Source organism: Pollicipes pollicipes, unplaced genomic scaffold (genome assembly GCF_011947565.3).
Source record: "Pollicipes pollicipes isolate AB1234 unplaced genomic scaffold, Ppol_2.1 Scaffold_4219;HRSCAF=4965_pilon_pilon_pilon, whole genome shotgun sequence".
NCBI lineage: Eukaryota > Metazoa > Arthropoda > Thecostraca > Pollicipedomorpha > Pollicipedidae > Pollicipes > Pollicipes pollicipes.
In genome coordinates, this window is record NW_023596448.1 from 10983455 (window position 1) to 11053124 (window position 69670).

General features: G+C 57.5%; 2 protein-coding genes across 3 annotated transcripts; one reads left to right on the plus strand and one right to left on the minus strand.

The window, feature by feature from the left end:
- Positions 1 to 4483: 4483 nt before the first annotated feature.
- asun (integrator complex subunit 13 asun) lies at positions 4484 to 9171 on the minus strand. Its single transcript, XM_037218665.1, has 3 exons — positions 8934 to 9171; positions 7571 to 7947; positions 4484 to 7498 (listed from the first exon to the last, which is right to left on the minus strand). Exons 2-3 carry the CDS (start codon positions 7883 to 7885, stop codon positions 5933 to 5935), a joined length of 1881 nt encoding a protein of 626 aa, XP_037074560.1. The 5' UTR covers positions 7886 to 7947; positions 8934 to 9171; the 3' UTR covers positions 4484 to 5932.
- Positions 9172 to 9362: 191 nt separating this feature from the next.
- On the plus strand, positions 9363 to 47575 carry rempA (intraflagellar transport protein rempA). Of its 2 annotated transcripts, none has more exons than XM_037218502.1 (34): positions 9363 to 9447; positions 11404 to 11556; positions 11769 to 11874; positions 13819 to 13937; positions 21288 to 21430; positions 21543 to 21679; positions 21804 to 21979; positions 22388 to 22580; positions 24141 to 24270; positions 25344 to 25437; positions 25670 to 25786; positions 26924 to 26996; positions 28445 to 28536; positions 29044 to 29171; positions 29595 to 29712; positions 30157 to 30317; positions 30658 to 30835; positions 33154 to 33315; positions 35557 to 35741; positions 36260 to 36354; positions 36716 to 36798; positions 38046 to 38211; positions 38877 to 38997; positions 39760 to 39924; positions 40623 to 40734; positions 40987 to 41156; positions 41600 to 41744; positions 42090 to 42171; positions 42685 to 42797; positions 43816 to 43926; positions 44480 to 44587; positions 45116 to 45282; positions 46653 to 46842; positions 47394 to 47575. In XM_037218502.1, exons 2-34 carry the CDS (start codon positions 11410 to 11412, stop codon positions 47526 to 47528), a joined length of 4422 nt encoding a protein of 1473 aa, XP_037074397.1. In that variant the 5' UTR covers positions 9363 to 9447; positions 11404 to 11409; the 3' UTR covers positions 47529 to 47575. The 2 variants fall into 2 exon arrangements, with proteins under 2 accessions (XP_037074397.1, XP_037074398.1); XM_037218503.1 differs by having other exon boundaries at positions 35602 to 35741.
- Positions 47576 to 69670: the final 22095 nt, after the last annotated feature.

A 69670-nucleotide genomic window follows, 5' to 3' on the forward strand; every position in this document is an offset into this window, starting at 1 on the left:
ACATATTGGGGAAGTGGAAATTAGGCAGTGTTGCGCAACAAACGTCCCTGGAGAGCTAGAACTGAACAGCGTTGAAACGTTTGCGTTGGGCAATAAGGAAAAAGGATTTTATTGTATTACTGCCATTACCAGAACGGCGATTCTGAGATCGCCCAGGAAAGTCGCCTTTGCAGAAAACTTAAACGAGCTGCGCGTTGTGGACAGGCCATATGTATAGACTGCGGACACATCTGCAGTCCCATACTCCTAGACCCCGTACACTATCGCTAGCACAAATAGTACACTGCAGGGGTGTCAATGTTTTGGAAATTGTTAGGGGGTCGAACCGAAGATCCAAGAACCTTTCTACCCTCTACCGATTTTGTTCTCACCAGATTTAGCCTGCCTTATTTTTATGAAAAGCAATATTTTTTTTAAAAATTGTGTGTGATTTATAAAAGTTTGTAATCTACGCAGCATAGGTTTATACAGGGGTGGATCCAGGGAGGCACTTAACGCAAGCGTGTCTTCGAATCGGCAAGTGAAGGCGCCACTTGGATCATCCCCATATTCCAGAGCTTTTCACTCCAACCCCACAAACCATTGCTTGTCTTTTGGCCATAGGTGTGTGAAGCTTATTGCATCGTGTGTCCGTTCAGCTGCTACGATTTGCATCTGGTGGTGAGAGCAGCCACGACTTGTTGTTGGGAGGGGAGGGAGGGTTTTATTGTGGGTAGGTGCAAGCTATATAAGAGAAGCATGCATCACTATGGTGAGGCAAAAATCCGGCTACGTTAACGAATCTAGCTGCCGGGTTAAGGGCCAAGCCATCCGGCCAGAAGTTTAAAATTACACACCATTCCTTAATTCTTATTTTGTCGTTAAAGTAGGCCACAGCGCCCCATTCTCCTGCAAAAATGACGCTATTTTATTACAGCTAAGTTTTTCTGTCATGAGCGGGTGGTGCTCGAAAAGTGTTTGCCTCAATTTGACGCCGTACCGCATTTCCAAACTCAACTTTTTGACACATCGTGAGAACTATATTGACCAATACTTGTATGGGATTTGTCCTAAAAGCAAACTGCTTTCATAAGATACCGAACAAATTGCGCTGTAAAAACGACGAGGTGAATAAGTACACTGCAACTGTGGTGTAAAAATGCGTGTGCTATTGATAGGGCTTCACATGGTCAGTTATTTTTAAGACGCACCAGGGTCGAGTAGCAGTTTAACCCCTCCCCTTTCGAACATGTTCCAAAAATAATTTCTGGGCGGTGCGGCGTAGCTGTTGGAGGGTTGATGGGTGCGCAGCTATATACGAAACTTATGCTTGCAGTGGTATGGAAACATCTGGCTACATAAGCGACGAAATTTTGGCTACGACGAAAGTTTTGGCTGCTATGCCGCGCCACACTTTGCATAGCAGTAGACAATTGAATAACGGATCATTGGATATAAAAAGTTAAATGTACATGGCCAGATTGCTGACCTATATGGCAGGTCGAAGTTGGATGACTCCAGGATGGATGATTTCAGCAGACAATGCCTGTAGCATTGTTTAAGCTGATGCGACAACGTAGTGTTAACAGGAGTACCCCGCCTTTTTACCTCTCACTCCTTGGTGAATCACACGCGTTTGATTTTATCAGTCATGCCAGTTTTCTCGAAATCCTTCTGAATAGCTCAAAATTTCTATTTGAAGTAGCTGATTCTGCGGGAGAAATATCATTTGACTCCATGTCCACTAGGAAACCGGTACATTTCACTAGCCGTACTTTCCCAACGTGTGTTCTGAAATATTTGCAACACTACTGGTTCGAAACGCTTGCTTAATTATATGCTACGAAAGCTTAAAACGCTGTTTAAGCAAAAATATTTGCGGGATAAAACTAAATTCCTACGAGTTCAACGAAACGCTGCACCTATGGATTTGATTTATCCCCTTTGGAGTTCATCACAGTGTTCCTCTTGAAGGCGCATTTTGACTTTGGGAATGAGCGCATCACATGATCCATTCGACGCACTGGTTCAAGCTTCGCCCAACGAACTTCTCCGCAACCGGCGCTCGTTGCATGCTGAGCCAGTCGCAAACGTCCTTTTGTTCGCACCAGTAGAGGAGCGCACGGTCGTTTTCATGGTGACGGTAGTTACGACTGCAGGGAAGGAGCGTAGTGCTATTACATGATGTTGACAGCGCAATTTTGACTCAAGAAATGATAATGGCTGATTCTCAATATGCAGCAAAGCAGCCAGACAATCAGTTCGCAGTCAGTTCTGGGGGGGGGGGGGGGGGGGGGGGGGCAGCCAGGCCGCAGGGAAGTTGCAACCGACAGCGGACGTGGGCAAGGCACAGGTTAGGAACATATGACAGAGTTTTTATTCTGTGGCTCGGGTTTACGGAAAAAAACAGTGTTATGGTTTATGTCACATTGTTTTTAGCAGTTAATATTTTGGAGCTTCCAAATTTGTTTCCACCGAAAATGCTGTGACAAATCTTATTTCTAGAAAAGTAGCCCGTGAATTCTGTGCGCCCAGACGCGCTAAACAGCATATAGTGCCTGAGCACCAACGCTCAGGAACTATGGGCCATTGATTCGCGTACAAAGTTCTGGCCAACCTATGTCGAGGTCGCATTTTGCCATCTGCCGCTATGCTTCCTCAATCACCCAAACGCCTACCCGCTCGTGGAATTTCGCACCCCCAGGGAAAACAGTGTTGCAATGGACGAATGATCTCGGGAAGCTAGATGGCCTTATTTACCGAATGGCATAGATGAGTCGAAAAGACAAGGTTGTGCACGAGTAAGAACCAACTGTACATCTATACTTAGCACAGCAACGTCGTTATATCATTCCAAAAATATGTTATGTCGATTAAGAGCGGACGATAACCTCGATGTCTAACCTCCTCTCCTGGTCACCGGTGACCTGCTTCCAGAAAAGTTTCTGAAGTATGTCCTGAGCCTGCCCCCCCCCTCCACTTTTCCAAATGTTCCCACGCCTATGATTTTACTTACGCTTTTTGTAGTATCCCAGCCAAAAACATAAGAAGGGGGCCAAGCCAACATTGGGAGGGGCAACTCAACATTGGGGGGGGGGGGGGCAAGGTCCTTACAAAAGAATACGAATCAGCACCCGTGGCACACGCCCTACCTGTATCGAGCACTCTGGACAGCGGCAATCATTCGCTACAAGGCGGCAACGCATGGCCGACTAGGCTGAGTCAGCCGACACCACTCGCCAGGAGCGCGTCCAAACATCCTGGACGCGCCGTCGCGCCAGAGGCTCACCGGAGCCGATCACCGGTGGCAGCGTGGCGGTCTGTGAGCCCGGACCGGCCGCTGGGGTGGCTACGGCATCATCATGGAGCGGCCGTCGCTCCGCTGCTGCCTTGTTCGCGTTCCTAGTGGCCGGGTGCTGGCCCGGTGCGGGTGCCACCCCCGCCGCCGAAGCGGGCGCCATTCCCGTCGCCGACACGGGCGCCACCCCCGCCGCCGACACGGGTGCCACCCCCGCCGCCGACACGGGCACACCACCTCCGCCGCCGACATGGGCACACCGCCCCCGCCGCCGACATGGGCGCCAGCCCCGCCGCCGACACGGACACACCACCTCCGCCGCCGACACGGGCGACAGCCCCGCTGACGAAGCGGGCGCCGCCCTCGCCGCCGAAGCGGGCGCCACCTCCGCCGCCGAAGCGGGCGTCATTCCTGTCGCTGACACGGGCACATCACCTCCGCCGCCGACACGGGCACACCACCCCCGCCGCCGACACGGGCATACCACCACGCCGCCGACACGGGCACACCACCCCCGCCGCCGACACGGGCATACCACCCCCGCCGCCGACACGGGCATACCACCCCCGCCGCCGACACAGACACGCCACCCCCGCCGCCGACACGGGCATACCACCACGCCGCCGACACGGGCACGCCACCCCCGCCGCCGACACGGGCACACCACCCTCGCCGCCGACACGGGTGGCGGCGGCGGTGGTGTGCACGGGTCCCCTGCTGCCAATACGGACGCTATCCCCGCCGCCGACATGGGCGCACCGCCCTGCCGCCAACTCGGGCGCCACCCCCGCCGCCGGCACGAGCACGCCACCCTCGCCGCCGACACGGACGTCACCCCGGTCGCCGACACGAGCGCCACCCCCGCCGCCGACACGGGCGCGCAGCACCTGAATCACGCTGCGCCCTGCCGGACCGACCTCCCGTCGGGAGACGGCGAGCCACCACTGACGCCAGTCACAAGGCGACCTTCCAGCCGGCGACCCTGCGGCGCAGCTGACCGACACCGGACCGCCGGCGCCCAAGAGCAGCGCGACGGCGGCTGGACCGTCTCTGCCGTGGCCCCGCCGGTCTCAGAGAAGCCAACGCCTGCGGCCCGCCGTTCTCACAGGAACCACCGTCGACCGCGTCCGCTGATCAAAGACATCTCGGCCAACACTGTACTTTTCTGCCACACACTTTGTATTTGTCGGGGGGGGGGGGGGGGAATATAGCGATGTGCCGCAGTCCAGGTTTTCGGGGAATTATCGCAGGAGTACAGTGTTGTACAGTACACGAGTACCGCGGCGCGCCTGTCGAGAGGCGCGCCGCCGTGCATCGCGTGAAGCACGTGATTCTGGCAATAGCAGCCTCCACCCCCACAAATGCAGGTTCGCTCCGACGCAGAGCGTCTTTCCATGTCGTGCATCCTCTGCATGTAATCGTCCGCCATCATCTTTAGCAGTATCATCATGCTGAGTGCTTACAAGGCTACCAGCCGTAGTATGTGACCAGTGGGCCATAATTGTGTCTTACGCGCGTGGCGTGTTGTTGGCTTCCAACTTGACGTCTCCATGTAAAAGGTTATTGCTTGGCTTTCCTGCGTGACAGGTGCTATCCTATTTCGTGGATTCTTTAGCATAAACTGAACTGAACTGAACGGCCACTGTCTAGTTGGAGTAATCTGAACTGAACTGAACTAAACTGTCGACACTCATCACCTTCACGGAGCTTGACGTAAGAGAGCGCCCTCTTGGTAGTTTTCGGGACAGGCCTGCCATAGGTCACCATGGGGTTCTGTGGAATTTTGTCTGACGAATGCGGAGTCGCGCCAGACAATGCGCGTGACTGGAGACAAACGCCTGGACAGCGCATACAGCACGAATGCACGCGCATGCCCAATAAAACGTTCCGTGTGCAAGCAGCAGCGCTACGCAATGTGCCCTGGCATGTTCTGGATTTCCTCAATGGCAAATGCTTGCAGGGAGAGTTTTTATGCACTAATGAAATCGTCCCTCAATGCGGTCTGTGGGCAATCATCAGCATGCACCAACGTCAACGGCAGTTTGAACTTTTCAGCAGGTGACTCTGCACGATGACTGAGGAACTGCTGCCAACGCACCCCAAGGCTGACAATCCTGCCCGCATTGCGACTGACAATCCTGAGCTGACGAGCTGACAATCAGCGCACACTGCGGCTGACAATCCTGTCCACCCTGCGGCTGACAATCCTGCCCATACTACGGCTGACAATCCTGCCCACGTTGCGGCTGACAATCCTGGGCTGACTGGAGCTGACAATCCAGCGCACACCGCGGCTGACAATCCTACACACACTGATGCTGATAGCCCCGCGCGCACCGCGTGCGACACGGTAAATGGGCACCAACGACTCCGCGACAGCGCCAGGCCAGCGCGTCTGAAAAGGCGGCGGCGCTGCAGGACCACCGAGCTGCCGGCGCCGCAGATTCACAGCCGATTCACCCCCGTCGTCGCGCACCGCGAGACACCGGTGCCGCCGCTCGAGATCCGGTGGCGGCAACTCAAAGGACGCTCGCCACGCGCCGTGCTCACCAGTGGCACCGCATCGCACTGGGGCCTCTTACGGTGCATCGCACGTCTCTGTCTACAGCACATTTGTCACACGTCGTCGGTCCAGGCGCCGGCTTCGCACGCGCGTCACTTCTTCTTATCGTCCGCCGCCTTCTCCTTGTCCAGGTGCGCGTACAGCTTGACCGCACCGCCGTCGCCGGTCAGCCGGCCCGAGAACTCGAGTCTCTTGAGAGCATTGTCGGCGTCCACGCGCTGCGCCCAGAGCGCCAGCAGACTCTGGTGGGCTGGCGGCCGGCCGGGGCGCCAGCGCTTGGCCGGCGGCGGCGAGAGTGGCGAGTCGACGGCCGGCGCGCCGCACCGGTCCAGCTCCTCCATGGCCTGGTCCAGACCCAGCCGCTCCTCGGGCACGCGGCCCTGGCTGCGGCACTCGGTCACACACTCGAGCACCGCCTGGTGGCCGTCCGAGCGGCAATGCGCGCGCACCAACGCCTCCAGCTCGGACCAGAGCGCGCGGTACTGCTCCTCGCGCTTGACGCCGCGGCCGCGCGCGCCGGCCGCAGCCGCCGGCAGCGGGTCGTGGCGCGCCTCCATCGACACCAGCTTGTACACGGTCTTCTTGCACTCGAGCACCTGCTCGGTGGAGAGGGCGTCGCGCACCAACAGGCCGGTGAGGGCGTCGAGGCCGGGGAGCGCCGCCAGACACGACTCGGACAGCGTGAGCGGCCAGACGCGCGTGTGGCGCGCCAGGCGCTCCAATGCGGCGTGCAAAGGCGCACCGCCCTCCGGCTCCGGCTCGGCCGGCGCCAGCCGATTGTCGGCGATCAGCTGGCCGAACTCAGGGATGCGGTAGTCGGTGACGCGGCCGCCGGCACCCTCGCTGATGCTGGGCGGGTCCTCCAGCACTGAGCGGCCGCTGCCGAGCGCGTGCATGAATATCTCCCCGCCGTGCGCGGCCAGCATGTGCGAGACGAACTTGCCGCCGGCCTTCCGCGGCATCTCCAGCATGACGGCGCGGCCGTTGAGCAGGAAGTTGGTCAGGCACGAGGACGGTCGACTGTTGACGTCCACCGGCGTGACGCGCGACGCGCTGGTGCACTGGTGCAGCTCAGTGCTGTTGGTGCGCGGCGTGCACCACTTGAGCGTGATGGTCTCGTACTCGCAGCCGTCGCGTCTGGTGCGCAGGTGCGCGTGCTCGGCCGGGCTGCCCTGCAGAATGGCCTCATACGCCTTGGCCGGGTGCAGCAGCTCGACGTCGTAGTTGGCCGAGCTGCCCGAGTTCTGCTCCTCCTTCATGGGGATGCCGGTGACGGTGGTGGAGGCCAGCTCGTAGTGGCTCAGCACCAGGTTCATCATCATGGGCGCCAGCTGGGTGCCGGCCTTGGCCGTGACGACAGCGCCGCTGAGGATGGCTGAGAGGGGCGCCGCCGGCCACGGCCGGACGCCGCTCTCGGCCGTGTCCGGGTGGGCCGACACCAGCACCAGGTCGCAGCTGTGCACCGTCAGGCGAGCGTCCGTGTTGTCCGCCGTTCGGTTGTGCTGCAGCAGCGCGTCAGCGAACCACTCGCGCAAGCGGCCCGCCTGAGCGTCGTCGGCCAGCTGCGTCACGACCACCACCCGGCCGCGGTTCATCGGCTTGGCGGCGGCGTCTGCGGCGCGGTCGGCGCGCTGCGCCTCCGAGCTCTCGCCGAGCGCCTGCAGCGCGGCCGCCAGGCCGGCCTGCAGCGAGTGCTGGCCGCCGGCGGAGCGCGCGCCCACCATGGCCACCGCCAGCTGCTGCATCAGCACGGCCAAGTGCTGGTCCTGCGCCAGCCACGAGTTAACCGGCGTCGCCTGAGCGGCGTTCACAATCAGTCGGATGAGCCGGCCGGCTGGATACACGTCCCAAACGATGCGACAATACTCGACGGCCGCCTCCACCGCGCACGTCCACGTTGACTTTGTGATTGGCGCCAGCGGGATTAGGCCGCCGGCGCGGCCCTTGTTCAGCGAGTCCATCTCGAACTGGTGTCCGCACGGCCCCTCCATGGCCGGTGACTTGTCCAGGATAAACACTGTCTTGTGTGACAGCGGGTAGGCCATGGTGACTCAGTCTGCTGCTCGCTGACCGCTCACCTGTACTGCAGCTCGTATCCGCAAACACACTGCCAGCAGAGCATTAACCTGTCAGCCACCACAAGTGTGATATACAATTTGGGGATGACCCTGGCTTATTCCCTAGTACTTCCCCAACTGATTCATGGAGTGTTAGATGCAAAACAGATCTGATGTGAAAGCATTGTCATTGAGCAGAGCCATGCCCAAGACCTCAACTAGCACCCTGCCTTAATGCACCTTGGCACCTCTTGCCAGCCAGACATGCCTATGCAGCAACTTTCTATAAACCTGGATCCATCCAGGAAATTCACTAGACAAAACCATCATTTGTAAAGCCTGAAACTTTTTAATGTGAACATGGATGCATGGCTGTGATGGTAAGCTTGCAACTTTAAATTTGCCAGAGGTAAATTAAAGAGCAAAAAAAAACTACAGAATAAGTGATAGGTCATAATAAAATTGTATGACTGGAGCCTTTCAAAATTGGTAGCATTCAAGAATGCATTACAATCACTCATCATCCATAATTTTTGGCCATGTTGAGCACATGCATTAGCACATTAGTTGGCATGTGATGATCAGTGGTATCACTTGTGATCTTTAACTAAGGGGGGTGGAAGTTGTGAGTTTAGAAAGGTACCGAGCCAGTCTGCAAAAAACAAAAATAGACTGCACCTGATGCACATATGGCATTCATATGGTAAACCAGATACCTGCATATGCCCCTAATCAGGATGGGTCACATTAGTATAAATATTCACATCATTTTTAGGTAAAAACACTTATTGATCATATTTCTCTGCTATTGTATTTGTAATATAATAATTGCTGAAATCATAGAATGAGTAAATTCAATAAAACTCAGATTTTTTAGATCGGCAGCCAGCAGAGGCAAGCCATGCACAAAGCTGAAAAAAAACACTGCCCTATAGCCTGCCCCAGTTGTGCCCAGACATCAAAAATCAATTATAATAAGCTTTGTTCTGAAATGGACAAAACATCCATCTGGTCCCCCTTCCATGGCAAAACATACCATTGATAGCGGTGCTTGGCTTGCTGTTTATTGAGGCTTGTAATGCTGGTCTTTGCGTAAGCCGTAAGGCTCAAAACAGTCACACCATGGAGCCTTATAAAACAGTCTACACCAGTGGTTCTTACCGACAGTACCATCTACCAAATACCTTTAACGAAACTGGAAACAAACCCATTTCATCATATCACTGCGAAAGCCCCCTTTCCGCATAGAGCTTGTCGACGTCACTCTGCATGGAAGTACAGGAAACCCACTTTGTATTTTGAGTTTGCGCACCTGCGGCAATAGGGCTGCTAACGATTGAAAATCACGTGGTACCACACGTACCAAAACCCCGCTAATGCCTAAGATCACGTGATATTGGGTCAGCTGGCGTTGCGCGGTGGAGATTCCACAGTACAAACTCTGGTTTGGTTGGTTTGTTTATATTTGGGGAGGATATTTGTGGTCGGTGTTCTGCTGTCTGCTTCTGTGTTGTGGGAGGTTTGAAGATTTGTTGGATGCCATGCGCTAGGTATGTGAGATTCTTTGAAAACCTCACCGACATTCAAGGTGTTTGCTTATTTGAAATACCTTTCAGTATTGATGTTGTTTTGAGCAGTCGTGTTTCGTAGGTACATTTGGTAGATAGATTTGCCTCCTTTCCAATCCACCGATGTATTATGATACCTACTCACCTAAGTGCAATATCCTTTCCTGATTTCTACCTGACAATTTTTATTTTAAGCTTTCAGTGTGTCACTGACCCAGTTTAATTTGAAATGTCACTGGCCAACACATTTACTAAGGCCACATGTCAACATTTTGTGCTGCAGGCTCAACAAGGCACCTATAAGGGTTTCATTTGGTTCCAACACATTGAAACAAAATATTGTGGCTTGAAAGCTATACATGCCAGAAGATGAAGCATTCAGAGTTTCATAACTTTTTACTGACAATTCACATACCCATCCCATTATGTCCTGTTGTTTAGGAAATCTGGTTGGTCAATTATTGGGCCCCTACAGGAGGGTGGTTCACTGCATGCAACAAGCCACAGTGTCTAGATTGTCCTATATGACAGCCATTATGGGAGTGTGGCCATGGAGGGCCAACCTAGTTGCTTGGAAGAGTGGGCAGTCACAGATAAGGTGCTCAGTGTCCTCCAGCATCCCTCACTTAGGGCATTTATTGTCTGGCCTGTTTCTATCATTGAGCTGATATCTAGGTCAGTGCTTCTTGCAACTCTGTGATGGTAGGCAGTGAGGGAAAGGGATCCATGCAGAATCTGATGGTTTTCCATCTGTTCTGGGTGGTATTTGTACACCATCCAGTTGGTACATTTCAAGTGGGATTTTCTCTGTGTTGCCTTTGATGCTGCTGCCACCACCAGTCTTGTACCTGTTCTTGGAGAAGCTGTTAGCAAAGGAGGTGCTCTGTGCCACAGGCATATCCACAATTTGCTGTCAATCACTGCTGTTCTGGTTTCCAGTTAGTTGGTCCACCTTGCATTCCTCCTGGCTGACTTTGAGTGTGCTTTCCAGTTCACAGCTGGGGGGAGGGGGAGAGGGGGAGGGGGCACTTGACAGGTGAAGCTTCTGCTCCTGGGAAGTATTTCAACTTGAGGTTTGCCATTAACTGGTTGGCTTGCTCCCACCAAGCTCTCCTGCCATGGAGGAGGTGTTCGGCTTGCCTTTTGGCCGTATGGTGGGATGGGATGGTCCCATTGTGGCTTCTAGCGGGATGCAAAAACCTCTCTCTTGTAGTGTTGCTCCCTGCTGTTTGGCAAGGGAGGAGACACAGATGCTGTTTGCTTCATGGAGCGCAGCTCTTCCCATGGGGCTGGCAGGGCGGTCCGTGATTACTCGCGCGCTCGCGACGGCAACTCCGTCGACAATGTCGTTGGCTGTCTGGCTGCTGAACTGTACATACGTAGGGTTCCGTGCGGTTCGTTTGACTGGATGAACTGCACATACGTTCTATGGTAAGTGGGTGAGCTATAACTCCGCATAGTACCGGCCAGGGCTTTCACCTTCTGGGGCCGTCTTGCCAACTTCGTCGTCAGCCGTTAGACGTGCGGCGAGACGAAGATAACGTGATGCGTGAGAACGTGTGAGGAAACGAGGACGCTTATCGTCTTGCCTATCAGGTCACTCACATGTACCGTGCAGTTTGCAAGGCTACGACGCGTAAAACCGCCTGGTAATTTTTAGGACAAATTAGCACAAATGACGGCCGTATAAGCATTTACGCCGTACGGCCGTACTTTGGCTCCCAAGATGTCTATTAAGTGACATCTCGGGAACCAAAGTTTACCAGCGAGGACTGAAGCTGACTTTGGCAGCTTTTCATTGCACTTGCCGCGCTGCCGTCCGCATGATTTGGCGTCATATTTCGCTATGCGCCTAGTCGTAGTCCAGTGTTATTTGACCTTATAATGACGAGCACGGCATGAAGTGGCGGACCGGTGAGGACGGGGCGCTGCCGGCAGGTGACGATGTCGGTGTACTTTGACCGGTACATAGACGACCAGCAGCGGGGCGTGCTGAAGGTGGGCCTCGAATGGCACCGCGTCGCGCCGCTGGTGGCCGTCAGCTGGTACTCCGAACAGCAGGGCGGAGGCGTCAGCCTCTACAATGACGAGGTAAGCGGGGTCGTGTCGGCGTCTCGGTGCTGCCCCGCTCGTGCGCGGCTCTGTGGGACTTCGTAGGTGGTGAAGTGGGGGGGGGAGGGGAGGGGAGGGGGATGAGTGCTGGTGTGGCCGGCGCTGACTGGTGCGGCGGCGCCGGCGCGTGTGTGGGGAAGGGGGGGAGGCAGGCCTGCCCGTTCGCCGCTGACCGCCGCCCTCCGGCGCAGGGTGATCTGGTGCCGGGCCTCTCCGTGCCGGCCTCCAGCACACAGGTCACCGCCATCGTCTGGCACCCGATCAAGAAGGTGCTTCTGCTCGGATGGGAGACTGGAGGTGAGGCTCAGGCCCTGGGACGACCCCCGATGGATTATGATGACCTCGTTGTTTTACGACACTTATGGCATGCTGTGCAACCGTCCTGGTTGCGGCAAAAGTGCCAGGGGTATAGACCAGCGACACAGAGTGGGGGTAGAGAACGTTTCTGTTATTTGGCACGATGGATGGACGTATCCGTTGTCGGTTTATTACAGACCGCCGGCGGGCGCAGGACGACCGTGCCACATGATTGTATAGAAGGAGTGGCCTCCAAAGTCCAGCCTAGCTGAAAACTGGAAGAAGGGGGGGGGGGGGGGGCATTCAGGAACCCGGGAGCTGTGTTTTGAACTGGAATTATGCCCTGTAGATGCTGACCTCACTGTGCGTCCAACAGCCTTTGTATACCATGCATTTCCCATTGAAGGCCTGTGTGCAAACCAAACCATTTGGAATGACATTCTTCAAATGAAAAAGAAGCAAGCGTCACATTAGGTCACTTTGATTAGGGAGAAATAGCCTGAAGCCGCGCCAGAAATGGTCCCACCCTGGGCCTCACGACCGTGATAATTAGACATTCGCCTGGATCTCAAGACAATATCCCAGATGAAGAAGGACTGACGACGAAGAAAAAGCTTCTGGATCCACCCCAAATCCTGTCAAATGAAAAAATCCTGGATTACAAAATTTAATTTGGCAAAATTTATAAAAAAGATTTAGAAGTTTTGAAGAACGTTTGGGCAAAGTTGGAAATGGACCCAGGGTCCGAAAAATCCGTTCATAAAACTATAAATGAACCGTGAATCCTGGATGATGCACGTGCAGGCCTCAGGAATCCATCCCAGGATCCGTGTCTGAGATCTGCAATATCACATCAGCCTATTGCCCAGCACATTTGACCAGTCCAGGAAAGCGTACTGTCACGTTACGGCGTAAGCTTGCTGGGATTCTGAAGATTTCACAATCGAATGGTGGGATAAAGACTCACGCAACAAGTACTGCAGAGCATGGTTGTGTTCAGAGTAATATGTCCAGTCGAACAGACCGAAATGTATTTTTTAAAAATCAAAGAAATGATGGATGCCAGGGACTATTGTAACATGACAGAAAATGATCTCACTTCGAAGAAATGCTTCTTCAGAATAATAAAGATCTGATAATATAATGATATTTAACATCCTAGAGGAACTTAAAACGAAATTTAACATTGATTCTGGATCCCAAAAGAACTATCAACACACTTTAAAAATGGATCCTAGATCCCAGCGACGTGGAATTCATGATTCAGTGGCCTGGCCCCGTAACCCATCTCCGGGGTGCAGGCGTATAACCGTACTGATAACAGGCTGCTTACGAACAAGTTGCGACGTTCATACATGCCACACGTCAATGGGGCCAACTTTCCGAGATGTGCCGTGTCAATGTCTGTAATAGTTGTCTCCTAATGTGACCTCTGCACCTTCGAATGTGTGTGATAGTCACTGCTAATATAATGTGTGGGCCTCACAGACAGCTATTACCAATATAATCATGTATTTACAAAAGGGTGACCTAACCGGTAGAAATGTTTGAACCTGAGTGCAGGCATTGCACCTTCACGCCCTCAACCCTCCCCGTACCTCAGCGGCCTACGGCAGTGCTCAGCTATTACGAATATAATCATGTATTTACAAAAGGATGACCTAACCGGTAGAACTGTTTGAACGTGAGTGCAGGCAGTGTACCTGCAGGCCCTCAACCCTCCCATTATTTCGGCGGCCTACGGCGGTGCTCTTGGTTTGGTGGGCGTTGATTTACCCGTGCCTCTTTTTGCAATTCTTTATCTGGCTTCGAACACTGTCCGTGAATCAGAAGCAAACACAGCATTTTGCCGCACTTCAGCTTGGCATCACTTGTGTACACTGTGTGGCGGAGTGGCGCCCCGCTGGCGGCGCGGCATTGACGGACGGTGGCACTGTGCGGCAGTGCTTCAGACCTGGAGCGAACACGACCGGGCGCTGACCGACATCCAGAGTCTGCACAAGAGCCCGGTCACCCTGGCCATGTGGAGCGCCGCCGGCGGACGGCTCATCACTGCTGACACGGTCGGTATACAGTCGCAGCAGGCGCTGTCGACGCCGGCAGTGTCGGTATACACGGTCGGTGTACACGGTCGCTGACATGGTCAGTATACAGTCGCAGCAGGCGCTGTCGACGCCGGCAGTGTCGGCATACACGGTCGGTGACACGGTCGGTATACAGTCGCAGCAGGCGCTGTCGACGCCGGCAGTGTCGGCATACACGGTCGGTGACACGGTCGGTATACAGTCGCAGCAGGCGCTGTCGACGCCGGCAGTGTCGGTATACACGGTCGGTGACACGGTCGGTATACAGTCGCAGCAGGCGCTGTCGACGCCGGCAGTGTCGGTATACACGGTCTGACACGGTCGGTATACAGTCGCAGCAGGCGCTGTCGACGCCGGCAGTGTCGGTATACACGGTCGGTGACACGGTCGGTATACAGTCGCAGCAGGCGCTGTCGGCGCCGGCAGTGTCGGTATACACGGTCGGTGACAAGGTCGGTATACAGTCGCAGCAGGCGCGGTCGACGCCGGCAGTGTCGGTATACACGGTCTGACACGGTCGGTATACAGTCGCAGCAGGCGCGGTCGACGCCGGCAGTGTCGGGCTTCGGGAACCGCTGCCGACGCGGTCAGCGCGCGGTCACCGGTGTTACCTCGGACGCGGTCAGCACGGAGGCGCTGGGCGCTGATGGCGCGGTCAGCGGACAGCCACAGAGGTCACTGCTGGTCGAATGGCCGGACAGTGACCGCTATGGTGACCTACGACCACAGAGGTCACTGCTGACGGTGGTCAGACAGTGACCGCTATGGTCACCGTACGACCACTGAGGTCAGGGACCACAGGCGAGCGGTCGGGTGAGAGTTGTTTGTTGTTTGTGTCAGCTGTTTTCTGGCCACACGATAGTCAGCCTCGCTCGCGATATGCCAGTGCGAGTCGCGGCTCTGGTCGTGGTCGGACCTAGTCTGCTGACACACACACACAGTTTACCACAGCCTATATAGGCCACTGGCGTTGCCAGGCAACCGCTGAACTCACGCGTGCCCGCTGAAGAGCGTCCCAGCGCAGTTCACGATGACAACGCAAGATGGCGTGCACAGACTAACGAGACCAAGGCTCTAGAAATAGTAGAGACCGGGAGGCGCGAGAGAGATAGAATGAGGCCGCGGAGGCGCCTACGAACCTGTTCACAACAACTCATCCAGGTTATTGCCAACATTACGGTATCGCATGTGCGCAAAATTAGCAGACATCTACAAAGCGGGTAGACGCACAAGGAACGAAAAGTGGAAGTGGCCGTTACAACGGTTTTTGTTGTATGTTTTAAAAGGTTTTGGGAGGATAATACCTACAGCTTTAATTGCTGCACTGACGGTGATGTAATGGCCGGGCTCTTGTGTGTGTCTGATATGCCCTGCACGGTGAATATTTTAGCCACGGGTGTGCGACGGTATGCTTATGTCACACCTGGGGCGTCGTGGCGCGTTTTTTTATTGGGCTAAGCCCGTGCAGTGTCTTGCAAACCGGCTCCAGCATTGGTGGTCTGGCTGTGACATCTCGCGCGTGTCAGCGCGGGTCATGACCCTCAGCCAGTGTGTGTGATGCCCATAGCGCACGTGTCAGCGCGGGTCGTGACCCTCAGCCAGCGTGTGTGATGCCCATAGCCTCTTGAAACGCAAGCATCCAACACCCCAGGTGCATTATTCCGTGTTTTCCGCTGCTCAGCTGCAGCGAAGGCTTTCTCTTTATTGACATGCATCCATCGGGACTCGTGGGTGCATATGGAGACATATACCTTCTGCTGAGGTAACTCGTACGATCGTAAACAGATAAATAACGGAAAATCTCGCGCGGAGGGAAGCCACTCCCGAACCGCACACCGTGCATGGACCACTGAGTGGCCTGAAGTGGCCGTCAAGTTGAGGGTACTCTTCACTGGCTTCTGGGGAAGCAGCCCAGGCCGTGGTTGCGCATCATTCGCCAGGTGGTCATTACAACGCTCTGGGCTTGCTGGGGTTTGCCGGAGACTCCTGTCGGCCACCACGGAACTTGGCTCGCGCTGGACTGCGGTCGGACGGTGCTCTTGTAGGACTGGATGTAGAAGTTGCAGAAAAGTCCGGTGAGCACGATCAGGTAGACGAAGGTCATGGCGCAGGCCCAAAGGGGCGAGCCGCACCGGAACCCGGGCATCTGACGACAGGCGCGCACGACCATGTGTTTACCAACAGCCGGGCGACATTCGGGGTGTTGAACGAGAGACAGTCAAGCACTCTAGCTTCCAAGGAGTATCGGCAAGACGTGGCGCAGTGCGGCGGGGGCCCCTACGTCAGAGCTTGCCGTCATATGCTGGCAGTTAGCAATGCTACAGCCCTCCCCCCCCCCCGCCCCCTGTGGTCACAGCATGACCATGTGAACCCTTGCATACCCTCCGTGTCGTCCCACGCCTCTGTATAAACTTGTCAAGCTGCGAGTCGGCAGTTATCGATAATGCACGCAAATCAAAAGCTTCTTCACGAGTGGCAGAATTAACTGAAAATGTCCGGTCATCGGTCCTGAATGCGCCGAGGGACATTGCTTTAATGCCATTTGGAAAGTAAGGAAGCCTCGTGCCGATGTCTCCTTCGTTCCTTTACATGCTGTGCTTTCCTGGGAGTGGGACACGAGATTTTGTCTCTCAGTTATGCCGTTGGCCTTGGTCAGTTTGCGTCGGTGGTTGAGTGGGTGCCAGACTGGTAAGTAGCGAGCGAGGGGACCATGAGTCGGTCCGGGCCGTATCAAATGCCGCAGCGCTTCGGCGACGAAAAGAAATCAGCCGACTCGGACTGCACTGAGATCAGTGCAGCACGTAGTATCGAACCCCGCCAACGTTTGGCTGACGTTTGGCGATGAGGGTGGTGTTACCCCGTTGTTAAGGTTCGCGTGATTAGTCGGTGTTCGTTTATCGGTCTTTAGTTGTCGGGAACTCTGATCTGAGCGCCAGTCTAGACCATAGCTCATGCGGGCAGATCTGTATAAAATAACCTGGCATCCACGGTAAACAACGAACACACTCATGAGAGACGTTCACTGTTTTCCATGAAATGTTCTCTGAGTGCAGCGTGAGTTGTACTCAGTTGCGAAAGCATGGATGCATCGTACATCACGCGACACGCGAGAATGACAACTCGTCGTTCGTAGAGCGTTATGATCGCCGTGTTAGGTTGGAGGTGTGGGTATCGTTACTGGCGGCCGGCTACCCCGTCCACCCCCATTTACGCGCAGTGGTCACGTTGCTATTAACATTCGTAGCGCAGGCTGGCGCGTGCGCGCCACTGCATGCGTCATGGATTACCTGCATCATTAAGACGTGCAGGAGCACGAGGCAGAACTGGACCATCTGCAGCTGGGTGAGGTAGCGCTTCCACCAGAGGTAGCAGCGTACGGTCGGGCCCAAAGCGGCCAGGAAGTAGTAGCCGTACATAACACAGTGCACGAAACAGTTGAGAGCGCAGCCCAGCCAGCAAGCGCCCCCTGCGGGCGCGTGTCGAGGATTCGTGTTAGATGGAATGACGAGCGTGCTGCGTTGGGACTGCAGTGGATGTTGGCCCACTTGGTGACCATTTTACGCCACAGTCACTCACGCAGACGAAGGGAACCCAAACATAATCGACAGCGTCCTTGACCCCGCTGCCTTGCGGCGATGGACCAATGAACTCGTCACTGACAGTGTAGAGCAGTCACAGTGTTGTCAGCCATCTGGGAACCCTTCCGCTCGTCGTGCCATCGGCGAGGCGGATGGTCCGCGCGGTTGCTGGCTAATGACGTCACGGCTGCCGGCTAGTGACGTCATCACTGCTGGCTAGTGACGTCACGGCTACAAGGGCAACAAACACGCTTGCTCTTCGCACCGCCGCGGCGTCGCTGGCTTTGTTCACGGGTTGGAAATACCACGGATCTTATCGTGTACCAATGATAGCTTTAACTGGGCGCGAACTTGGTGGAAGGATTTTTTTTCTTTGACTGGGTTAGGCTCACTGTGTGTTCGCAATAATCGTGCGTCGCACTGTTACGTGCCCTTGCAAGTGGGCAGCGGTTGATTTGGGGCTACGCTCTGTGCATGTATCTTGGCGGACGCCTCACCTGGCGAGAAGAGTATAGCCAGCCAGTAGCTGAAGAACATGGAGGCGTGATGGAAGACATGCAGATAAGTCAGCCTCTTGTTGTCTTTCTTCAGCACCAGGAACACTGTGTCCATGAAGTCGATCATCTTGCTGATGTGGAAGAGCCAGCAAGCTCGAGCTAGGCGGATAGAGTCGGGGTCCTCGACGACGGCCACCACTGAGCAGAACCAGCGGCTCGGCCGGCTGGCCAGGAACTCGCGCAACATGTAGGTGCTCAAGCTGACCTGGTGGAGGCGGGCGGCAGCGCGTTAGCACCCGAGCGGAGTGCTCAGGCTGACCTGGCGGTGGCGGGGCAGGCGGGAGCGCGTTATCACCCGGGCAGAGTACTCAGGCTGACCTGGCGGTGGCGGGGCAGGCGGGAGTGCGTTATCACCCGGGCGGAGTACTCAGGCTGACCTGGCGGTGGCGGGGCAGGCGGGAGCGCGTTATCACACGAGCGGAGTACTCAGGCTGACCTGGCGGCGGTGGGCGGGAGCGCGTTATCACCCGAGCGGAGTGCTCAGGCTGACCTGGCGGCGGCGACGTCCTGCCGCCGATGCCGACACCGAGCAGTTGAACTACTCGACAACGACGGGTGCGCTGCTTCAGTAGCTGTTGCCAGGCCGAGAAGGGATCGGTTGGGCCACTCTAGACGCCGTGGTGCGGCCGAGCCTGGACTGCGGCGTCACGCGCTCACCTGCACGATGTTGTAGATGGACATGGCGAGTGCGAGCGGCGGCACTGCTCGCCGCTGCATCAGCTGCGGCCCGTACCGCACCAGCAGCATGTAGGCGGCCAGCGCCGGCAGTACCACCGCCGGCGACGACTGCAGCTGCTGGCTCTTGACGCGCGGGTCCCGGCGCTCCCAGATGCCGCTGCTCACGTCCCACACGGTCTCCATGGCGACGGCGCTGCCGGCTGGCGGAGCGGCTCGGCCGAGTCACCGGCTGACCGGTGACTGGCGGCGGCGCGGCTCGGCCGAGGTCCGCGCCGGTCGCCGCCGGCGGCGCCGGTTGGGCCGGTCGCCGGCGCCGGTCGGGCCGGTCGCCGGCGCCGGTCGGGCCAGCGGCTGCCACAGGTACAGCCGCGCTGCCCGCCCCGCCGCAGGTCGGCCGGCCGGCGGGTCAGACCCCCCCCCCCCCCCACACACACACCGGTGGGCTGATGCTCGTGGGGAGGCGTGCGATGTTGATTTTACAAACGGCAGACGGGACGGCGCGGCGTGCTCTCGCCACTCGGCAGGTCTGTTCGCGTATGGAACCAACGTAACGTGTCGCCGTCCTATAGAGCGACCAACAGTGTAGCAGCGAGGTTTCCTTTAAAGATCTTATGGAAAGTCTTAGAAGGCATTACCAAAAATTGATCGTAAACAGTTAGAGTGCTTTAGATTTTTTCAAGCGTGGGATGGAGAGGGGAGGGCTTTGCCCTGTGATTGCCTGAAATTTTTAGCGAAATCCACCTTGTCTGCTTATTTTGGCTGACTGATTGATGGATTATTGTGGTTTTCGGGCACGTCGACTTCTGGCATCACTTTGCGCCTCTGCTCAGTTCGGGCTCGGAGACACGGTAGTGTAAAAACTTGCGGGTACTCACATTCCCCAATGTGGGAAACTGGTTTGGCAACCCTCTTTCCTTATCGTTTCACCCAGGCCAAGAACTAGTTGACCCTATTCTGCTGCTAGCTTGCACGCTTTCCAAACGGAGGTGGCGTTCCGGCGCGGAACCCTGCCAGCAACGATCGGCCACCTGGGGTGAAAGGAACTGGTCCGTGTTGTCGGTTCGGCAAAACACCACAGATTCCACCGCTCGCCGCTCGCGCATGCGCCGACGTCCGGCCGGAACCCAGCCCCCCCCCCCCCCCCCCAGACACGATCTGCTGTCTCTCCCCGGACAGTGTGCTGTCAGAGAGATGCTTCCAGGAGGTGGTCACATCGGGGAGGGACATCGTGGACATCAATAGCATTTGTCCGCCGCCCAGAGTCGTCACTGAATAAAGCAGTGGTTTTGCTCACTGAGAACCTCATCTCAGTCACGTATCTGGCATCACTAGTCTCCAGGCAACCCGGCTGCCGGGGGAGTGGGTAGCGTTCGGCCGCCGGTCTGGACCTCAAGCGGCGTAGGGCCTGTATCGGCGGTGACCGAAACGGCGCTCAATTCGCCCCTGACAGCGCAGTTCGCCCTGAATTCGCCCGTGACTGTAGGACGAGGCCCATGAGTGCACAGTTACGAAGGTGAGGCGGCGGATTCATATGGTTCGAGTACACCTGAAGCCTGCAAATATTCAAATTCTAAACACGAGGATTGCAAATGTGAAGATCGCAAAATGAATCCTAAAACCACTCTCAATCCTGACAGCTGTCATTTGACTCAATATCTGGATTCACATTCGCTCCTGATAAACCAAACAGCACGTACATCGGTTGGGCATCCAAATGAGTCACCCATTCATTTTTATTGTATTGCATTAGTTGGAGATTATCATGCAAGAATTGAAATGCATTCAAATTTCAAATCCCAATCTACTTACCATAAAATTCCACTCTTAAATTGCCGCGAATCATCACCTCAGAGACTGCTATCTGGCAATCCAGATGCAGAGAGGTTCTGGATCGAAACATCGAGTATCAAAGCCACCTGAAAGTGATGAAGCCATCAATCGATAACTGGGCGTTGTTGTTTCATCAACTCAGAAACAAAAGTTCATGTTGCAGCAGTGTAGCCGGCATTTTGCCCACAAAGCGGTAAAATCTGGTCATAGGGGACCTTTTCAATTAACGGACCCCACTTCGTCGTTATCGGCGCCCTGTGTGTTTTCTATTCGGAATGTTTTTTTTTGGGGGGGGGCTTGGGACCCTATTTTGATGACTTTTGGACTGTTTTTGTGCTCTAGAAGCCCTGCGGGTGCCTTAATCTGCCAAAATGTACCGGAGATGCCGGCACCCGAGGGCCACAAAAACTCCGCTGTGGAGGATATGGACGAAAGTCAGCTTCGGGGACATGACCCAAAAATCCCCGCCCTGGCTACACCACCATTACGGTGACTGTGTCAACCGTGTTCGAGCGCGAGAAAGCATCAGTGGCCCATACACTGGCAAAACAAGCCACGTCGGTACGCTGTTACGAGCGGAAGTGAGGCTGGCTGCCACTGGGACGGGCTGTACTGGACAGGGCGGGTCCATCCCTCACCGTGCCATTTCGTGTCGAGGCTGAGCCTGGCGCACCGTCTGCCGGCAGTCGGGCACCCTGGTCGGCTGGAAGGGCGACGGCCAGTGCAACGTCACCGTGGTGTTCCAGCATGACCTGAAGGACCCGCTGACCCAGCTGGTGTACCGCAGCGTGGAGGAGCACCATCAGCAGCAGCCCAGCGTCGACCTCGGGTGAGCCGGGAGCCGCCTGACTGGGCCGCCGGCTGACAGCTGACAGCGGACAGGGAAACCCCGCTCGTCTCTCCGCCGTCTGCCGTCCGACACGTGGCCCTGTGCTCGACAGGGGGCTGGCCAAGGCAGCCGTTAGCGGAGACGAGGTGGCGCTCGACATGTTCAGCTCGTGGAGACCCAAGACGTCGTCGACGCGCTTCCTGGTCGCCCGGCAGGAGAACCTCAACCTGTTCGTCGGCTCAGCATCCGGTGAGCAGCCGACCGGCGGCCCGGAGGCGGCTCGCGCTGTTCCATTCCGACCGAGAGTGAAATCTCGTGCGGCGTTGGAAATGTTGCAGCGTTTTGCATCATCCGCCATGCTGTTATTGGGCAGGCATCATTTACTACATCACGGAGTCCGGCAACTGCATGGAGGTGCTGCAGGCGGACGGCGCTATCCGCTTCCTGCTCTTCTACGAGGGCAAGGAGGAGCTGGTGGTGGTGACGGAGACGATGGTGCTGGGCGAGTTTCAGGTCGAGTACGACGGCACACTGACGGAGATCACCAAGGTGAGCCTCGCGGCAAACACGGGGAGGGGGGGGGGGCTGTAGCCGCTGGACTGGCCAGGCAGGATGCTGGAGGTGCGGACGCAATTTTGGACCGATTCGGTGTGGCCGTGCTCTGCTCGGCTGATGACATTGTGACCCGGCTGCAAAAGTGACGTGCAGTGTGAGATATTCTGCATCTGTGAATCAAGCTGAGTTAGATTCGCTTCACTCTGATGCGCTTTTTCATACGATTCTGTGTCGCATGGCCCTTGGAATCGGTGCCGTAAATGCCACTACGTCCCCGGCACCTGTAAGACGCCTTGTGTGTGTTTACCGCCGATCCTCTGCAGGTCCGGTTTGCCGGCACGTGTGTGCGCCCTCGGTTATGTGCGGGGGCCGAGCTGATGCGACGCGCGCGTCCCTCACCAGGTGAAGCTGTCGGGCCGTAACCAGGACATGCAGCTGAGCTGGGCCGGGCCCGGCGTGCTGGCCGTGGCCACCGGCGAGCCGCACATCCGGCTCTGGGACCTCGACAAGGGCGACAACTATGCCGTCCGGCTCGACGGCCACTACTTCAACGAGCAGGACGCCGTCCTCTCACTGGCCTTCTGCCCGGGCAAGGGTGAGTCGCCGGCCAGCTGCTGCCGGGCCGGCCCGCTGCCCGGGCAAGGGTGAGTCGCCGGCCGGCCGCTGCCGGGCCGACCCGCTGCCCGGGCAAGGGTGAGCCGCCGGCCGCTGCCGGGCCGACCCGCTGCCCGGGCAAGGGTGCGTCGCCGGCCGGCCGCTGCCGGGCCGGCCCGCTGCCCGGGCAAGGGTGCGTCGCCGGCCGGCCGCTGCCGAGCCGGCCCGCTACCCGGGCAAGGGTGCGTCGCCGGCCGGCCGCTGCCGGGCCGGCCCGCTGCCCGGGCAAGGGTGCGTCGCCGGCCGGCCGCTGCCGGGCCGACCCGCTGCCCGGGCAAGGGTGAGCCGCCGGCCGCTGCCGGGCCGACCCGCTGCCCGGGCAAGGGTGCGTCGCCAGCCGGCCGCTGCCGGGCCGGCCCGCTGCCTGGGCAAGGGTGCGTCGCCGGCCGGCCAGCCCGCTGCCTGGGCAAGGGTGAGCCGCCGGCCGGCCGACCTCCGAGCCTGCCCGCTGCCCGGCCGGCGACAGACAAGCTCCGGCACCTCGCCCAACTCTGGGCCGGCCACACGATTTCGTCGTGTGCTTCCAGACGAGAGGGGCTGTACTTCAGGCCGCTCCGACGGAACTGGCTTTTTTAACTTGTAGTGGTCTAGGCTCGTCTCTGTTTGAGTTGGCTAACGAAAGCATGATGAACCAATCGATGTTCAGACCGTTTTGAACCGTTTCTGGGAGATGATTCGCCATGTCTCAACTTTTTTATAAAGGCATCCGGCTTAATAATCTCAAGCAAAGTTATGGAATTTCTACCTCGTATGAATAAGAATCTGAGGGTGTTCAGTAGTTGGTCCCCGTGCTGAAGTATTCGCGATTTGTATTCCACATTGATAGCGTGCTCACGAAGCAGGCGTGCCACCTGATACAGCGATCGACACACGAGCTGAATCCTGTGTTACGCGAGACAGTGCTCATGGATGCCGTGGTCGGTGCACCAAGACATCACTGAGTGAAAATCGAGTCTAGAGCTGTAATGTGTCAATCTACTCCGCAGTGACCAGCTGGCGTGCTCACATCAGACAGTCTAACTTACCAGTAATTTGACTGTACTCGACACTGTTGAATCCTGGGAGGGTTTATTTCAAATGCATGGTCCATTCCACCCAGGTTCGTCGCACATTACAAGGGATATCCGCCCGAACCGCACAAAAAGGGATTTGTGGGATCGAAAAGGGGTCTGGATTCGTCCGATACTATGCATTTTAGGGTTCGACGGGCTGGTGCAAGCGTGAACTTCTGCGGCCAGCGCCGTTCGGGGTACGTCGGCGGCGAGTCTCCCCACGGTCTTGTCTGTCGGCGCCGCGGCGCCGGCGGGCGCGCTGCGGGTCCGACGCGGTAGGACCGACTTCATTTGGGGGTGGCTGACCCGGGCGCCGTCGTCACCGGTGCCGCCGTGTCGCGCCAGCCGGACCGATCCCAGCGCGTCCCTTTGTGCTACTGAAGCCGCTACGCATTTCCAAACAGCTCGCAAAACACCTGTGCTCTCTGACTCCGACGCCTGGGCCACAGCGGTTCTGGCTGCCGGCACCAGCATGGGCAAGGTGGCCTTCTACAAGTACTTCAAGGTGGAGAAGGACGAGGAGCACAACTGGCACGTGCAGTACGTGGCCACCGTCAGCGGGCCGGCCAAGATGTGCAGGTCCGTATAGCATCGTCACGCCGCGGTCACGTGCCACCGAGGCAGCTGTCGGCGGCCGCCGGCCGGTTACGTCCCTGCCACTGGGGCGACCGTCGGCGGCCGCCGGCCGGTCACACTCCTGCCACTGGGGCGACCGTCGGCGGCCGCCGGCCGGTCACACTCCTGCCATTGGGGCGGCTGTCAGTGGCCGCCAGCCGGTCACACTCCTGCCATTGGGGCGGCTGTCAGTGGCCGCCAGCCGGTCACACTCCTGCCATTTGGGCGGCTGTCGGTGGCCACCGGCCGGTCACGTCCCTGCCACTGGGGCGGCTGTCAGTGGCCGCCGGCCGGTCGGACAGCGCGCGCAGGTGCGTGAGTCGTCGTCGCACCGCGGCACGGGCCGCCGCTGCTCCCTCGAGCCTTGTCTGTGGGGTGGACGCCAGGTCAACCGGACTGTCACTGGACGGAAACGGTCTCTTCTTTTTGAGCTTGGTGACGTTTACGAGACTTTCGCGAACAGGACTTATTTGGCGTCGCGGCCACGCGGGTTCCCGTGCGTCTGGCTTCCGTTGACCCCATACTGCGTTGGGTTGGGGTACTACACTGCGTCGGGTGAGCGGACGGGTGGCGGGCAGGCGGGTAGCGGGGGCGGTGCGGCGCAGGGCACACTGGCGCTGCAGCTGGACTCGGCGCGTGACCAGTTGGCCGCGCTGTCCGCCCGGTGGGTGGTGTGGCAGCTGGCCTGTCCGCCCGGTGGGTGGTGTGGCAGCTGGCATGTCCGCCCGGTGGGTGGTGTGGCAGCTGGCCTGTCCGCCCGGTGGGTGGTGTGGCAGCTGGCATGTCCGCCCGGTGGGTGGTGTGGCAGCTGGCATGTCCGCCCGGTGGGTGGTGTGGCAGCTGGCCTGTCCGCCCGGTGGGTGGTGTGGCAGCTGGCCTGTCCGCCCGGTGGGTGGTGCGACAGCTGGCCATCTCGCAGCCATCGTCAGCAGGGGATGCACACTAGCTGACCCGACTCACGGCGGCTGGCCACCCTGTCCGTGTGCTGCGCTGGGCGCAAGCTCTCGACCGCTCAAGTCTGACACTGTCGTTGGCAGGTGGGGCAGCACCAAGAACCTGCTGGCCGTCAACACTGTGAAGGACGTCGTCATCCTGCGGGAGCACCAGATGTGCACCCACTTCAACGACATGGTCAGTGGCCGACGCCCCGTCCGGTCAGCGAGCGGGCGCGGCGCGGGGCACGTTCGGACGCCGCGGTTGTCACGCGCGCGTGCTGGGCCCGCAGCACCGACGGCCGAAACGGCCGGCACCAGCGTTTTTTTTTCGTTTTTTTTGTGTGCTGCTGTAAGGCATGTGAGTGTACGTGACGGCCGCATGCCGTTCTGTTGCCGTTCGGCTGATGACGCCAGACGTGACGTCACAGGTGTCGGCCGTGCAGGTGTCGCCCACTCAGCTCTCCATAGACATCTTCACCACCAAACAGCACATGGAGCTGAAGTCGGACATCCAGATCCAGGGCACGTTCGTCGCCGTTGACCAGGTGATGCGCCGCCCGACACCAGGCCGGTGTCTGTGGCTGGTAGCTCCGTGGGGCACTTTGAGGTTTGACTTTGGCCTGTCAAACGACAGCGTTGGGTGCCCCGGCCGTGCAAAGCGCCGAGTCGGAGCGTCGAAGGAAGCGGATGGCATTTGTGATGGTCACTGACACACTAAGCGTGTGGGTTAGGTAACTTCACCCAACCCTGTGCGGCCGTCTGTCGGTGGACCTCCGTCGGTACGTGTCTGTCTCAGTTGTCTGCGGCTGTCTGTCGGTGGACCTCCGTCGGTACGTGTCTGCCTCAGTTATGTGCGGCTGTCTGTCGGTGGACCTCCGTCGGTACGTGTCTGCCTCAGTTATGTGCGGCCGTCTGTCGGTGGACCTCTGTCGGTACGTGTCTGCCTCAGTCATGCGCGGCCGGTCGTCTGTCGGTGGACCTCCGTCAGTACATGTCTGCTTCAGTTATGTTCAGCCGTCTGTTGGTGGGCCTCCGTCGGCATGTGTCTGCCTCAGTGTGTTGGTCGATTTGTTTTCTGTTGTGGAAATACAATGTACAGACAGCGTCACGATCGGTCCACCCCGTTTGCGTGCCGCCTGGGTTATCGTGCCAATGTCTGCGCGTTCATCTGACCGACCTGGTGTAAGGGTAGTAATAGTGGGCTTGGCAATGTAGTGGTGCTTGGCTCCAATCAGTGAGCGCATGCATGTGTCAGCCCGACGGGTGTGGTGAGATGAGCTCTGGCCGCAGGGCGCTCAGCTGATACAGGGCTAACGGTATCGTAATCCGTCGTCCGGAAAAGTCCGCCTTCAGCGCCTGGTGTCCAGTGAAGAATTATCCGTTGTATTGGCCCTGTGGCGATGATTTGAATGTTGGGCTCAGAACTTCGACAGCTGATTTTGTTGATATCTGTGTACGTGGATTGCGGCTGCTGGTAGCCCAAAGGCGGCCGTGCCGATGTTTTTACGTCGGTGTCCGGCAGGGTTTGCTGGTGCTGGTGTGAGGTGTGGCTCGTGACACTCAGCCCCGCCGGGAGGTGGCGATCTGGAGCGGCCGCCGCGTGGTCGTGTACGTCTGTCCGGCACAGGTAGTGCCGCGCGCTGGTGTGAGGTGTGGCTCGTGACACTCAGCCCCGCCGGCAGGTGGTAATCTGGAGCGGCCGTCGCGTGGTTGTGTACGAGTTCTCGCCAGACGCCCAGCACGCTCGGGTGGTCGGTACGTGCTGCCGGCGCCGGCGCCCGTCGTCAGACGGCTGATTGGTTCGGGTGATTGTCGTGCCGTCCCGGTACCGGCTCACGGGTGGCAATTCCCAGCCATCTGCTTAGCTCTGCGTCGGAATCGCTGCCTGGCATGTGTTTGCCTTATAATTGCCTGGAATAATGTGGTTTACGAACGGCCTACATTTCTCGCTCTCGCCTTTATTATTGCAGGAAGTCCACCGACCACGGCAGGCGGTTCGCAAAGCTTTGCGTTTTGAAGTTTTGAAAATTCACTGATCTCTTAGGTCTGGTGGCAAAATGGGTTATGGCGGAGTTTGACGCTGCTCACCGTGGCGCGTGACGCGTGACACGTGCAAACGTGCCCTGTCGGGTCAGCGTGAAAAACGCCGAGTTCGCAAATTGCCAAAAATGGCTGATTGACGGTGAAGATACGATGGTTCTATCTTGCCCGCGAGGAGTCGCAGGGAAACGAAATCAGCATACTTCGACTAGGCAAAGACCGGAAAATCCGCTGACGAAAGCGCGGCTCAAAGCATGCGGCGGCGAACGCGCGCTCATCCAAAATCTGGGCTCGGCGCGTAGTGGCGTCTTCAGGATTGCTGTCAGATTTTGTCTGTCCGGGTGGGGGGCGCCATGAAGCCAACTGCACGATGTAGGCTCACGGGTCGGCTACAAACCACCCATACAGCCCAGTACTGTCCGGCCTATGGCGGCACCAGTAGGCGATCATGCTTCGAAGAGCCGTACCAACTCGCTGGTCTGCTGCCGACTACGAATTAACGGTACAGTTCTGTGTGGTGGAGCTCCCTCACCTATATGTAAATATGTATGTGTATATATATATATATATATATATATATATATGCATATATTTACACATAGGTTAGAGAGCTGATAATGTATATGTGCATATATGCGTATATATATATATATATATATATATATATATATATAATCGCATAAGCCAAACATGAAGTCAATTTAGTTCAAAAATCACATTCATCGCGAAAACATGGCCAAACAAACCAATAAAACAAAACAATAAACGTCATAGGAATCAGCAACTCTTCGTAATATCATCATGGGCTGCACTTTATCCGGCAGATATTGCACTTGTAGATATGTACAAAAACACAGCATGAAAGACCGCCCGTCTGCCCAGCTAATAAGGTTATGTGATGCGTTCCTCCCTCTTCCTCCGCGAAACATATTTACCACTGAGTATAAAGCGGCGTGCACTACGCATGCGGGCAAAAAAGTTGTGTGTAATAGCGTGCCATGATCAGGCTTACTCTGTGCAAAGCAAATATCCAGTGTATCGATATCAGTTTGGATGTTGTCTATCGTTAGATACGTAGGTGTCAACATTGGCGAGCCTGAGTGTGTGTGCAGTGCAGTGGCTTTGTTGGCGGCCTGGCTGGTGACCCGGTCTGCCGCTGTCAGGTTCGTTCGAGTCGACCTGCGAGATGGCGGCCCTCTACGAGACGAACCTCTACCTGGCCGACCAGGGAAACCTGGTCGTCACCAACTTCCAGGTGGGTTGGCTGGGACCATCTTCAGCTGCGTGATTCGCTCGGGATTCTGAGCATTGACGGGCGAAGTCTGTGGGACTGAAATGTGATGAAATGACCACAGCGTTGCACGACATTGGGGTACGGTTCCCGGATGCCTTCTTTGGTCGGCGAATCGCACAAATGTGAGTCACTGAACTTGTGAATTTGATTGCTGATTTGGCGCGTAACCAATTGATGTTTAGTCGATGATGACTGAGCCTTGATTTACGCGGCTCCTTTGCAGCATGTGCCATGATTTCCATGGCTCCCTTGTTTCTTAGCCCCATGTTGTGGTCTTAGCAGGATTGACCCAGCGAAAGCGCAGTATCGTATAAATAATATACAGCTTAATGTAGGTGCAGAGTAGTCGCAGACGATCTAGTGATTTCGCCTCCATTGTTTCTCTGAATCAAGAACCGTTATTCGATCACAAAGAAACCACAACCAGCCGTCCTTACCTCAGCCGGGATTTTCCTGTGCCCATTGTAGGGTGCCGTGAAACAGAAGATCGACTTCACCGACAAGGAGGGAGAAGCCATGTACATCGACATCAACGGCACCTCGATGGTGGTGGGCTCAGTGAACGGCGCCCTCAAGCTGTTCGACCTCTCGAGAAGGTAAGCGACGGCGCGGCTGGGAGCTAGTGTACCATCGCACCGTCACAACCGCTTCAGGTTCTCCTAGCGAACTGACTGTGCGACTGAATACTCAGAATTGTACTGACTTTGGGTTGCGGCACGAACGGCTTCAGTGTTAATACATGCGCAGGGTGGCGTCAGCTGGGGAGCAGCCGCGGCATAGATGCGCAGTCGTTGTCCAGCCTGCCTTATCGCAGACCCAGCTGTCGCGTGGCTTACAGTTGCGCTCGTTCCGCCAGCTTCCATTCGAAACGGGTTAACTTTGTTGACAAGTGTACTCCCCGCATCATTGGATCGCTGCCGTCCGCCCTTGCGCCACGATTATTTTCTTCTCGTTAGATAGAGCCGCTCTCGTTCTCTCTTCAAATGCTGCTGATGAGCTGTCGTATCGCCTGTGTCCAGAGAGCTGAGAAGTTTGGCTAACCCGAAGTTCATCTCGGAGAGTGTGCCTGACTTCGGCGAGCTGATTCAGTGCCGGGTGAACTGCAAGGGCACCAAAGTCAGCTGTTTGGTGGCTCAGGTGCGTGTGAGGCGGTCTGGCTGTCACCAGCCTGAACTCGTCAGAAGAGCATAGACACCTGGCTTCCAACATCAACCGTCATTCTGGATATCGTTGTGTATATGCTATTTCAAAACAACTGCATTGATATGGTCATTGTGACTGTCTCTGCAGGTCTCCTACGGCTCGATTTTTTGTCTTGTGGATATCCGGCCAACACACACATCTTGTTAAGGATACAAATGCTTGAAAGACTGCAGTTAGCTCGCCAGGATGTGTGAAGATTGCGTGGGCTCTAGGGCAACGAATACACGATCACTCGCGTCGCTGCTCGTCAGCTGGTCGTCAGCTGGTCGCCAGCTGTTCGTCAGCTGATCGCTAGTCCAGGCGCGCGCGCGGTCGTGCGACGACTGGGCGACGGCGCGTGCGTGTCTGACGTGCAGCGTGTGTACCGTGCCGCCGCAGTCGTCGCTGCTGCCAGACCCGAAGGTGTACATCTGGGACGTGGACACAGACGCCGTCAGCTACTTCAACTTCAGCTCGGGCCGCGAGGACGAGGACGACCAGCGCGTGCCGCCCAACTCGGCCACCAGCACCGACTCGCGCGAGCTGACTGTCATGGAGAGGTCGGTTTGTCCCCCCCCCCCCCACACACACCCTTGCATGCAGAGGCTGATGTTGTGTCCCGACTCTCATGGAAAGGTCGGTGTTGTCCCCAACTTTCATGGAGAGGTCGGTTTGTCCCCGACTCTGTCATGTAGAGGTCGGTGTTGTCCCCAATTCAGCCGCCAGCTCCGCTGTTACAGTGAGTGTATTGCCTTTGCCTTGCTCGGCGTACCAACTGGCGTCTTTCGTCACCTTAATTACGCCTGCTGGTTGGCCGGGGCTGCGGGCCGGGAGGCGGGTGACTGAAGGCGGCGTGTGCCGCGCTGGCCGAGGCAGGGCCTGACCGGCTGTGTCGGCTAGGACCAAGCTGGAGTCGTCGCGGAGTGTGGGCGGTCGGTTCGTGGTGAACCACTTCTGGGAGCCAAGCGACGCGCGGCTCTTCGTGTGCGAGGCCAAGCTGCTGCCGGACACTACCAAGCCGCCGCTGTCGTCCACGCTGCTGCTGAATAAAACGTCCAGCGCGCAGGTCCGGCTGCAGGTGAGCAAAGCCGGCCCACCGCCCCGTGCTGTCCTGTGGTCCAGGGTCCAGTGGGATGCGTATTGAAACATACAGAGCTCCTAGCATCCGATGGTCAAAACGTTCAGAATCGCAGCATCCAGTGCAGTCGGTGCAGGTGCAGTCGCTGCCAGCGGCAGTCGGTGCAGTCGCTGCCAGCGGATCCACGGCCGTCATTTAGTAACAAGAGCAGCGAATAGCCGGGTGAATATATGCGGTACGCATCTGAAACAGCTGTTTAAGGCACCAGGACAAACCAAGATCGAGAGCTCATTGATACGCTAGGCACTGTACCTATAAGCGATTGTGGGGGCCTGTTTGTGTGTTGGTAGCGTGTGGACACCGTTGAGAGGTCTGGGACGCGCTCGTAAAAAGTCCCCTTTCTTTCCAAAACATGGAAGCCCCACCTCTGTCGTTACTTCTGGCTGCGCTCCTATGTCTACACATCCGTAATGGACAAAACTCCATGGACCCAGATTGCAGGACATATGAAGAAACCTCTCCTAGTAAAAATAAGTTCTATATAATCAAGCTAAGCTATAATGCTGGATGCCTTCAAGTCCACAGACCGGCACCGGTCGTGCAGGCGTAACAGCGAAGCTAATCTCACCTGTCGCACCTTCCCCGTCGACTCGTAATGCTCTAGCATTATGACGTTAAGCGTTGCCATATCCCTTGGCAGGCGGGCTATTTTCACTTGCATTTCCAGTGAGTGAGCATGGGCCACAATCTAAATGAGGCCAGCAATTGGTGTAATTATGGGCAGCCCTAGTCCTCTGGGAATGTTCAGCCTCCATTCTTAAAAACAAAACTTCAAAACAAAACAACGCCTCTCAGCGATGCGGTCTCCATAAGCCGTGCGGCGTCAGCTCCGCGGCTAGCACCAGGCGTAGACCAATGGGTGAGCTGTATTGAGGGAGTATCTGAAAGAAGCACCTTTGAACGCTGTAGGATACCAGCCCGTGCAATTAGAAGGCAGTCCGGGTGGATATCTCGCCCGTGTGACCTTTAGTTGGATAATATGAGTGGGTTGGCAGTTGCAGCCAGACCTAGACCTGGACCTCAGACCCAGACCTGCACTGAGCCGACTGTTCAGCACTGGTGGTGCCTGAGCGACATAGAGGCCGTCGTCGTCTCGGGGGCCGTGACTGGTACTTGAGGGTCCGGCCCGCGTCCCGTTTCATGCCTCCAGCCGGCCCTTCCGGTCCCCATGTCGGATTCACGACACTCCCATTTGCCGTTTTTTCGTGGTCACCTGAATGACATTTCGGACAATAATCGGTCACTTTCGCGCCATGACGACCTGGCATCAGCGCGCGAAATACTAAACCTATGTATGAGAACACTCCCACACATCAACGAATGCCGCTCATTAGGCGCGGCCCGCGCGGTGTTGATGCTGCGATGCCGGGCACGGAGAGCAAATTTTGTTTAGCCATTCTTTAAGTCCGATGAAGTGTAGGTTTTTGGTTTCGTTCCCACTGGCCCTGATTTGTGACTAGGCTGTGACGCAGAAGCGCAGGTTGAGGGGCACAGGGGGCACGTGTCCTCTCCCCCTTTGGTTCCGAGAGGTCGAAGGGCCCCTCGGGACCTATGATTAAAGGCCCATTTTGAGAACCCGAAGGGCCCAACAGGCCAGCCGGGGGTCGCATTCAGAGGCCGCGGAGATGGTTGGCGAGCGGCTGGGGCGGACGGTGAGTGTGTTGGCCTGGCGCAGCCGTGTCATTCTAGAAAGCGTGTGTCTCTGTTGTGTGCATTTGTACGTTATTTCTGGTGAGACGATAGCCAAATAACGTTGGCGACCGCACCAGATTGACCTCGCGTATTCATGCCGCTGTTTTCGTAGCCCGCCGATCCTGTTGCTGTCCCCAGTGTGAGCGCTAACCACCCTATGCCCTTTCCGGTCCGTGTCTCCCCGCGCGAGCTGTCACCAGAGCGTGCGTATTTCCGGATTGAGCCGGTGGCCGTCGGCGTGCGCGCCCACTTTGTGAGGCGGCTGATGACGTCATCTGACGGTCGGGGCCGCCCGGTGTCGGCAGAGCGAGCTGCTCTCCGTGTCCATGTGATGACGTCATCTGACGAACGGGGCTGCCGGGTGTCGGCAGAGCGAGCTGCTCATCGTGTCCATGTGATGACGTCATCTGACGGCCGGGCGGCCCGGTGTCGGCAGAGCGAGCTGCTCACCGTGTCCATGTGATGACGTCATCTGACGGCCGGGCGGCCCGGTGTCGGCAGAGCGAGCTGCTCACCGTCTCCATGTGATGACGTCATCTGACGGCCGGGCGGCCCGGTGTCGGCAGAGCGAGCTGCTCATCGTGTCCATGTTCAGCACGTCGGAGAGCGGCGTGGTGGTGCAGGACTGGGTGCCGCTCGGCGAGCAGCACAGCCACGTGGTGGGCGTGGCCGTGCCCTACTTCTACCTGCTGCTCAAGCTCGACTCGCTCATTCTGGACGCAGACAAGGTGCGTCGGCCGTGACGGGCCAGAGGCCCGGGTGCTCGGTAGCTCAGGTGTAACGGCGCGCTCCTCCGGTCTGGAGGGATGCTGCTGGAGTCTGGCTGCGATGTGCTCCTCCGGCCTGGAGGGGTGGTGCTTGACTCTGGCTCCGCCGTGCTCCTCCGGTCTGGAGGGGTGGTGCTCGAGTCTGGCTCCGGCGTGCCCCTCCGGCCTGGAGGGATGGTGCTCAAGTCTGGCTCCGCCGTGCTCCTCCGGCCCTGAGGGGTGATGCTCGAGTCTGGCTGCCGACGAACAGCTGCATCGCCCCCGCAGAAAGAGCGAGCGGGATGCGAGAGATTTAGGCATGCCAGAGATTTCAACAGTAAATAGTCTGAGCTGTGGAATGTTGTGGGTAAGCTGTGGGATGCTGTGGGTGAGCTGTAGGGTGCTGTGGGATGCTGTGGATGAGCTGTGGGTTGCTGTGCTGATTTTTGGGTGGTACGTCGTCAAGCCCCGTGGGCAACGCAGTGTGGCCGCGCGATGTGTCAGCAACGCAGCCGTGGTCAGGCTCACTGTGCAGGAGGCACATACGGACGTACTCTGTGGCGGGGGGTGCGAAACGGGCGGAATACATGGAACTCTGGCGCGTGTTCTCTAGCGGGTGACCGTGCTGAGGTGGTCAGTTTGTCTTAGGTGACCACGCTCTGAACTGAAAGGTAAGACTTCGGTCCTGCCGTTAGCATTGGGAGGGCTGGTGACTTAACGGAGCCGCGCTGTCGTAGGCCACTGTCACTGTCACACTGTGACGTCACAGACCGTGACGCGTAACGTGCGTCCAAATTAGGACTCGTCTCGGTGGGTTATTTCTGTCTGAATGAGAGCGCCGCGTCGCTTTTTGCTTGGTTTGCTCGTTGCTTTCCTTTGTGTGCACCGTTAGACTCGCCGTAGGCTAAGCCCGTTTTTTTTTCTTTGCTCTGCTGTGTTGCATTGCTGCTGCCTGATTTCGCTGTTTTTATACGTCGGTGTTCCATGCAGCGGGCCCTCCAGTTGCCGCCAGGCTGTCGGCCGCCGGGCTTCTCCTGGCGTGTTGGGTGAGTGGCTGCAGTGGCGCCGGGCTGTGCTGCTCCGTCGCCGCCCCGTGCTGATGTCGACCCGCTGTCACTGACCGCCTTTTGTGTGCGTCTCCCTGCGCCTGTCCGGGATGTCCCCACCTGCGGTGAGTACCGACGCCTGAGTGGCGGCCGCGAGCCGCTGACGCCGGTCGTCGTGTCCCGCCGGGCATGGGCCCCTTGCTGACCGTGTCGTGTGTGCTCTGGCGTCTGTGGCCGTGTTTGCGCACGCCGGACATAGTCGGCATCGCTTCCTGGGACTCAGCGTGAGGCGTCGGCTCTGATAGCAGGCTGCGGAGGCTGATCACGCGGTCCTGGCGCTCTGATGAGTCAGAAGGGCTGCGAGAAGCATATGAAAAGACACCTCTTGCTCTCAAAGGGTTAACACATGTCAAGATGCTCAAGAAAAAAAAATTATAGGAGACTGCATGATTACGGGATAGGTTTTGTTACTGAAGCAGACCTTTCACGATGGAAATCGATCAATTAAGCACAGGTAGATACCGCACTCGAGCCTTGAAAAGTACAGGATGGTCTAAATCATTTTGAGATAATACATCGCTGGGAGTGCGTCTGAAAACGTCTTTACTTCGGTGTAGTTAAATTGAGGGAACGTTTTCACTTTGGCTGATAGAATACATCATTGATTAAGTAGCATGGTTAAGATAAATACTTGATATAAAATAATACACTTTGTCGTTAAGCAATATGGTGCAAATTACGCCTGGATATGCGTGATTTTCGTTGTGAAGAATCCCTGGCCATAAATAAGTCAGTTTTTGGTAATTATGCCGCGTAAGCTTCCCCCTGTGTTTTTTACTGTGAGCATTATGATAATACAGCAGATAGGTGATCTGTTTTGTGTTATTAGCCACTATAAGCGAGCTTAGTCCAAATATATGCGTAAAGTCATCAGGTCTTGGATCATTCCAGTAGGTTTTGAGTGCGTTTTGTCTTGAGTGCGCAGAGTACGTGAGTGCTGTTTAATCAGTGACATGTCTGCTATGCTGCTTTGTCTGCCTGAGGTATGCCAGAGCCCAGCGCTGCTGTATATAATGACTCAGAACTCAAACCTTGTAACCTGTGTGCAATGCCGCTCGCGTGGTGCGCACAGATTAGTCGTAGCTTTCCCCTGATCGCGGGCCGTTGCTGCCCTCAGGACGCCGGCTCCTCCATGTACTTGACGTCCAACCGGCCGTCCCAGATCTCCACCCACGTGATGCGCGACTTCCAAGGTCTGGAGAATGCTGACAAGCCTACCAAGCAGGCTATGATGGAGTTCTCCTACCATCTGAGCGTTGGCAACATGGACGAAGCCTTCAAGGCCATCAAAACCATCAAGAGGTGGGGAGCGTGTAACCCACTAGTGTTGACGAGGTTATGATAATTTGCATGCAGACACAATTTGCGCCGGTGGCATATCTTTAGAGAATTCTGCAGGGTGATAACGCAGTTTCTTCGGAGCTTTATGGATATGAAGTGTGAACATGTCTTATGGAGATTAAATCGTTTTAGATCATACTTGTTTAATGACAACAATATGGGCATGAAAAGGGGTTAATGTGCCGACTATGGGTGACAACTTTGTGAAATATCTTGACATGCTTGACAACCTCTTGACATCCTGTGCCAACTCTGTGAAAGATCTTGACATTCTCGCCGTACAAAAGGCATGACGAGCGAGATGTATTTAGGCGGAAGCGCAGCCTAAAGACGCCGCCCGGGAGCACCGTTAGTCCTTGATGTCCCGTCGGACTTTTTCCGTTGGTGGTGACACTGACGCCTACTAGCCAGACAGCCACGAGGCAAGTCGTGACAGCACGCAGCTACCGTGTGTATTGAGCCGGTCTCCCCGCCCGCAGTCAGCAGGTGTGGGAGAACATGGCGCGCATGTGCGTCAAGTCCAAGCGCCTGGACGTGGCCTCCGTCTGCCTGGGCAACATGGGCTTCGCCAGAGGTGTGTCTCCGGCGTTCGAGCCGGGTGTCGTTATTGGGGCGGAATCACGGCAGCGGCAGTCCTATGCTGGTGTGCTCGAGCGCCAGCGCTGTGCGGTCCCCCCTCCCGAGCCATTTATGGCTTGTTTTGTGGTTTTTCTGCATGCTCACACCGTGAAGTCGTAAGTGAATTGCTCTGACGTGCGGACCTTTACTCTGGCCGTATTTTTTACTTCACTGTGTAACTGCTATTTGTGGTTGTTTTGGGCTTTTAGGTGGCGGTAGGTCGTTCCATCGCTCTGGCAGTGCATTTTTAGGCAGAACAGTTTAGGGCACAATATCGTACGGAACGGAAGCACCATGACGTGCTTTCCGCTTTGCAGGTGCACGGATGCTGAAGATCGCCCAGAGTGAGCCAGAGCTGGACGCCCGGGTGGCCATGCTGGCCGTTGTGTTGGACATGACGGTAACGTGCAAGCCCCATTGCTTCTCACACAGATTTCATACTGCTGGGTGTTCCAATTTAAACACTATGTTTAAAAATACCGTTATATATATATATATATATATATATATATATATATATATATATACATGTATATGTGTGTGTGTGTGTGTGTGCGCGTGTGTGCGCGTGTGCGTGTGCGTGTGCGTGTGCGGGTGCGGGCGTGGGTGTGGGTGTAGGTGTAGGTGTGGGTGTGCGTGTGCGTGTGCGTGTGCGTGTGTGTGTGTGTGTGTGTGTGCGTGGGTGTGGGTGTGTGTACATGTGCGTGTCCGTGTGTATGTGTATAGCACGTGTACAAGGTTCATGATGACACACATTAGCTAGTGTCTTACAAATGGTGTGTTCAGACGCTGAACGCGGAGACCGAGGTCTGCATACCTTGTTCCCACTCCACAATGAGCGTGTGAAAAACACCATTCTAAATCTCCGGAAATTTTCAACAGTACTGCCGGATGGCGTGTGCCTATCTTATTTTTAGTATTCTTACTCGCACTTCTGAAATGGACATTTCCAGTGAAACACCTGAAGTCTTTCACTGCGCTCTGTTAGCAGTTCTTTGTCCGTTGGCCGCCTTCTGTGCCAACGCATCGATGAGTACCGCATGCAATGTTTTACGGCGGCAGGAAGTGGTCCAGTGTATGTGCAAAACCCAGCAATGTTGCGCACCAGGTGTTAGTTACCCCCCCCCCCCCCACAAAAGTGACTATTTTAAAACAGTTACTTGTATTCCTTGTGTACATTAGTGAATAATTACACGTGCCAACTGAAACCGTGGCGTAACAAATATGCTTCGTCGTGGCGTATACTGCAGTCTGTTAGTTTAGCTTGTGAGCGTTGTCAAATCGCTTATTTATTCTCTTTTTGTATGGGCTCGTCCAAACTGTGAGGCTTTGTGCGTAGTTTGTCGTGTGTGGGTATTTAGGTATGCGTATAATTATTTACTCTGGTGTGTGTCGGTGGTGTCCTTCCTTCTTGAACCTTGCACGAGAGCACGCTCCGTCCTGACTTAAAACACCTTTATATGGTCACTGAAACATGTTCCATGACTATGTAATCGCTTCGTCTCACATTTAGATGGGCTTATCAGCCTTGAATATAGGTTTACAAATATATGAATGCACAAGCAGGGCGTGTGAGTTCGTGGGGGTGGCGCCCGTGCCCTCGCACAAGGAGAGCCGGAGAGCTGAGGCGGGCGCCGTGTCCGGCAGGAGGAGGCGGCGCACCTGTACCAGCGCTGCGGCCGCTGGGACCTGCTCAACCGGCTGTACCAGGACACCGGCGAGATGGAGAAGGCCATCGAGCTGGCGCGTACCAAGGACCGCATCCACCTGCGGCACACCTTCTACCGCTGCGCCAAGACGCTCGAGGCCAGAGGTCAGTCGGTGGACGGGGCTCAGTCAGTAGACGTGGTCAGTCGAGGCATACTTTCTACCGCTGCGCCAAGACGCTCGAGGCCAGAGGTCAGTCGGTGGACGCGGCTCAGTCAGTAGACGTGGTCAGTCGATGGATGGGGTTAATCGATGGCCGAGGGTCATTCGGTGGATGCGAGTCTGTCGGTGGACGGGGGTCAGTCGGTGGACGGGGCTCAGTCAGTAGACGTGGTCAGTCGATGGATGGGGTCATTCGATGGACGGGGGGTCAGTCGGTGGATGCGGGTCTGTCGGTGGACGGGGGGTCAGTCGGTGGACGGGGGGTCAGTCGGTGGACGGGTGTCAGTTGGTGGACGGGGGGTCAGTCGGTGGGCGGCGGGTCAGTCGGTGGACGGGGGGGGTCAGTCGGTGGGCGGGGGGTCAGTCGGTGGACGGGGCTCAGCCAGTAGACGTGGTCAGTCGATGGATGGGGTCAATCGATGGCCGGGCGTCATTCGGTGGACGGGGGGTCAGTCGGTGGACGGGGAGGTGACACGGCTCGGCCTCGGCTCTCTCCTCTAATTGGACAGCAGGGGCATGCCACCAGCTATCTCCGTTGCGCTGTGTCGGCCGCCGGCATGTCTGCTGGTTGCAGCGCGTGACCGGGCTGTTTCCTCGCGCCGCCGCCAGGGGAGCTGCAGGACGCCGTGCCGTTCTACGAGCAGTCGGAGACGCACCGCTTCGAGGTGCCCCGCATGCTGTTTGACGATACGCTCGCGCTGGAGCAGTACGCCACACAGACCAAGGACAAGTAAGCCGGCCCGGTAGCCAGCTCTACACGCTGGTGGGGCGAGAATGACACCGACTGGTCTTCTCAACAATCTTCTACCGCCTACTGTCGGCAGGCGCCGTCTGTGTTTCTGTTCTGGTTTTGAGTGTATGGCGATGCTTACACATCTGCAGGCGCGTATTCGCACGCACGAGGGTATACTGCTGTATGTGTAGGGTATACGAGGGTATACTGCCGTGAACCAACTGCGGTGTTTCGGCGCCGGCGGCCGCCCGGCCGAGCCAGTGAGCCAGAGCCGACCGGAGCTGGAGGTCGCCCGGCGCTGGCCGGCTCAGGAGACCGGCCCGCTGAGATCTGTGCTGGCCGACTCTGGAGGCTGGTCCGCTGCCACCGGCGCTGGCCGACTCTGGAGGCCGGTCCGCTGCCACCGGCGCTGGCCGACTCTGGAGGCCGGTCCGCTGCCACAGGCGCTGGCCGACTCTGGAGGCCGATCCGCTGCCATAGGCGCTGGCCGACTCTGGAGGCCGGCCCGCTGTCACCGGCGCTGGCCGACTCTGGAGGCCGGTCCGCTGCCACCGGCGCTGGCCGACTCTGGAGGCCGGTCCACTGACACCGGCGCTGGCTGACTCTGGAGGCCGGCCCGCTGTCACCGGCGCTGGCCGACTCTGGAGGCCGGTCCACTGACACCGGCGCTGGCTGACTCTGGAGGCCGGTCCACTGACACCGGCGCTTGCCGACTCTGGAGGCCGGTCTGCTGACATCGGCGCTGGCCGTGCCCTGCAGGGGAGTGAAGCGCTGGTGGGCCCAATACATGGAGTCGACGGGCGACATGGACACGGCCCTCGAGTACTACCAAGCGGCCGAGGATTACCTGTCGCTGGCCAGGGTCTACTGCTACCTTAACGACCTGGACAAGGCGGCCAAGCTGGCCAACGACACCGGCGACAGGTGACGAACCACGGAGATAGAGCGCCCCCCGGCGGCCGCCCGCGTGTCGCCGGGTCTGCGTGTTGAAGTGTGCCTCCGCCCATCCAACAGCTGCCTTAACATCATGCCCTTTCGTCATTATCTGTGCATAAACAAATTTATGCCAGTATGGCATATAAGAAATTTACTACACGCAGTCCCAATGCTGTCGGGCTGAAGTATTTTCGATCTCGCGGAATGAATGGGTGTGGCGCGATCTCGTTTACGGGTCACCAGACTGCCTGGTAGTCCTTTCTTCAGCATTAAACAAGATGGTGTTGGTTTGAGCTGCACGCGTTCTGGTTCTCACAGAGATGGACCGTAAGCAAAACCAAACGGACATGCGTCGTCCGCTGTGGCCCAGGAGTCGTACGAGGCTCCGTGGCCATTGTCCCATTCCAGATATGACATGTCACCGCGGCTGGGCCAGCTGGCGGAGACGCACGTAACGGTTCTGTGGCTACGCGAGTCACTCGAAGCCTGCTCCTGCCACCCTCACCAGTGCAGAGGTCACCTCGTCACCGCGTAGTCCTACCCAGTATGGGTTCTTCACGGGGCTGTCCGCCGCTTGCCTGTGTGTTTCACGTGGCGGTGCGCTCCGTGGCTCGGTCCCATCCAGGCTCCTCACAGAGCAGTGTGGCCCGCAGCGCCTGGCCTGACCGGGTCTGGTTTTCCTATAGGGCGGCCTGCTACCACTTGGCGCGCCAGTACGAGAACTCCGACAACATAAAGGAGGCGATCCACTTCTTCACGCGCGCACAAGCCTACGGCAACGCCATCCGACTGTGCAAGGTTAGCTCTCGGCGGCACTCGTGGCATGGTCGCCGCTGCCTGCTGCGTCTCATCTGCCGACCGTCCCCAGTGAGGGGTACCACGCGCCCCAGGCCGGGAGCCCGATGGAGGGCTCTGTCGGCTGCACGGGCGGCGATCACGGCGCCACCCGGCGCAGTGTCGAGTGACCGTGTGGTGACGAGCTCGGCCAGGCTCGGCCCGGCGGCCAGCCGGTCCGTCTGAGCCTGCCACGCGACTGCGCCCCGCCGACAGGAGAACCAGTTCGACGATCAGATGCTGAACCTGGCGCTGATGGCCGGGCCGCGCGAGCAGCTGGACGCCGCGCGCTACTTCGAGTCGCTCGGCAAGGGCGGCATCGAGCGAGCCGTCATGCTCTACCACAAGGCCGGCCTGCTCACCAAGGCCACCGACCTCGCCTTCAAGTCAGTTACATGAATATATATATATATATATATATATATATATATATATATATATATATATATATATATATATATGTGTGTGTGTGTGTGTGTGTGTGTGTGTACGTGTGCGTGTGCGTGTGCGTGTGCGTGTGCGTTGCGTGTGCGTGTGCGTGTGTGTGTGTGTGTGTGTGTGTGTGTGTGTGTGTGTGTGTGTGTGTGTGTGTGTGTGTGTGTGTGTGTGTGTGTGTGTGTGTGTGTGTGTGTGTGTGTGTGTGTGTGTGTGTGTACTGCATGCTCACCATGATGTCATGGTGAGTATGCTGTCCGCCTTGAAGCACAGGTGGCGGCTTCGTCAGCTTCCTCGGTGCGCCGTGCAGTGTGTCGGGTGATGAATCACCAGCCTGTCTGCTGGTCTGTGCTGTGGCTTCGGGACGTGACGTGCGGTGGGACGTGGCCGGCAGGCACCAGCAGTTCAACGCTCTCCAGCTGATCGCCAACGACCTGACGTCCGAGTGCGACCCGGCGCTGCTGCAGAAGTGCGCCGCGTTCTTCATCGAGAACGGACAGTTCGACAAGGCCGTTGACATGTTCGCCATCTCCAAAAAGGTGGCTGCTGGTCCCGGCACGGCTGCGAAACGCCGTCGGCGGCACGGAGGAGCAGCTGCCGACGCGTGCAGACGCACTCTTCTGATCCCACGGCTGCACTTGCATTGTGTGTCGCCTGCGAACGCCATAGCAGGCTGACGTGACGTTCGTGCGTGATTTGTCGTAAAGATGGATATTGGCCAACGGAAAACAGTGTACAGGTTGCAGGAGCCTGGAAGCACGTGCTGGTTATACTGTGTCCGCTGCTGGTGCGATTATGTGGGGTGGCGCGGGCCGTGGTCTCGATGTGTACGCAGCAGTCCTGCCGTGGCTGTGGTAACGTGCAATCTTACGTCGCTGCCGCAGTATGTGGAGGCGCTGGACCTGTGCGTAGAGCACAACATACCCATCACGGATGAGGTGGCCGAGAGGCTGACCATCCCTAAAGGTAGGACTGCGACTGCCCTCTGTCCAGTGGACAGTAGTATGTGGGGGCGCTGGACCTGTGCGTAGAGCACAACATACCCATCACGGATGAGGTGGCCGAGAGGCTGACTATCCCTAAAGGTAGGACTCTGTCCGGTGGACAGTAAGCTCTTGAATCATCTCGTAGGAATTGGAGGCCGATGTCACGACTTTTGAGGTAATTTATTGTGTCTGGTAGGGGATAGAAATGCTCATTGTAAGGGTCGTCATCAGCGAATCAGAATAGTTGGACAGATTTTGACCTCGGCAAATATAAACATTGCTGGTAAATGGACATCGGAGGATATTAGAAATTGCGATGACGTGCGTTACGTAAAACGGAGTCGACCAGCTCGTATTGGGTCGCCGTATCGTAGCCTCGGCGCATGAGGATGCCGACGGGCGTTTTTTGCGGCCGACGGGCCGCCGCGGGCGAGAGAGGGCCGGCGGGCGAGGGCCGGCGGGCGGCCTGCTCACGCCCCCGCCGCCGCCGCAGGCGAGGGCACTGACGACGAGCGCTCCCGGGTCCTGCTCAAGGTGGCCGAGTGCGCCTACGCCCAGAACAACTACGTCCTGGCCACCAAGAAGTACACCGAGGCTGGCGACAAGGTGGGCTGGGTCAGGCTGGCCGGTGGGGACCAAGCTGGAATGGTGGTGACCATGCTGGAATGGTGGTGCCAGGCTGGAATGGTGGTGCCAGGCTCGGCTGGTGGGGACCAAGCTTGACTGGTGGGGACCAAGCTTGACTGGTGGGGACCAAGCTTGGCTGGTGGGGACCAAGCTTGGCTGGTGGGGACCAAGCTTGGCTGGTGGGGACCAAGCTTGACTGGTGGGGACCAGGCGCGGCTTGTAGGGACCATGCTTGGCTGGTTGGGACCAGACTTGGCTGGTGGGGACCAACCAGGCGCGGCTGGTTGGGACCATGCTTGGCTGGTTGGGACCAGACTTGGCTGGTGGGGACCAACCAGGCGCGGCTGGTTGGGACCAAGCTTGACTGGTGGGGACCAGGCTCGAGTGGTGGGGACCAGGCTGCAATCGTGGTGACCAGGCTGGGCTGGTGGGAACTGGGATGGGCTGGAGAATCCACTTAAATGTCATGTCAGTCAGAAAGGGAATGAAGCAAGCCAGACTTGACTAAGAATTGCAGGAAGGCCGATGTTGGTTTTCATGTTCAGCGGATAATTGCTCATCTCCATTTGACCACGCTCAGTTTGGGCTTCGGGTCGGACCCGATCGCATCGTGTCAGAACTATTCCTGTTGTTGACGAAAGGCCACAAAACTGAGGGGATTCCCCTCTCCGCCTTCAATATCGCAGCCTCAGATTTGCAGCTGCTTAGTTCGTGTGAACGGCTGCTAAACGTTTGGTGCGTTTGCTTCCGCAGTGGCAAGCTGATATCAGATTGGTTGCAAACCGCACACTACAAACGATCAACGAAGCTAGCGTCGGCCACTGCGAGCCAGCCAATCAGCGGCAGTGTAGTACGAATTACGCGTGGGTGTAGGCCAGGTGTGCTGTTAGGCTAAACAGGGCAGTTGAGCGCGTGGCTGGGGATAAGGCTGTGTCTGGGACGCCGCCGCCTCCCCTCCCCCGGCCCTGTCTTTTACCCACGGCCGTGCCATCGCCAGGTCAACGCCATGAAGTCGCTGATGAAGTCTGGGGACACCAAGCGGATCATCTACTTCGCCCAGACCTCCCGCGAGCGCGATATCTACATCATGGCGGCCAACTACCTGCAGGTGTGCGGGCTGAGGCCCTGTCCTCACGTTACATCCCACCTGAAACCACTCGACAAACTAACGAGAGCGTAATCTGAAATCGCCCGTGTGCACGTGATTGTCGTTAAGCCAGTGTTGCAGGAGGAAACACGGACTTTTTACGGCATATCGGTGCGGCTATCCTTGTATGTTTAACGAACCATACCCTTCATTATACAATAGCCAGGTCATGCCGGAAAACACGATCATTGGCCATCTATTTATCTTAGCCCAATCATTGGATAAAAGGTTGTCCTCGTTCGTGACATGGGCTAGATTAGGTGGAAATAAATGTGTCTTTTAATATTGGATTCAATCACCGCAATATGCTGTCGTTTTGTTACGTGCCATCCGGCTACGTTGTGCCAGCTCCACCCGCCATTACGCAGCGACAGTTTTCAAAAAGTCGTACGCATCCACTGTGCTGTTGCCTGTGTGGGGTGGATGCCCATTATAATCTGTTCCCGTCCTGTGTTGTGTGGCCGGTGTTGGCAGCAGCCGTGTTTGACCTTGAGCGGGATGTTTCGGTCGGCAGTCTACCGACTGGCAGAAGAGCCCCGAGATCATGAAGTCCATCACCACGTTCTACACCAAGGGCAAGGCTTACGACCTCCTGGCCGGCTTCTACGACGCCTGTGCCCAGGCTAGTGATGCGCCAGCGATGCGCCAGCGATGCGCCAGTGATGCGCCAGCGATGCGCCAGTGATGCGCTACTGACGTCAGGGCGTCACTGATTGGCTGGGGACGTGGCAGCACGGAACGTCCGACCGTCCGCTGCTGCGTGGAGAGTGGGGGGGGGGGGGGGGGGGACGGCACGCAACGGCCCTTGCCTGGGCAGTTCCAGGCTGCTTGCGTTGCTGGATAGTCAAAAGGCTTAGCGGCTGATACTGTGTTACACTGTGAACTGCCTACCCTGTGGCTGTAGATCTCTCTGACGTAGTGACGTCAGCATAAGCGGTAATGGCGGCATCGGGCGGCGAGCAGCCAGTGGCCCCGCTCGCCTCAGGTCTGCCGAGGGTGTCGGTGACGTCACTCAGGGGGCAGGTGATCTGGGTACGCGCTTGCTTTCCTTTAGGCTAGCACTGCAGTTGGGGTGAATCTAGCACTGCAGTTGGGGTGAAGTTGGGGTGAATCAAAGTAAACATTAAGACGAGAATTGTGCGCGTTACAGGCGGAGATAGACGAGTTTCATGATTACGATAAGGCGCTGAGTGCTCTGACGGAGGCCTACAAGAGCTTCAGCAAGTCTCAGCAGGGCAACACTGGCGAGCTGGACAACCGAGGGGCCAACCTCCGCGAGAAGATCGAGCTCGTCAAGAAGTTCGTCACAATCCGAGGGTAGGCACCCGTCCGCAGCAGCCTGTCCTGTCCACCGGCCGAGCAGTGGCCGCCCCACGCCCTCCCCATCTGACCTCTGACCGGCCCCCACCGGCCGAGCAGTGGCTGTTCTTCCCCCCCCCTCCCCACCTGACCTCTGCCGGCCCCCAGCGGCCGAGCAGTTGCCGCCCCCACCCCTTCCCCTTCTGACCTCTGCCGGCCCCCAGCGGCCAAGCAGTGGCCGCCCCCACCCCTTCCCCTTCTGACCTCTGCCGGCCCCCACCGGCCGAGCAGTTACCGCCCCCACCCCTTCCCCTTCTGACCTCTGCCGGCCCCCAGCGGCCAAGCAGTGGCCGTCTCCACCCCCTCCCCAATCTGATTCTCTGACCGGACCCCAGCGGCCGAGCAGTGGCTGTTCTTCCCCCCCCCCCCCCCCCACCTGACCTCTGACCAGGTCCCAGCGGCCGAGCAGTGGCTGTTCTTCCCCCCCCCCCTCCCCACCTGACCTCTGAACGGGTCCCAAGCGGCCGAGCAGTGACTGTTCTTCCCCCCCCCTCCCACCTGACCTCTGACCGGGTCCCAGCGGCCGAGCATTGGCTGTTCTCCCCCCCTCCTCCCCACCTGACCTCTGACCGGGTCCCAGCGGCCGAGCAGTGGCTGTTCTCCCCCCTCCTCCCCACCTGACCTCTGACCGGGTCCCAGTGGCCGAGCAGAAGACGGATCACGCATGCTTCCCGGCCACGGCTCTGTCTGTGTCTCGGGGCTGGTGCCACTCGGGATGGAAACATTTCGTTACGTTAACCGATCCTCTCCGTGACGTTTAATTATGTAAACATGAAGCCTCAGACCAGTCCCGCTCAAGCACAGCTGTCCTGCTTGTTGACCCGGACAGGCGCAGCATGGCCATTGCAGTCGACGCGCGCTAAAACACCAATAAATAACCGAGCATGACGCCCCACATGACGGTGGAAGCAGCTTCAACTGCTGGTTGCTGTTTGAGATCTGCTTTGAGCGCTGTTCTGAGGCGGCTGTTGGTATCTCAGCTGCACGCCTTGACTTGTTTTCTGTCTGCGGATGCTGGGTGGCACGGGCGGGCCGTGTGCCATCCGTGTGACTTGGCGCCCGTCGCGGGCCGCCTGTTCAGCCACCCTGACACGAGGTGGACGTGCGGCACTGAGCGGTCCGGCCGTGTGCCATCCGTGTGACTTGACCCCCGTCGCGGGCCGCCTGTTCAGCCGCCCTGACACGAGGTGGACGTGCGGTACTGACGGGCCCGGCCGTGCGTCATCCGTGTGACTTGGCGCCCGTCGCGGGCCGTCTGTTCAGCCGCCCTGACATGAGGTGGACGTGCGGTACTGAGGGGCCCGGCCGTACGCCGGCCGCCGGCGCAGACACTTCCAGGTTAACCCGGACGAGTCGATGGTGGCGGCGCGGGACTTCGCCAACGAGCTGCGTAATGACGAGGCCGTGCGGCGCGGCGACCTGTACGCCATGATCGTCGAGTACCTGGCGCGGCAGCAGAAGTACGAGATGGCGTACAAGGCTATCGAGCAGATGCGCCAGCGGTGCCCGGGCGCCCAGGTCGGTACAGCGCCGCTGCTGGCCGCCGCCGAGCCCCGGTCGCGGGTCCCGGCCGATGTCGGTGACGTAGCCTCTGGGGACCGGGCCCTCTCGGTGTCTGTGGACCGCGAGCGGTCGGTGTCTGTGAACCGTACTCGGTCGGTGTCTGTGGACCGCACTCGGTCGGTGTCTCTGGACCGCGCGCGATCGGTGTCTGCGGGCCGCACCCGGTCTGAACTTGAACAAAAGGCTGCAAGGACCCGTTCGGCTACTTACATTCATGTCACATTCATGGCCCGTAGTTGCAGCTGGTGGCGTTTGGCGCGCGCCGCGACTCGGCGCGGGAGGCCCCCGACATCGGTGTCCGCTGCGATGGCTCGTGCCTCACCGGTGCCACGCCGGCCCGCCCTCCAGGCCATCCCCGCAGCCGTCGGCGTCTGCTGGTGTCGCCAGCCATCTGCAGTGCATCGCTGATGTTTGCTGGTGTCGCCAGCCATCTGCAGTGTGTCGCTGATGTTTGCTGGTGTCGCCAGCCATCTGCGGTGCGTCGCTGATCCGTGCCGGTGCCGCAGGTGGGGCACCACATCAGCGAGCCGGTGCTGCTGGCCATCCAGCAGGCCGTCGGCGTCCAGATCAACCGGCAGTCGCGCGGCAACCTGTCCGGCGGCGGCTTCGACGCCAACATCGAGATCTCCGACGACGAGTGAGCCCGGCCGCGCCACGTGGCTGAGCCGGGCCGCGCCACACGGCTGAGCCGGGCCGCGCCACGTGGCTGAGCCGGGCCGCGCCACGTGGCTGAGCCAGGCCGCGCCACGTGGCTGAGCCGGGCCGCGCCACACGGCTGAGCCAGGCCGCGTCACGTGACTGAGCCGGGCCGCGCCACACGGCTGAGCCGGGCCGCGCCACGTGGCTGAGCCAGGCCGCGTCACGTGACTGAGCCGGGCCGCGCCACACGGCTGAGCCGGGCCGCGCCACACGACTCGGCTCGTTCGCCGTTGCTGACCGGTCCGCCGGTCCGCCGCTGCCGACCGTTGTTGGGCGCAGCGTTGGCGTCCGCGCAGGCCGGCGGCTCTCTCGCCAGCCAGCTGAGCGTGCGGTCGTAGCTCTGCCAGTGCTGTCTTCGCCGACGTCGTGTTGTGCTGCGGTCGGCATCGTCATTTTTGTTAGTTTCTGGAGATTGAGGCGAACGCATCTCCATGAAGGTTTCCTCCCCGCTCACTTGTTGGCTTTTCCTGCCAGTGCTCGCGTGCACTGCAGCTCCCACGCCGAGTGGTGTTACCGCACATACTCATACGAGCCTTATGAGTGTCGTGTTCCTGCTGAGTGTAGGACCGACCTCGACCACCTGTTCCGTCCATTGTCTGTGATGCCGTGTCAGTGATAGGCACCGGCTTCCGTCCGTCCAAGGAATCACTACCAACTGGTCCGACTATTCTATCACCGCCGTAGGGAAAATAACCGCGTGCATATGTGTGTATGTGTGTGTGTGTGTTGGTCCGCAATGTTTTACCGATGGCCGCTATTGATTCTGGCGCCGGAGTTCTAGCGTCCTGAGGTATAGAATGTCACTCGGGACCGGGAAGAATAAATACACGTTTTTGAAACCACGTGACTGGAAACAGGATCGCCGGCTTTAACACGCGCCCGGGTGGCCGGCTGGATACCGTTCGCCCGGGTGGGGCGGGGGTGGGGGGAGGGTCAATTTGGCCCCACCCCTGAGATCTCGGGAACTAAGAAAGCTAGAGACACTAAATTTACACCGTGTGCTGAACTGTGTACGTGAACTCACTTAGGATAAAGTTTGAGGCTCTTAGGTCGTGATCTCCGGGTCAAATAAGGTGAAATAAGGTCAAATTCCAGGTTAGTCTTCAAAGTGCTCCCAGAACCTAGATAAGAAAGCAAAAGATCGCATGATCATTAAGGTCAGTGACCTTGTTTGACCTCTCGAAGGTCATGGTATCCAAAATCAGACAAGACTGCTTTAAGTTTTGCATTGGAATAAGCGACAAAGATTACGCTAGGCAGTATGTTTCTAAAAACAAAGTATCAACTTGGGTCATTTTAGGTCAATGACCTATTATGACCTATAAGAAGTCCATGGAAGATGCATAATGCGGTTCCTGCTATTAATAAATTCGAAATGAACACCAGAAACTATCCCATATAGCAAGCCCTTAGGTAATAAAACAGTTTGGTTTTGACCTTGGTCCGATCTTCGTACCTGCCCTTGGGTCAACACAGCTTGCTCATTCAATTGCCGTGTTGCCTAAGAAAACAACTCAGAGATGTACGGCTTCGTCTAACACTCCGTTGTTTGATCACATTGAACGATTCCCTAGGAATTGCCCTCGCTGAAACCATGGCCTCACTTTGACCTGCCATAAGTCAGCGACCTGACAAGGTGCATCCTAGTTTTTGGTGTCAGACGATCCGCTAATTAATTAACTACAACTATGCAAAAAGCAGTATTAACGACGTCTGTTCGCCTGAGATGCAAATAAAGATTCCGTTGGCAGCAGATTTTGATCGGCACACAACAGTTGGACTCGCCGGCCCGCCTGTCGAGTCCAACTGGTCCGAGCGTCCGGCCGGTAGACGGGCTGCCGAGCCCAACTGGTCCGACGGTCCGGCCAGCAGGCGGGCTGTCGGGTCCAACTGGTCCAAGTGTCCAACCGGCAGATGGGCTATCGACTCCAGCTGGTCCGACGGTCCGGCGAGTCCAACTGGTCCGATTGTCCGGCCGGCAGACGGGCTGTCGAGTCCAGCTGGTCCGACGGCCCGGCCGGCAGACGGGCTGTCGAGTCTAGCTGGTCCGGCCGCACAGTACAGTGTTGGCCCCGAACGTGGTACCCCATCGGTCCCTGGCTCGGTTTCGCAGTCTTCGTTAGGTCTATTTCATCTTCACATGTCCCCAACGGCAGTGGGTTTCGTTTTTAATCAAGTGAGCTGTGTGCACCGTTAGATAGCCCGTGGTGTCAGGGGTGGATCGTCGTTTTAAAGCTTGGTGTGGCAGGGCGGGACGTAACGAGGACCATCATGCCGCCACGACGTATGCAAGCCGTCAAGGAGGATCGAGAAGCGTGCATATGCCACAGGAGGTCCATGTGGTCGTAAAACGCCAACTGCTGCATGTGTGCTGGGACCCCAGAAGGCAGGCGATTGCGGACCGCAATACCGGCACGAAGCCTTAGAAAGCCGGGCCCCGAGATAGCCGAGGCAGAGGTCATAGGTCGCCCCCCCCCCCCCCCCCCCCCCCCCAACTGCGTATCACTCGATGCTGGCGGGCCGGCTCGCGGCGGCGACTGGGACAGATGCGGCGTCCAATTTAAGATGATTTTTCTTCTGCATGGAAGGTACAACCCTGCGACCTGTTCTACGGCCGCCAACGTGAATCTCACATCGGTACAGTACCTATGTATTTTTTGTTCAAATAAACCCTTGACAGCGTACAGCTGACAACGACATGGCAGGATGTCCATGGTACGGCGCCCCAGGAAAATGCTCGTGATCAAACTCAGAGATTGCAACTGTTTGAATTTGATAGCACTGTCATGGGATTTCACCTGCCAGTGCAACAAATTCGTCCAATTTTTCAGCGTGTATACCGCGCAGGTGGGTGCCGTTATGGCATAGCGTGTTTATTGACATGCTACCTGTACTGCCGCCATGTAAAATGTGCAAAATACGTGTCGACCACGGTGTGAAGTAAGGCATTGATCCCGTTCGTGACCGCCAGCAACAGGCTCTGCCTAGGCCGATGAGATGCGTGTGTGCCCATGCATAGGGGCGCTTCGAATCGTGGTCTTCCCCAGATGGGACAAAAAAGGAGACCGCGCTCATGACGTGGGGGATGAAGCGTGTTTATGTCTGTGTACGATCTCAGTCTGCGCGCCCTTGTTCAATCAGATTTAATTTCCCTTAAAGCGGTGTTTTGGATGCAACAATGAGTTTCACAAATGTGAGTACATTCAATCCATGTTATGTGGGCATGCTATGTGGCTTTCCCTTCTTTCATGCGGAGCCCCCCCCCCCCCCCCGTGAGGCACCACCTTTCCGTGATGGGGGGGGGGATTGCGTGCCCCAATGATCCTGCGGGTGGTTAGGGAGGCTTGTAAAGCGCCCCTTCCGGCCAAAGAGGGCCAGACGAAACGTGCCTCACGCAAGGGCTCTGACTCGTTCAGAGTAGGGATTAGCAACCCCTCGGCCCCAGCTTTTCAGTCTTATCTGGGTCTCGCCGTACCCCGTTGGATCCGCAGGGAGCGATGAAGGGATCCTGGTCACTGAGGGAGTTGCCCTGCGGGTCAGTCGGGGCAGCTTACCAACACGTGGCTTTGGCCCGAATTTGTGATCCTGCGGATGCCTCGTGAAGTCCCCACACGAGGAAATCGGCTGGTCAGGCGTCGTGTTTTCGTGACACTGGCTTGGAGGCAAGCAGGTCATGTGGCGGGTGTTGAGGGGGGAGCTGCCGGGTGCAGTATCTGCCTCCTGACATCATTAAGGGGCCGTACCTCGGTTTGTCACCAGGGTGCCTGGTTAACACCTGCGAACCGAGGCACTGGCGCCCGCAGACTCGTGCCCGGTGGCTCCCGCAGCAACTCTTTTGGCACACTGGTCTGCGTATAGCGTGCTGGTAGCCCTGGCGGCTCCTCTCTTAGAAGTGGACCGTCCCGTGTTGGGCTCCGTGGTGGGCGGGGAATCAGCGCGCCGAATACAAAGACATACCTATGGACACTTTATCATCAACCAATCCCCAAACCCCGACCGTCGTCCTGTGCCACTACCCCAGTTTCTGGTCGTAAGATCCGCCAAAGTAGATGGCCATGAAAGAACAGTACCGCTCCGAGTGAACCCATTTCAGTGCCAACAAGCATTTTCAAAGATCGGGACGCCCAAGGATGTCTTTTCGTATCCGGACGGAGGCATAGAAGTGCATCTAACAGACGAACGCGAGATCCAGCGCATGCTTAAAACGACAACACTTATCTACAAAGTACGAGGACAGGGAGAGGTTAGGGTGCCCGTATCGGTGCACCCTCACCCCTCTAAAAACTACTCCAAGGGTGTGATTACATGCCGGGACCTTCGCGGTGTGAGTGATGAGGATGTTGCTGAGAGCTTGTGTGAGGAAGGGGTAACGGCGGTGAGACGCATCAAGAGGAGAGAGAGAGGAGAGCTGACCGATACTGATTCAATTATTCTGACGTTTTGCTCTGCAAGAGTGCCAGATAGGGTCCGCGTGGGATATCAGTCGGTTCCTGTTAGGGTCTATGTACCCGATCCAGTCCGATGCTACCGATGCCAGACGTATGGTCACTTCACGGACAAGTGCTGGAAAGAAGTTAGATGCGGAAGGTGTGCGGAAATAGGTCACCAACACTCTTGAGTGTAAATCAGAAACCGTGAAATGCGTCAACTGTGGTCAGGGTCACGTAGCGTCATATCGCAGCTGTCAGTCCCTCTTGTCAGCGAAAGCTGTCCTGAACATCAAAGTGAAGGAAGGAGTCTCGTTTCGGGAGGCCCAACGCTGACACAACGGTGCGAGCACCACAAGGACATACAAAGACGCCCTTACCAATCCGGCAAGAAATTGAGCCCAAGCAACACCCGCAGCCAACGAGGTACTGAAACTGAGTGGACTTGATGATTTCAAAGGCATGACTGTAGGCGAGTTTGTACAGCTGATACTAAGCACACTTGTATCAACTGGCTCTGCTGTCCCCTCGTACCGGAAGTCGGATCCTCCGGAAAAGAATCCACCTGCGGCATTGGCCGCCGCTAGAGAAGCCCAGCCTATGGGGGTTGGAACCCCCTGGTGGAGCTGCCAGAGAGCTCGGGGCTGGGTTGCGATCCGGGAACGGGGGATGGACCACGGTCCAGCGGGGTCGTGGACTTCGCCCCCATCATCGCACCCCGGCCCAGCCCGTACTGAAGACACGCCCTCCCGGGCTCCATCTCCCCCTCCATCCATACCAGCTACGACGGGATCTGTCGTCGCTGGCACAGGGGCGCTACCAGAGCTGACCCCCTCTGGCTCCCCAGCTAGTGGCCCTGCCGGGAGCGCCGGTCCCCCCGGCTCACGGGAGCCGGACAAGGTTCGGCATCCCCCAGTCGTCGCTCCCTCCCGGAGCCGCCCTTCTGAAACTGTTGTTCGTCCGGGTTCTCTGGACCTTGGACCTGCAGGGCGCGCCGCCAGGTCGGCGTCTGCACAGCGGACGGAGGGCCGGCTCCCGCTGTCGACTCCCCCCCCCCCCCCACACACTCAACGGGAAGGTCAATGGGTCCGCCTCCCATTCCTCCACCCGGAGACGGGGTTTCGGGTCGGCCTACCCTGCAGTCCCCGGTGGCAGGTCGTGCAACAAAGCGTGCCCCTCCTCGGCCGACGTCGCCTACGGAGAGTGGAAGTCCCAAAGCTCGACCAAGGGTCCGGCTTACCTCCACTGAAGTAGAGCGTCGCCAGGGAGATTTGTTTAGTGCAAAATCCAAGGTGAACGCTTAAAGCAGATGTAAGCTATACCGATGGATCTTAACCGTACACCCCACATACAAGCATACCTAGCATGCCACTGACGTTTTTACAATGGAACATGCGTGGCTTGAGGGCCAACATGTCGGACCTACACACCATCTTATCTAATCGTAACCCGGTTTGTGGCATGCTTACAAGAAACAAAGGTATCTGATGACACTCACCTTAACATCGAATGTTACAGCATCTTTCGGAAGGACGTGAGAACTGACACGATCGCCCATGGTGGGGTGGCGGTTCTAGTTCATTACAGCATACCGTGTTCTCCTGTAAGTCTTAACACTGATCTTCAAGCTGTCGCTGTCGTCGTCGACCTTGGGTCGCTGATGCTGACTGTCTGTTCTGTCTACCTCCCTCCTGCTGAGGAAGTACCGGATTCGGTACTACAGTCAATCTTCGATCAGCTTCCATCGCCGTTCTTGTTGCTAGGTGACTTCAACTCCCATTGCCCTTCGTGGGCCTGCAGTCACACAAGCCGCCGAGGCCGACATATTGAGCGTTTGCTGAATACAAATAATCTTTGTGTTGTTAACACCGGCCGGCATACCCATATATCTCTGCCGTCCAGCACTACTTCAGCGATAGATCTTTCTATCTGCTCCTCGTCCCTTTTCTGTCGGTTGTCTTGGTTCGTTGAGAGCACTACATGTGGGAGCAACCATTTCCCAATATGGCTGGGGATGAATGCTGGACACCCAGGCGGGTGGCCTTCCTGCTGGAATCTTCGACGCGCTAATTGGCAAAGGTTTACTGACGAGTGTCATTTTGGAGTGCAGCCGACCGAGGACGACAATGCAACGTCTCTTACACAACAAGCGACATCCACAATTGTCGACACTGCAAGGTCTTGCATTCCCTTGACATCACCTGAGCCGCGCAGGATCCCTGTCCCCTGGTGGTCAGAGGACTGCAAGGCGACAATTCTTAAGCGGAAGCGGGCTTTCAAGGTTTTTAGGCGTTCTGCAATGACCAACAACCTCATCGCTTTTAAAAAGGCCAGAGCGTTGCCGAAACGCACAACACGCGAGGCAAAGCGTGCATCATGGAGGGAATATGTAAATGGTTTGAACCGTCACACCCCACTGAGTTCAGCGTGGCAGCGAGTTAGTCGCATTTCCGGTAGGAGCGTCTCCACTGCAGTTCCGGTGTTGAAAGTGGCGGGAATCACGATATTGAGCACACAGGACGTTTCCAACGCAATAGGTCTCGCATTTGCAGAAAGGTGCCGACATGGAACAGACGGCCCACGCTTTATTCGTTACAAGGAACAAAGTGAGAAGGTGGCAATCAATTTTAGAATTCCTGACTCAGAGATTCATGAGTGCAACCAACCATTCACTGTCTTGGAGCTCTGCACTGCTCTTAAGCGAGCTAAGAGTGTGTCGCCTGGAATGGATAAAGTCCACAATGATGTGTTAAATTACCTAAAGAAGGAGTCCCTCCATGCCTTACTTGAACTTTTCAACTATATATGGTTGCAGGATGACTTCCCGGAGTCGTGGCGGGAGGCCATTGTAGTCCCGATACAGAAGCCCGGAAAGGATAGTTCTGACCCACTGCACTACCGCCCAATTTCGCTGACTTCATCCCTATGCAAAGTGCTAGAGAGGATGGTGAATGATCGTCTCTTGTGGTACCTTGAAACCCACGGCTGTCTTTCCAAAGTGCAATGCGTGTTTCGGAAGAACCGATGCACTGTTGACCACTTAACGATCTTAGACACAGCTATACGACATTCTTTTAAACAAAGACGTCACACGACAGCAGTCTTCTTTGACATTGAGCGGGCTTATGATACCACCTGGCGCTACGGCATTCTAAGCAAAGTACACAAGTGTGGACTCCGAGGTCACATGGCACTCTTCACTGAAAACTTTTTACGTCGTCGATTTTTCCGCGTCCGAGTGGGTGGCGTGCTATCCCATCGCTATGAGCAAGAGAACGGTATTCCTCAAGGGAGCGGTGTGAGAGAACGGTGTTCATGAGCAAGAGAACGGTGTTCCTAGCGTAACCCTGTTTGCGCTGATGATCGATGATATCGCCGACTATCTGCCATCTACCATTAGTCGGTCACTGTTCGTGGACGACTTTGCCATCTGGTGTGCAGCATCCACAACGACGTCTGCTGAGAGGCAGCTTCAGTAATGCCTGATTCGACTAACTGAATGGAGTCTTGAAAATGGCTTCAAATTTTCGACCACCAAGGCTAAGTGTATGCACTTCTGCTCACGGATTAGAGGCTGTAGAGACCCGGAGGTGCGACTATAATGCCACTATCCCAGTTTGTAACGACATCTGTTTCCTGGGCCTCACATTTGACCGTCGGCTCACGTTTAAGCAACACTTTAAGATGGTTAAGACTAAGTGCCTCAAGCGCATGAACCTCATGAAAGTAATGCGTCGTTTGACCTTTGGAGCCGATAGAAGCACCCTGTGGAACTTGTATAGGGCCCTAATTCGATCAGTCATCTATTATGCTAGTCCTGTCTACGATAGCGCTCCTACATCTTCAAAGCAGGTTTTGGACACAATCCACCATGCATGTATTCGTATAGCCACTGGGGCGTTTCGCACGACCCGAACAAGAAACTTGCTGGTGGAAGCGAATGAACCGCCCTTGTCTCTTAGGAGACAACGACTTACTTTGAATTACGCTATAAAGGTTTCACAATTTCCGGATCACCCAGCCTTTCAGTTCATCTTCTCTCAGACGTAAATCTGTTCTTTCTTGAGGGGGCGGCCCACGTCAGCGCGGCCGTTGTGTCTGCTCGTCCGGGACTGGCTGGACGAGGCGGATATTACGCTGGATGACATTGCCCCGCACACTCTTTGGGACCCAGCTCCGTGGAGACGTCTGAGTCTGAAGTATGATTTGGAACTTTGTCAGCATCACAAAAATGGCACTTCACGAGAGTTCCTCATCTATTCGTTGGAACAGATCTCACAATGCGCGAACTCATTACAAATATTTATCGATGGGTCCAAGGGCTCAACAGGAACGGGTTGCGCATTTGTTTGCGGTGACCATACCGTAGGTCTATGCCTCCCGCAGCACATGCCAGTTTTTTCCTCAGAACTGTTTGCCATTTTAGCAGCGCTTCAGTACGTTGCTTGTCGTCCTGAAAGGGATGTGGTCATTTTGACCGACTCACGTAGTGCACTTTTATCATTAGACCCGACGACGATGTCGCATGACCACTCATTTTTTGCGCGCTCAATTTGGGAGGAACTGGAATGGCTGGACAACACTTCCTGCCGTATCACATTTATGTGGATCCCCAGCCACATAGGAATAATGGGAAAAGAAAAAGCCGACGCCGCAGCGAAAGCTGCGGCGTGTGAGAGAAACCCAATACCAATTTATGTACCCGCTCGAGATCTAAAGTCAGTCATTTACAATTTCCAGTCCGCAATACGTGGCAGCACATATTCGACCAACATCTCCACGATTTCAGGGAAATCTCAAGCCCAACTGGGTGATTGGGAATCCTCCCATCGCCGAAGCCGCTTCCAGGAAGTCGCCCTTTGTAGGCTTCGGCTGGGTCATACATATGCAACACACTCGTTTTACTTGACGCGTAGGGATGTGCCACGGTGTGATAGATGCGGGGACCGGTTGTCTGTTGAACATATCGTCGTCTCATGCCGGCGCCTTGAGACGGAGAGGCGACGATTTTTTCCTCCAGCGCCCCTTCATCGGTTACTTGGTCAAGACCCATGTGGTAAACTAGGAGATATACTCGCATTTTTAGCACGCATTGACTTTGACGTTATTTTCACCCACCCTTCAGTGGAAGTGCGCCAGTGATACTACCTGCTATTAGTTGACAACATACTTATCGCGTCATCGCAGAGGTCATCAACGTCATCAACCGTCATCGAGTGGGCGCAAAATGGCCCCGATGCCGACGCACCCTTAAAAACCAAATCACCACACCACCATCATGCGGAGTGACTCCTCAGCGGTGAATGTGGATTCTCTCCTTGATCCCGGGCTGTAATTTCCTGAGACAGACGGAGCAATAGTTCCAATTAACAGTTCTTAGGTAATAGCACGCATGATTGTCGAGTTGCCGATTTTCATCCCGGCACGTGAGAGCTCGGCGTTGAGAAAGATTACTGCAGTTGACGAGGGTCAGCGAATAGCCCAGCAGTTGCGGACTTGACCCGGTTATGTACAGCACAATATACGTGATACAATATTGACGGAACTTTGTGATGCACGATTTTTGTTCCGTTCACTTTGTCCATGGTGCTCGATTCATGGAAAACGACGTAGCAAACTCGGCATTCCGAACGGCGGCTCTCTAACGCCTCCCGCACCGAAACGATGTTTTGAGGCCACATCGCCATCTAGTACCGCTGAAAGGACAGGGCCAAGTCCCAAGTCATCTATGATGTTAAAAATGATCTGGTGAATGATCTTCCGATCACTAGCCGGTTTTTCTCCGTCCCACTCCAGTGCTCATATAACCACCAAACGCGCCGCGGGGCGATTTGGTGAAGAAATTCTCCCTACAGTTCTAGAGGAACGTTCAACGTGCGTTGGCACGGCATCGGCCCGGTCCGTCGAGCTGGCTGCGACGGGAACTGGGCCAATCGACGGGCAGTGATTTTGTGGTCCTATTACGTCACGTACAATCAGCTGGAAGTGTTGACAATCGGCTTTCAAGGTTGTAACATGATCAGCTGACTGTCGCAACGCGTGCTGTATTTGTTGACGCGAATTACAACTTGGTGGGCGGCAAGTGTGAGGTGGAACGCAATTTATGGTCCTTGTATTGTGCAAGAGCTAAGTTATGATGTTTAGAGGCGCCCATTAATGTCTGTGATTGTCTGATGTATCTGCTAATGCCCATATTGTATGGCTCATGTGCTGTTGCAGGAAGTGCGAGGCCTACGCCGGGAGTACCGCAATATTGTCTTGTCCTGTGCAGATGACAGTGCATGCATGCGCGTGTTCCTGTTCAAAACAATGAGATTATTGTATTTTTCACAGGAAAATGGCACACTCCTCTAAATGCTACAAGGAATCCATTGAGCTATTTAATGATGGGTTTTGTGGGATGCTTCTTGAGCCCACCCAGCAGTATCTGGATGTGATCTTGGCAGGTAATAACCTCAATCACATTTTGTTTAGGCTGATTTGTGCTGTGGATATTTCATTTTGATGGCATGAACCTGACATGGGCCAGAGACCACTGATGGTGCTAAAAACAAAGTGTTGACAACTTTTTCAAGTTTGCAAAACAATGTTGAGGTAGGTGTGAATGGTTTTACTTCACAACTGTTACAAGGGACACAGACCCTGTAGCAAAGTGAGCTACCCATGCACTAGGGGTCCACCATGAGCTGTGGCACTCAGTGCATCTCTGCTCTCCTCTTCCAACATCCACTTGGCGTGGTTTTGCAAAGGCAGGTGATTAGTTGGCTGGATTTGCCTCTGCATGTTTGTGGCAGGCACTACCTGACCATGTAATTTGCAGATGTTGGCACCTGCCTGGAGGGCTCTGGCTCGGCAGTGACCTGTGGCCTAGCTGCCTCACGGGACACACTGCTGCGCTGCTACCAGACAGTGCTGGCTGGCCTGCCGCCACCAGGGCCACCCTGGGCCAGCTGGGGTGACTCTGTGCTGGCAGCACTGCAGCGACAGCTGCATGCCCTGCTGACCCTGCTCGACCAGCCACGGGAGGCTGAGCCAGAGCTGCTAGGGCCAGTGCTACAGCTGGAGCGGCTGGCCGAGCGTCTGCTGGCTCTGGTGCAGGAGCGACTGACTGAGAGAAGTGGCGCCGAGTGGCGGCCGGCCGGTATTGTGGCGGACCCAGTGACGGAGCGGCGCCGCGTGCGGGATGCCCTGGAGGCCCGCCTGCGGCTGCTAGACGCCGGCCGGCTGCGGCTGCCGACGGAGCTGTGCGCCGCCGCGCCGCCGCCGCCGCCCACGCCCGACGCCTGGACGGCGCAGCTCGCCCACCGCTGGCCGGTTCTTTGCGGACTGGGCCTGCAGTGGGCCGTGCAGTCTCTGCGCCAGGGTGACACCGAGGCGGCCCAGCTCGTGCTGCAGGCCCTGGTCAGCGCTAGACAGTGTCTGTCCAGGAGCTACTGGATGCAGTTGGCTCATGGTGTTGCTGAGCAAACAGATGGACGTGTCAGATCATCGTTGTTTTGGTGTCAATTTTTGCAGGGCACTGTTTGCAACCATGTCATGCATTGCAATTGTTTGTGCATGCATCAATTTGTAACATTGGAATTCAGTGAGCAGTTCACATGTTGTGAAATCGCAGTGAGACCAGCGGATGGCTTTGATGTGTGACTGTGTTCATGGTGGATGGCCTTCCGCTGGCGCTGGTCCGTCCGTGGATGATCCTGTGTTCCACCGGCGGTGTTCACCGGTGACCGGTCCTGTGTTCCGCCGGCGGTGTTCACCGATAGCCGGTCCTGTGGTCCGCCGGCGGTGTTCACCGATAGCCGGTCCTGTGGTCCACCGGCGTTGTTCACTGGTGCCGTCTGGCCGGCAGGACCTGGACCCGGATAGTGCGCTGCACGCGCTGCTGCTGGTGTCGCCGTCGCCGTCGGTGCGCCGCCTGCTGGCCGCTCGGCTGCGGCCAGCAGGCCGGCTGGAGGAGCGCGAACTGCTGGCGCTCCGGCTGCTGGAGCTGGCCGCCTGGTGAGAGAGCTAAACTGCTACCCCACCTCATAGCTCGCGGCCGGCGATGTAGCAGTGATAGGGGCCCGCCACCTCTGGCAGTCCTACCGCCTCCAGCGATCCCACCAACTCTGGCGGTCCCAGCAGCTCGGTGACAATGACCCCACCACGTCCGCCCCATGAACCAGCACTTTTGGTACATACAGTACCCAGATGTATATGTATGATGCCACTCACACAGTGACAACTGAGACGTCGCCATGACGTGTTGCGCATTTGGAGTATCAAGAGGTTAAATAAAGGCAGGACAGACAAAATACTGGTCAATTTTTGAAGAAACCTCAGAACCAAACCGATCACTTCACCGAGTTTGCTGACAGCGGCACAAAATGACTGTTGCAGTCGGTGCGCCCTAAGAGCCCAATAATTTTTCTAATACTAATGATAATAATAATGTCATCATCATCATCATCATCATCATCATTATCATCATCATGGGAATGCACGACATGCCTGATTGCCGTCGTTTCACGCGTCCCCTCCGCTGTTTCTGCTAATCAAGCACGAAGCTGATCTTTTCTGCTGAACGCTGCTGGGCCATTTTATTCTGTTCAATTGTGACTGTTTTATTTTTTGAAGTCGCCATATAGCGAAAGGTTAGAAACGGCGGTGGATGTGATATTTGTGACCTTAGCCGGCCATGCGACAGCGGACTGGACTGTTGATGGTTCCCGACGATGACAGGCGGGCCGGACTGCTGATACCTCCCGACGATGATAGGCGGGCCGGACTGCTGATGCCTCCCGACGATGACAGGCGGGCCGGACTGCTGATGCCTCCCGACGATGACAGGCGGGCCGGACTGCTGATGCCTCCCAATGATGACAGGCGAGAGCGGTGGAACTGCAGCTCCTGTCCGCCGGAGGAGCTGGGTCCGGAGCTGTGGCCGGAGTCGCAGGCGGAGCCGGAGATGGAGCCGAAGCCGGAGATGGAGCCGCAGCCGGGGCTGCAGCTGGAGCCGCAACCGGAGCAGGAGTTGGAGTTGCAGTCAAAGCCAGAGCCACAGCTGGAATCGGCACCGGAGCTGGAGCCGCGGCCGGAGGTGGACGTGGACCCGGAGTCGCGACCAGAAGCGGAGCTGGAGCCGCAGCCGGAGCTGGAGCCGGAGCTGGAGCGGCTGCTGAGTCGGCCGGACCTGACGGCGCGGCAGCTGCTGTGTGCGCCGCCCGCTCTGTTCCGACAGATCACCATCCACCTGGCGTTTATCACCGACGGTCAGTGGCTAGGCTGCCCCCCCCCCCCCTCTCCCCACGTGCGGTGGCGCCGGTCCAAAGGACCGCGCCCCGCACTCCCACGGCCTCCAGCTCGGCTGCCGGGCTCGTGCGAGTCATTTGAGGTCACTGCTTGCTGGTACTGCGGGTCCTTCCTCGCGTCACTAACGTCAAATCATCCCGTTCACCGCTTAGGCTCCGCCGTGGGCGAGTACACAGCATGTGCATGACGACTTACTTGAGTGAGCCTGTTTGCCTGCTGACTGCTGTGAGCGGCGCGCGCACGCGTCGGCGACTCCGGGGTCACACGGGCGCGACTCCGGCAGACGAGACGGCCGTGGCGTGGGCGGCGCGCTGGCCGACCGACGTCTGGCGTCAGCTGGCGGGCGCCGGCCGACTGCACGCCCTCGGCGAGTGGGTGCGGGCCGCGCGCACCGCCGGCTCGGCCGCCGGCGAGTCGGTGCTGGAGCGCGCCCGTTACAGCCGGCCCCAGCAGCCGGCGCCCGACTGGCTGCTGCGCCTGCCGCTGCCGGAGGCGGCCGCCGACGCGGTGGAGAGGAGCGGCGCTGCCGGCGCCGAGCTGGTACTGGATGAGCTGGCCAGGTCAGTGACCCGGCCGCCCGCCGGCATATTCCGGCGGGCAGCGGCACCAGTCCTCCACTGGCCCGATATGGACAGCTGCTAGATGTGTGCTTACTGGCAGTGGCAGGATGTGGGTGATGCTCAAGTCGGTAAGTGGGTACTCTGGGTAATGCTTAGCAGGCTCCTGGCGGCTTAGGCGATTTGGGTCATGGGAAATACTCATTTTCCTTTAAGCATTCATGTGACTGTGGGGAAATATCGTTCCAAGCAAGGTGTCCGTGCCATAAACGGAAATGCGCGGCACATTGGGCCGTGCACATGCTCGCAAACCGACGTGCACGCGTAGTACCTGCGTTGTCAGTGCTCGCAAAAAAGCCGCGTGCCAGATGTGTCTGATTGCTGGCAGGGATGCTGCTCAGTGTTGATGCTGCAGTCTCTTTCTCATTTGAGCCCTGTATGTGCTGCGGGTCCCAGCGTGTCTATGGCAGCGTACGGGTAAAGCGCTGGCGTCGGCGCGGGGCGAAGTCGACGACATTGTGTGCAGTGTCCGATACCTGGCGCACCGAGTCCGGTGGTGTGCCGCCCCAGCGCCGACGCCGCTTCGCTCCGTTGTTCGCAGACACGGCCTGTTCGGCTCCGGCTCGCTGTCGGCGGCTGGCCCGCTGTGCCGGCGCCTGCTGCGCGCCGGCCTGCTGTCGGACGGCGCCGCGCCGCCGCCTTCCGTCTGCCAGCGCGGCCTGACGCTGGTTGCGGCCGCCGCCGCCGCTGGCCGGCCCGGCCTGCTGCCGCTGCTGTACGGCTGGCTGCGCCTGCTGCCGCCCACGGAGGCGCAGCTGCAGCGCCTGCCGCCGCCGCTGCGCCGGCCGGGTGCGCCGCTGTCGCGCCTGCGCGCGCTGCTGGCCGCCGAGGGGCTGTTGGACCCTGCGGCTGGCCACGGCCCCGGCCGGAGCGGACTGCCGGCGGAGACGGGCGCCGAGGAGGGGGGACACTTCACGGATGAGGACGCTCTGGCGACGGACAGTAGCGGAGCGTCGGAGGAGGAGCTGGCGGACGGAGCACCCCAGGTGGCAGGGGACAGGAGGGTGTCTCCCAGCAGCGAAGCGAGCGGCAGCGCGACACCGGAAGAGTGCGCAGCCGAATCTCCAGCGTCCTATACACAGGGTGGTTCCGTGCTGGAGCCGGACACAGCGGCAGCGGTGGCGGGCTCGGCGCTGAGCGTGCTGCTGGAGGAGGAGGCACGCTTTCTGGCGGCTCGGGCCGGCCGACCACCCAGCCAGTGGCTGCTGGAGCGGCCCTGGTACCGGCTGGCGGCGACGCTGGCGGCGGGGCGGTCAGCCGGGCCACTCAGCGGGCTGCTGTGGCCGACAGCCGGGGCTCGCCGGCCGTGGCCGGAGCTGCGCCGTGTGCTGCAGCCGGGCTGGGGCCGGCCCGAGCCGTGCCGACTGGCCGACCTGCTGCACGGCCGAGGCCCGGCCCGGCTTCACCGCCTGCTGCGACGGCTCTCCACCGCAGAGTGAGTCACCCCTCGCCCTCCCCCGATCCACCGCCTGCTGCGACGGCTCTCCACCGCAGAGTGAGTCACCCCTCCCCCGCCCCCGCTCTACCGCCTGCTGCGACGGCTCTCCACTGCAGAGTGAGTCACCCCTCCCCCGCTCCACCGCCTGCTGCGACGGCTCTCCATCGCAGAGTGAGTCACCCCCCCCCCCCCCCCCGCCCTCCCCCGGTCCACCGCCTCTGCGACGGCTCTCCACCGCAGAGTGAGTCACCCCTCCCCCGCTCCACCGCCTGCTGTGACGGCTCTCCACTGCAGAGTAAGTCACCCCCTCCCCCGCTCCACCGCCTGCTGCGATGACTCCATCGCAGGGTGAGTCCCCCCCCCCCCCGCTCCACCGCCCGCTGCGACCCGCCGCCACTGGCCTGCCGTGTGCTTTATACGCATCAAAGTAATATTAAAATTTTGTCTGGCTTCAATCAGCCATGCTTTATTTGGCTTCTCCGCACCAGAAGTATTTGCCAAGTAGTAATGCACAATACTCATCCTTAAAAACTTAAAACTTATTTCCCGTGTCGTTTAGAATTCTCTGACAATAAGATAAAATCTCGCAACGTAAGAATGCACCGATTGGCGGAGATGGGAGTGATGTCGCGCGGACTATCCTTGATCTTAGCGATAAGCAAGCCAAGAGCCCGAAAACTCGAACGATGCATAAAAAAGCTTGTCAGTACTGAGTCAATGACCATTTTTAATGAAGCGTACATGAAATAAAAGATTCTGTCGATATATATATATATATATATATATATATATATATATATATGTATATATATATGTATATATATATATATATATATATATATATATATATATATATATATATGCATATATACACAGGTGTATGTATGTATGTATGCATGCATGTATGTATGTATGTATGTATGTATGTATGTATGTATGTATGTATGTATGTATGTACGTACGTACGTATGTATCATACCTGTTTCGACGTCTTTAGATGTATCTATGCCTTCTTTCTTGGTCCCGGTTGTTCTCCGGATGCTTAACCGACGACACCTCAGCAGGTGGAGATGCTGCCTAGTGTGGATACCATCAAGTTCCCCCCCCCCCCCCCGCTCGCCCCAGCCCACCCGCCCGACGTGGTTTCATTCCGTGTGACCTCTGCCTGGGCAGGTGGGAAGCCGGCGGCGACGAGCCGTGGCCGACACCGGGCCGCGCTCTGACGCCGCCCGCCTGCTGGCCGGCCTACCTGCGCCAGGCGCGGCCGCTGTTCGCCGCCGCCCACCTGCTGGCCGGCGATGGCGCCGCTGGCCGGCCGGACCCCATCCGGTAAGGGCTCCATAGGCGCCGCTCTGTCATGACGCGCGCCGCAGCGTCGGCCGGGTGTGCTGTCCCATTGTCTGCCGGCCTGTCGCGCTTTGAACGAGCTGCGAGTACGTGCTCTTACCGGCTGTGAAACGTCGTTCAGGTTGTCATTGAAGGGGGGTAGCCTGTGGCTGACCTCCGCTGACGTTGCGTCGCTCATCTGATCTGGTATCTGGCTCCCCTGAACTGGGTCACTCGCTCTGCCTGCCCCCCCCCCCCCCCCCCTGATCTGCCCCCCGCAGCATTGGTCCCATGACCAAATCTGATGCCTGTGACCTTACTCGACTCCCCTGCCCGTACCTGAATACCCGGACTTAACCCGACTTTCCTGGCTTCACTTCCTGACCCCACCTGACCTTGTCATGGTACCCGACTGTGACCTGTGACCCGGCTGACGTGCCTGGCAGTGTGCGGCGCGCCTGTGACGAGGCGGCCGAGCTAGCGCTGCGTCGGTGGCCGGAGCGACCGGTGGCGGCCGCCTGCCTGGTGTTCCAGCACCTGCTGGGGCAGGACCCGGCATTGCTGCGGGCCCAGCTGGCTGCCCTGCGAGACGCGCCCGCCAAACAGACAGGTACCTGACTAGCCGGCATTAGCTGATCTGTTTATTAATTGATATAGAATCGCCTCCGAGGAGTTAAGCCATAGTACACTAGCGATGGTTGTATTTTTCCACGCGCATTGCCGTGCTATTGTCCAAGGCGGTGTTTGAAGGTCTGTCCCAATATCAGGCTCATTCCCACCAATGCTGCTGGCTTGACGGCGTACTTTGATTGCGTTCTGCATCACGCCGTAATCAGCTACCCGCTTTTGCCATTCTTCATTCATTCATTTTTTTCTGTCGGATGAAGTGGTTCGCCAACTGCCTGCCAATAGCATATCGGACGTGGCTGTACTGCTGCTGTGGATGGCATTGGCTGGGTCCACAACAGGTTCATGCAGCCGCTTCTGGCTCCGTGCGAGTAAGGGCGTGACAATTGCCGTGGCTTAGCACCTGGCGTCTGTCTGCCGACGGCTTCCTGACGTCGTGATGCTACGATCAGACCTTGATTTCATGTAAGGTGTTCTGAACGCTCAATGGACGTGTGGTTGTCTGTGCCTGCTGTTTGAGGCTGGCCTGGACACGGCGCTTTCCTGTCGTTGTGACTTGTCGGTGCGCCTCCCCTTGTCTCGTGTCGGTTCATTGGCGGCGTGCTGACGTGCCGTGCCGTGGTCATTTACGTGATGTGACGTGGCTGCTGACGTGCTGTGACGTGGCTGTGACGTGCCGTGTCATGCCGTGGCCGCCGACGTGACGTGCCATGCCCGCTGACTTGACGTGACGTGGTCGCTGATGTGTTTTGACGTGGCCGCTGACGTGACGTGTCGTGCCGTGCAGTGCCGTGTCGTGCCGTGGCCGCTGACTTGACGTGCTGTGGCCGCTGACGTGCTGTGCCGGGGCTGCTGACTTGACGTGACGTGGCTGTGCCGCGGCCAACCGTTTCAGCCGATCTGGTGCGTGGACTGGTGGCTCGCGATGCCAAGGCGGCGGCGCAGCTGCTCGCGCACCACGAGTCGGCCGTCATGGCAGCGATCCTGGCGTCGCGGTCCGACCGCGCAGCTCCCGGTCAGGACGTCCGGTGGCAGCAGCGCGCGCAGGAGTTCTGCAGGTGGCGGCACGCGCTGACGCTGGCGGCCAAACACAAGCTCTCTTTCCCCGAGAAGTACCTGGCCCTGCTGGCAGCGGAGGATGATTGGCTCGGCTTCTTGCTGTTTCTTCAGATCTTTCAGTACCCGAGGGACCAGGTGAGGACGAGAGACATGCTCTTTAGAGACAGGTACACCTGGGTGGGTATTTTGTGCGGGACGCTATCCTGTGGGTATTGGTTTCTTAACAACGAGATATAGGCGCAAATGGCCATTGCAGCTGACGCGCACTTAAAACTTAATAATTCTTTAACCAGGTTTGCTTATGTCGTCAGGTGCGTTCCTTGAGCCGCGGCGGTGCCGTACGCTGTTTTGTTCCGAGCATGCTGTGTGTGCCGTGCGTGTGCGGCCACACTCAGTGGTGGCTCGGCCCTGTGACCCGGCGCTTTGGGGTCCGACAGGGGCTGCGGCTGACCGACCTGTTCCAGTCGGCGGCCCTCCGCGAGCACTTACATACGGCGCTGCGCAACCTGGTGCTGACTCGGCCGGCCAGAAAGTCGGCCCGACGGCGGGTCACCTCTGAGACCGAGCACGAGGTGAGGGTCACCTCTGAGACCGAGCATGAGGTGAAGGTCACCTTTGAGACCGAGCATGAGGTGAAGGTCACCTCTGAGACCGAGCATGAGGTGAGATCGAGCATGTGGCGCCACCTCTGAGACCGAGCATGACGTGAAGGTCACCTCTGAGACCGCGCACGAGGGGAGGGTCACCTCTGAGACCGAACATGAGGTGGGACGGAGCATGTGGTGATTGTCACGTCTGAGACCGAGCATGAGGTAAAGGTCACCTCTCGGACCGGGCATGAGGTGAGACCGAGCATGTGGTGAGTGTCGCCTCTGAGACCGAGCATGACGTGAAGGTCACCTCTGAGACCGAGCAAGGAGTGATACCAGTTTGAGCGGGGTCCGTCCACAGCTCAGCCAGCAGTGTGCCCTGTAATAGGTGACGGGACTGCCGCCGGTTTGTTTTCAGCTGAGCACCGCGTCGCCGGACACCTCGATCAGCTCGTCCCCGCCCGTCTCCTGCGGCATCAGCGGCGCACCGGAGCCCGCCGACTCACCACCGCAGGTGACGGACCGTGCCTACTCCGCTGCTGATCACACCGTGTCACGCTGGACAGGCTGTGTCGTCCCGGCTGGCAACGGTACTGCACGCCGCCGAGTTGTCCCATCCCGCGGCTGTGCCACAAGCATGACCACTGGGCGGAGGTGGCGACACGAATGGTCAGTACTCCAACATGTGCCACCAAAAATCAGTCATCTGTGGGACGACCAGTGCTGCTCTGTACGTCACTGGCCGGTGTCGACAAGAGGACGTGACGACCGAGCGGTGCTCAGCGCTGTGCGGCCGAGTGGTGCTCAGCGCTGTGTGGCCGGGCGGTGCTCAGCGCTGTGTGGCTGAGGGGCGCTCAGCGCTGTGCAGCCGGGCGGTGCTCAGCGCTGTGCGGCCGGGCTCTGGCGGCGCCGCCGTGATCGGACCGTGTCTCGGCCGTTTCCCACAGGGTGTGCTGACTGCGCTGGCGGAAGCCTGTGGCGACCCGAGTCCGGGTCAGGCGCTACTGAGGTCGGCCTCGCTGCTCGGCCGACCCGCCCTCGCCACCCTGGCCGCCGACTGTGAGGTCAGTTACCACACTGACGGCACGCGAGTGTGACAGAATGTGGCGGTCGACAGGGTGTGCTGACAATGCTTTTAACACAAGTATTACTGTTTACAGAACTTCCTCCACACGACTGTTATACGACATTGCTTGTTGTGCAAGGACTTGTAGCACGTGGAATTTCTACGCGACGAATCGTCTAGCGGAAAACTTGTGCGCGAAATTTCTTCCACGCGGCAAAACGTCTAACGCAAAACCAAACGCAGAAAATTCCAAGCCACGTTACTTATCACAGAGATTGTGTAGAAATGTCTCGTAAAAGCCTGTTTTTGATCAGAAGTTTTGTCTCCTAGAAGGTTTTAGCTTATAAGTTTTTGCATGATAAGTAACTAGCGTAGAAGTAATTACACGTAAAGGTTTTCGCGTCAGAAGTTTTGTTGCATCGAAGTTTTTGCATCAGAGGTTCTTGCGTTAAAAGTAATGGCGTGAAAAAGGTTTCGTGTAAGGGTTTTTGTGTAGAAGTGATGTCGAGAAACATTTCCGTCAGAAGTTATGTCGCGGAAGTTCAGTCCTTTGCAGTAACTGCGCTGGAAGTTCTGTCTTGGAACCTCAGGTGAGGCCGACTATAGTATGACAGTGTGCGTTGTCAGGAGGACTTCAGCGTGGCTAGCTATAGTGTGGCAGTGTGTGGTGTTGGCAGGACGTCAGCGTGGCTGGCTATAGTGTGACAGTCTGTGGTGTGGGCAGGACGTCAGCGTGGCTGGCTATAGTGTGACATTGTGTGGTGTCGGCAGGACGTCAGCGTGGCTGGCTATAGTGTGACAGTGTGCGGGCCGGTGTTGGCAGGACGTCAGCGTGGCTGGCTATAGTGTGACATTGTGTGGTGTCGGCAGGACGTCAGCGTGGCTGGCTATAGTGTGACAGTGTGCGGGCCGGTGTTGGCAGGACGTCAGCGTGGCTGGCTATAGTGTGACATTGTGTGGTGTCGGCAGGACGTCAGCGTGGCTGGCTATAGTGTGACAGTGTGCGGTGTTGGCAGGACGTCAGCGTGGCTGGCTATAGTGTGACATTGTGTGGTGTCGGCAGGACGTCAGCGTGGCTGGCTATAGTGTGACAGTGTGCGGTGTTGGCAGGACGTCAGCGTGGCTGGCTATAGTGTGACAGTGTGCGGGCCGGTGTTGGCAGGACGTCAGCGTGGCTGGCTATAGTGTGACATTGTGTGGTGTCGGCAGGACGTCAGCGTGGCTGGCTATAGTGTGACATTGTGTGGTGTCGGCAGGACGTCAGCGTGGCTGGCTATAGTGTGACAGTGTGCGGTGTTGGCAGGACGTCAGCGTGGCTGGCTATAGTGTGACAGTGTGCGGGCCGGTGTCGGCAGGACGTCAGCGTGGCTGGCTATAGTGTGACAGTGTGCGGGCCGGTGTCGGCAGGACGTCAGCGTGGCTGGCTATAGTGTGACAGTGTGTGGTGTGGGCAGGACGTCAGCGTGGCTGGCTATAGTGTGACAGTGTGCGGTGTCGGCAGGACGTCAGCGTGGCTGGCTATAGTGTGACATTGTGTGGTGTCGGCAGGACGTCAGCGTGGCTGGCTATAGTGTGACAGTGTGCGGTGTTGGCAGGACGTCAGCGTGGCTGGCTATAGTGTGACAGTGTGCGGGCCGGTGTTG

What these genes read in the sequence shown, in the direction of transcription:
- rempA (XM_037218502.1), top strand. Translation starts at nt 11,410, where the DNA reads ATGTCGGTGTACTTTGACCGGTACATAGACGACCAGCAGCGGGGCGTG. An exon ending in GGCCTTCTGCCCGGGCAAGG is followed by an intron (nt 22,581 to 24,140) that starts GTGAGTCGCCGG and finishes CCTGGGCCACAG; the next exon opens with CGGTTCTGGCTGCCGGCACC. An exon ending in TGGCGGCCAACTACCTGCAG is followed by an intron (nt 43,927 to 44,479) that starts GTGTGCGGGCTG and finishes TTCGGTCGGCAG; the next exon opens with TCTACCGACTGGCAGAAGAG.
- asun (XM_037218665.1), bottom strand. Translation starts at nt 7,885, where the DNA reads ATGGCCTACCCGCTGTCACACAAGACAGTGTTTATCCTGGACAAGTCA. An exon ending in TGCTGATGCAGCAGCTGGCG is followed by an intron (nt 7,499 to 7,570) that starts GTGGCCATGGTG and finishes GCCGCGCTGCAG; the next exon opens with GCGCTCGGCGAGAGCTCGGA.